The sequence below is a fragment of the Gossypium arboreum genome, chromosome 12, assembly GCF_025698485.1.
Source record: "Gossypium arboreum isolate Shixiya-1 chromosome 12, ASM2569848v2, whole genome shotgun sequence".
Lineage (NCBI taxonomy): Eukaryota > Viridiplantae > Streptophyta > Magnoliopsida > Malvales > Malvaceae > Gossypium > Gossypium arboreum.
The window spans coordinates 114,922,688-114,994,776 of record NC_069081.1 but is presented as its reverse complement, the minus strand read 5'-3'; the positions used below and the strand labels follow the sequence as shown (position 1 = coordinate 114,994,776).

At 32.5% G+C, this 72,089-nt stretch overlaps 6 protein-coding genes and 1 pseudogene across 6 annotated transcripts; 2 read left to right on the top strand and 5 right to left on the bottom strand.

Annotated features, from left to right (window-relative positions):
* Window positions 1-11,796: 11,796 nt before the first annotated feature.
* Window positions 11,797-13,010, bottom strand: LOC108479059 (uncharacterized). Its single transcript, XM_017781485.2, has 2 exons — window positions 12,701-13,010; window positions 11,797-12,604 (listed from the first exon to the last, which is right to left on the bottom strand). The coding sequence occupies exons 1-2, from the start codon at window positions 12,758-12,760 to the stop codon at window positions 12,041-12,043; spliced, it is 624 nt and encodes a 207-aa protein (XP_017636974.2). The 5' UTR covers window positions 12,761-13,010; the 3' UTR covers window positions 11,797-12,040.
* Window positions 13,011-17,913: 4,903 nt separating this feature from the next.
* On the top strand, window positions 17,914-20,401 carry LOC108479619 (putative transferase At4g12130, mitochondrial). Its single transcript, XM_017782331.2, has 5 exons — window positions 17,914-18,690; window positions 19,096-19,349; window positions 19,522-19,620; window positions 19,729-19,887; window positions 19,963-20,401. The coding sequence occupies exons 1-5, from the start codon at window positions 18,266-18,268 to the stop codon at window positions 20,196-20,198; spliced, it is 1,173 nt and encodes a 390-aa protein (XP_017637820.1). The 5' UTR covers window positions 17,914-18,265; the 3' UTR covers window positions 20,199-20,401.
* Window position 20,402: 1 nt separating this feature from the next.
* LOC108479618 (LRR receptor-like serine/threonine-protein kinase GSO2) lies at window positions 20,403-23,691 on the bottom strand. The gene is made up of 5 exons (XM_053023022.1): window positions 23,394-23,691; window positions 22,786-23,243; window positions 22,175-22,435; window positions 21,210-22,091; window positions 20,403-21,115 (listed from the first exon to the last, which is right to left on the bottom strand). The coding sequence occupies exons 2-5, from the start codon at window positions 23,213-23,215 to the stop codon at window positions 20,634-20,636; spliced, it is 2,055 nt and encodes a 684-aa protein (XP_052878982.1). The 5' UTR covers window positions 23,216-23,243; window positions 23,394-23,691; the 3' UTR covers window positions 20,403-20,633.
* Window positions 23,692-32,353: 8,662 nt separating this feature from the next.
* LOC108476963 (probable calcium-binding protein CML13) lies at window positions 32,354-33,169 on the top strand. Its single transcript, XM_017779350.2, has one exon. It carries the CDS (start codon window positions 32,507-32,509, stop codon window positions 32,948-32,950), a length of 444 nt encoding a protein of 147 aa, XP_017634839.1. The 5' UTR covers window positions 32,354-32,506; the 3' UTR covers window positions 32,951-33,169.
* A 1,430-nt stretch (window positions 33,170-34,599) lies between these two features.
* Window positions 34,600-43,628, bottom strand: LOC108479025 (uncharacterized; annotated as a pseudogene).
* Window positions 43,629-48,753: 5,125 nt separating this feature from the next.
* On the bottom strand, window positions 48,754-51,072 carry LOC108477237 (flavonoid 3'-monooxygenase CYP75B137-like). Its single transcript, XM_017779728.2, has 2 exons — window positions 50,021-51,072; window positions 48,754-49,541 (listed from the first exon to the last, which is right to left on the bottom strand). The coding sequence occupies exons 1-2, from the start codon at window positions 50,903-50,905 to the stop codon at window positions 48,918-48,920; spliced, it is 1,509 nt and encodes a 502-aa protein (XP_017635217.1). The 5' UTR covers window positions 50,906-51,072; the 3' UTR covers window positions 48,754-48,917.
* Window positions 51,073-54,135: 3,063 nt separating this feature from the next.
* LOC108477223 (uncharacterized) lies at window positions 54,136-55,850 on the bottom strand. Its single transcript, XM_017779706.2, has 2 exons — window positions 55,646-55,850; window positions 54,136-54,907 (listed from the first exon to the last, which is right to left on the bottom strand). Exon 2 carries the CDS (start codon window positions 54,879-54,881, stop codon window positions 54,336-54,338), a length of 546 nt encoding a protein of 181 aa, XP_017635195.1. The 5' UTR covers window positions 54,882-54,907; window positions 55,646-55,850; the 3' UTR covers window positions 54,136-54,335.
* Between the last annotated feature and the right edge of the window lie 16,239 nt (window positions 55,851-72,089).

Below are 72,089 nucleotides of genomic sequence, written 5' to 3'. Positions count from 1 at the left end.
GAAAACTTTCCTTATTCTTTTCTTCCTCACGTGAAAGCTAGGAGCAGGAAGAAAGAAATTTTGTTTAGTTTCTTCCCCATTGCCGAACCAAAAATCTAGAGGGAAGAAAATTTTCTCTTTTAAATTCTTGATGGACTCTTAATTTCCATTGTTGGATGTTTTAGGAACTTGGATGTTAAGAGATTAGATTTATGCATGTTAAAGGTTAGTTAGTTTATGGTAAGAATGAGGTACGAAAGTATAGAATCGAGCTTGAATCAAATCTGAATTACTTGTTATTAGGGATCAATTTGTAAAGGATAAAACTTTAAAGTTTAGTAATTAAAAATGATAAAACGAGGTCTTTGTATTATATTTATAAAGTTAAATTTAAATTTGATTAGGTAAATTATGAGATGAGAGCATCACAGATATTAGTGATTTGAGGGATCAAGTTAAAATAAATGCTTTCGTGTTTAAATTGTTGTAACTTATATTCGAAATGTTTAATTATCGTAACTGAATTTATCGGACATAGTTAATGACATAAAGGGAGAAAAGCGAATCTAGAGATGGACAACGATTTTAGTTTGTGCTAGCACACTTGGTTTTCTTTAACCTAATTATTAAGTAGTTAATAAAAGGGGGTAGTTATACTTTGATGGATTTGAATGTGAAAAGTTAAATATTAATAGTTAAATGGTAATAGATTAATAGAAAATATAATTGCTAGGTGAATGTGATGATTTTAGATGAATGTGATGGAAAGGTAAATATGCTTTGCTTTAAGTAGAATATAAAGTGCCATGACGAATTTAATTAGATTGATATTATTATTTAAATGAATTGTATCATATTGAGTTTAAATGAATATATTAGTTTTGTTTAAATAAAGTGTTTATATAATTAATTATATAAGTTGATTTGATTTGAATATTAAAAAAATTATTTTTAATTGGTAATTGGAAGATTAAGCTGCGCACTTATAATTTGACCTCAATTTATACTTTGGTTCAAGGTAATATAATCGAATAATATTTCTGTCAAACACGATTCAAGGTACGTATGTACTTGACTATTGATACGATCAAGAAATGCTTGAAATATGTATATAAGAGATTGCATTGTGATGCTTTGTATACAGTGAAAATGATTTGGTATATGTTCAATTGTGTATTTTTAGTAATAATGATATCAAAAGGTTATCTATGTTATATGGTTGAATGTGAATATGACTTTATTATATATGGTGAAGGAAAATGTCCTATCAACAATATCGGATAGAGTTACGAATACAGTTTGTAACAGCCTAATTTTCAGTGGTATCGGGAATAGAGATTTGAGATCACTAAATCCGACGGGTGAGTTGAAAATTTAATAAATTAATACCTATGAGTCAAATGTGAATATAAAAGCATTTTTGAATTAGTGAATTTGGTGATTTAAAAGAATTAATTAGGTAAATTGGGTCGAGAATGAGGTATCGAGACCTCGACTTCATAAATCGAGCCATAAATATTTTTAGAAATATTTATGGAGTGTTGGTGAGGTAGTAATAAAATTTAGTCAGAAAATTTTGACGTTTGGGTGATTAATTAAATAAAAAGGACTAAATTGAAATGGGTGTAAAAGTTGCTAAAAGGATTAAATAGCTCAATTTTCAAATGAGGAAGGACCTAAAGTGAAAATAAGCCTAAAGGAGATATTTTGGGCGGCAATAGCTCAGAAAAATCATTTGTGAAATAAGGGAAAAATTGGAAAATTGCCAAAATTGGCTAAATAAAAATGGGATTAAATTGGAATATCTAGAATTCTATTCATTTCTCTTCATATTCATCAGCTGAAAAACATCCATGGAGGAGGGTTCAAGCTGGTTTTCATACTCTAGCTTCATGTAAGTTTAATTCTTGCTTTCTCCTTGAAATTTTTATGTTTTTGGACTTTTACAATTAGGTCCAACTTACTATTTCATTAGTTTTTGATTCCATGTCTAATTTTTGAAGTTGTTATGGATGAGTGCTGGAAGTATATGATGATTTGGCATGGAATTAGAGCTTTAAATTGTTTATATTCTGATTTTATTGAAAGAATTGAATAGAAAGTGAATGTTTGGGACCTAATTGTAAAAGAGTTTGAAGTTAGAGTTTTATGTGGAAATTTTGAATTTCAATAGTTATGAAATAACTTATAATGTCTAGAAAAAGTATTAATTGAGAAAATTATCTTAATTGAGGGGTTAATTGAGCAAGGACTGAATTGTATAAATTGTGAAATTTGGGGTAAAATGGAAATCAATATTTTGCACTAAAACTGTTTTGGGCAGCAGCAGTAGTTTAAATTTGAAAATTCACCAAAAATTGTAGAAATCAAATTAGAGGATGAATAAAATATGAAATTAAAGCTTATTGAGTCTAGTTTCTTATAAAAGAAATTATGTAAGCAATGGATGGTAAATCATGAGATACAATAACTTTTGTGAGACAAGGTCAGAATGATTTCGGGTTCCCCTGTTTTGAATTTTGAAAATCATAAAAAATTGAATAAAAATAATTAGAGGCTTAAATTTATATGTTTAGAATCTTGAATGAGTCTATTTTCAAGAGAAACAAACGAGGACATCATTCGAATCTTGTACTAGAAGATAATTAATTTTTAGTGAAGAAGGGTCGGAACTGTCAGACAGCAGAACATGGGAGACTTCAATGAATAAACTGTATTAATTGGCCCAACCAAAAATTATGAAATTTTTATGGTAAGAAGAAATATGAGTCTAGTTTTTGGGAAAATTTATGGACCTTAATTTGGAGTTTTGTAGCTCAAGATAAAAATAATTCAGTGACTATGACACAGATGAACAGCTTGAATGTTCACATAAGTAGATAGTGAAAATTATGGATAATGTTACCTACAAGTGTGTTGTTTATACTAAGGATGTGGATGGAGAGGAGGAGGAGGAAAATATACAAAAATATATGAATGACATGTGTATAAATTGATCACATGCCCGATTATAATCAATAAGTGTTGGATTAGAAATGATATAATGTTTTATTTGGAATATTTATTATGAAATTATGATTATCGTTATAATACAAAAATTGAATTTGTGAGTTTATATGGCTAAATTTTAGTGATTATTTGTTAATTTTATGAATTTCATGATGTGTTATTTCATATGTATTGATGATAAAATCATGAATAATGTAAAAGCACGAAAATTGAATAAATGATCAAATTGAGCATTTCAGTTCAGTGACAAGATGAATTGAAGGAAAAGACCATGGTTGGACCATGGCAACAAGTGATAAGTGATAGCTTCGGCTACACTTATCTGATCAAGGACAAATGAAAGTGATAAGTAATAGCTTCGGCGATCAAGGACAAATGAAAGTGATAAGTAATAGCTTCAGCTACACTTATCTGATCAAGGAAAAGTGAAAGTGAAAAGTGATAGCTTCGGCTACACTTATCTGATCAATGACAAATGACAAGTGAAAAGTGGTAGCTCCGGCTACCTGATCAGTGAAAAGTAGTAGCTCCGGCTACCTGATCAGTGAAAAATGGTAGCTCCGGCTACCTGATCAGTGAATAGTGGTAGCTTCGGCTACAAGTGACAAGTGACAAGTGATTTCCGTATAAGACCATATCTGGGATATGGCATCGGTGTGATATATGCTACTGTATAAGACCATATCTGGGATATGGCATCAGTGAGATATGTGATTCATGTAAGACCATAGCTAGGCTCTGGCATCGATATATGAATATGTGTAAGACCATAGCTGGGCTATGGCATCATTATGTGAAGATGTGTAAGACCATAGTTGAACTATGGCATCGAGAAAACGAAGTACTCAATTCCGTAAGACGTTCACTAATTTGACAAAGTTTGGTAAGTGTTACATGGAATTATGTGATACAAGGAAGTACGAGTTGATAAGATACAAGTATAGAACTTGGTTGATAAATGAATTCATTTGTGATTATAAAAATGTTCATCTTGAATGTACTATCCATATATATTGATAATTCAAATGTTTTAATGAATAAAATTCCGATATGGAATAAATTGAACACGAGACAAATAATTATGAAATTAAACTCGGAATTCATGAAAATGACGGTTATTGATATATGGAGACATGAGACATTGATATATGAATATGGAAAATGTTTGATAAATGTGTTTATTCATAATTATAGAATTATATACCTCATGTGTACTATTTGCATAAAGATGATATTTCAAATACTTTGGTTATTTAAGCTTAAATATGAAATAGTATGAAATCAAGATAAGAAAATATATTTAGATTACAGAGATATGGCTGATATATGTTGTATGATTACATAACGTGAAATTGTGTATATATATGAGAAATTTAATGAGAATTAAGCCCATACACGTTTCTTGTTATTTATATGAAGTGTACGACTGACAAGGGTGATGAAGTTATAAACAGAGAGTTACACGGGTTGAAAACATGAGCGTGTGACTCTCCAAAGTGTGAAAATTTTCTAAGTGTTGCAAAAGTTTCATATGTTTACGGTTTGGTCCCGAACCACCATGAATGTATGTTTTGGGCCCCGTAGACCTATATAAGGGACGTTAAACATATGTATGAAATTTTTAATTTAGAAGAAATTTTATGGCTGATGTTTTTACATGATTGATCATATTAAGTTCGGTAATACCTCGTACCCTATTCTAGGCTCGGAATACAGGTAGAGGGTGTTACACAGTTGGCATACCATAGGGTCTGTTTTAATAGGCGAGATATCTAACGTTGGTGCATATTATATTGTGATGGATATCTTGAGAGTTGAAAATGTATCACTACCTCATGGTGTGGTTGGTGAGATTTGTGCATTTATTGTAATGAACCGAAAGTTACGGTATCAGAAATTGAGTCTTGAGTACTGTTTCCGTGAAATTTATTCATGAATATTTATTAGAAATATTTATGAATTATAGTTGAATGGTTATTTAGTGTTTAATTAAGTGAAGTAGCTTGAATTTAGTTTAAAGGGCTAAATTGCATAAGCAATAAAAGTTTAATTATAGATTAAAGAAGTAAAAGGGACTAATCTAGTAATTAGACCCTAAGTGCCATGTGTGTGTTAATATTGAATAACGTGTGTAATAGTTGGTATATATGTGTAATAGCTATAAGATATTTTATGTTATAGCTATTACACATGTTAGTTTTATATTTATTGTAGGTTAATAATAGTATAATAAGTAAAATTGATAAAATAGAAAAAGAAGATAGAAAGACTAACAGAGAGCAAACGTGAAAGAAAGAAGAAAGAAATAAAGAAATAAAAAAGGGAAATTTGAGGATTAAGGCCCTAAAGTTTGATTAGTAAGTTGTTTTAGCTCATTTTCTTATGATTTTTATGTTTATGGATGCCTAATTCAAAGTTCTACATGTATGAGGTTAAAAGGAAGAAAAATAGAGAATTTTTAGATATTGATTTAGTTGAATAAATTGAGGTTTTATGGGTTAAATTGATAGAAATTGAAGTTAGAAGTGATTAGTTAAAGGAATTTCTAAGTTAGGTTTAAATAGGGACTAAGTTGAATAGAGCTCAAAATTTATGTTTTATAATGAATTTTATGAGTTAGAAATTGTTAATGAGTTGATTAAAAGAGAATATGAAGCTTAAGTTAAAGAAAAAAAGATTAGTAATGGAAAAAGGACGAAATTGGAATTTTTGTAAAAGTTTGGTAGAAAGTGAAAATGTGTTTTATGAATTAATATATTGATGATTTTTAATTGTATGATTGTTAGTAGCAAACGTAGCACCGGATACGTCATCAAAGAATGGAAAAGAGAAAGTGAACGAAAATATCGATTAAATTCGATAAATAGTGGTTTGTATTTCTATAAACCGAGCTTAATCGTTATTGCTATATTTGATATTTATATTGTATGAAAATGTGAATGAGGTAAGTATTTTTACCATATTGAAATGAATGTGATTTTGAATACCCTATTAACAGTGTCGGGCTAGTCGGATATAGTTGACATGTCATAGGAATTGGAAGTATTAGGATATTCCGACATTGAGTCGATGAGACACTATGTGTCGACTACTGTTAAAGTTTCGAATTTGTTCCAATGAAGTACTTTGTGTACTATAATGTTAAAGTTCCGGATTTATTCCGATGAAGCACTATGTGCTTATCCCGGAGTGTGGGTTGGATCTGTAACGCCCCCACGCCCGAAACCATCACCGGAGTCAAGCTTGAGGTGTTACTAAACTTATCTTACCTTTTAAACAACTCTAAATCACTTATTTTAATTTTCGGAATAAACTGTTTTTCTGCGTCATGGTTACTTAAAAATTCATTTCTCGAGTTTCAAAACTCAAAATTAAGATCTGTAAATTTTTCATGAAACTAGACTCATATATATATCTACTAATTTTTTTCTAGAATTTTTGACTTAGCCAATTAGTACAGTTTATTAGTTAAAGTTTCCCCTGTTTCAAAACTCGACTGCACTGACCTCTTCTTACTACGAACCATTTTTATTCCTGTAAAAAATTCATATGACTAAGTCGTTTGTTTCTATCAAAACTAGATTCAACAAGAATTCTAACCATATAAATTATACCTTCTAATTACTTTTGTACAATTTATGGTGAATTTCCAAAGTTGAAACAGGGGATCCAGAAATCGCTCTGACCCTGTTTCACTAAAACTCAGATATATCATAAAATATAATACTTTTACCTGTTTTGCTTATTCCATAAGAAAATATACATAATAAGCTTTAATTTCATATATTATTCATCTTCAAACTATGTTTCTACAATTTTAGTGATTTTTCAAAGTTACATCATTTCATTACTTGAATCTGTTTTTAGGTTACTTTCACATTTTCATAATTTTCATGTGATAATCATCATTCAATCATACATATTAATAAACATGTATATCATCAGCTATTTTCTTAGCTAATCACTAGCAAGTATTTACACATCATTCATTATTCATATTATACCAAAAGTAGCTAAGTTTCTATACATGCCATACCCAAAACAAAACGTCTAGTTATACCGAAGTTATTTCTTTGATAGTGTGATCGGCCTCCGACATTTCCTTCGATCCCGAGTGACTAGATAAGTACTATAAGAAGAAGAAAATAAAGAGATTAGGCACTAGGCTTAGTAAGCTTACAAGCAAATAAATCACAACATTCAACATAATGGATAATTATGCATAATATCATCTAACATCATAAATTTCTTTACTTCTCAATTTCTATCTTCTTCTTTATTCCCTTACCTTCTTTCTTACCTAACCTTTCCTTTTCATAAGTATAATCTACTTTTCCTTTGCTGTTAATTCACTGTAATTTAACTCGTATCCTGACCCGTTGAACCACTCGGAATACTAAGGATACTAGGGTCGCTCTCTGCTCATCAATATCTCGCCAATGCCATGTCTTTGACATGGACTTACATGAATTATTCCTGTCTCCAATGCCATATATAATATGGACTTACATGGCTCAATCCTGTCTCCAAAGCCATATTTCTAATATGGACTTACATGGCTCATTTCATTACATCTGTCAACCCTAATATCCTAACATTCCTAGGGTTCAACCGGCTTTCTAACACTTTTCCTCTGTCACTTCACCTTAAATTCGACTTTAAATATTTTCATAACATAATATATAAATGCTGAAATTGACAATAATAATGTAAAATAAAAGAATATTACATTTATTTACTGTAAACTTACCTTGATACAAAATGTGACTAAACCTTACAACTTAGTCCTTTACTTTTTCTTTTCCTCGTTCTTCTTTGGATTCTTGATCTATAATATAAAATATTTCTACTCATTAGCATTTATTTGATTTCTATTTCACTTCACAATTTATGCTGTTCAAAATTCGAAATTGCACTTTTACCCCAAAATTTACAATTTTTACAATTTAGTCCCCTCTCAATTCACCCATCAATTGAACTAATTTTTCTAAATTAACACTTTTATTTTATCATTATAAACTTTTTCACAGCCTTTGATATTCTGAATTTCAACACCAACATCTAATTCACAATTTTGCTCACAATTAGGTCTTAAATACCATTTTCTATCAAAATGACTTAATAAAACAACCTTAATATGAAATTAGAACTTCAATTTCATAATAATTCATCATAAACTACCCTTACTCAGCCAGGGTAACTTCCAATTTCACCCACCAAATCAAAAACTAATGAATTAGATGATTGGACCTAATTGTAAAAGTCACAAAACATAAAAATTACTAAGAAATAGTAAAATTGAACTTACATGGTGCAAAAATATGAAAAACCAGCATAGGAGACCTACTACGGCGTTTCGGCTGAGAAAGATGAAGAAATGTCTAGATTTTCAATTACATCATTTTTTAACTATTAACTTTTATGCTAATTCCAATTTTGTCCCTTGTTCACATTGTTTTCTTGCTTATTTCATACCCAAACCGTCCAGCCATTAACCTTTGGGTCTAATTGCTCTTTAAATCCATCTTTTAAATACTTAAGCTATTTACTCACAATTTAACAAATTTTGAGCTATTTTCGCTTTAGTCCTTTTAATTAATTAGCTATCCAAACATCAAAATTTTCTAACTAAACTTTAATACTAACTCAATTACACTTCATAAATATTTATAAAAATATTTATAGCTCGATTTTCAAATTCGAGGTCTCGATACCTCGCTTTTGACCCGTCGACCTAATAAATTATTTTAATTCACTAATTTCACCATTTCACAAATTCTTCTAAATTCTTACTTGACTCATAAGTATTAAGTTACTATCTTGTTCAATCTTATTTGTCCGATTTAGTGATCTCAAATCACCATTTTTGACACCACTGAAAATTAGGCCGTTACATCCTACCTCGGATTTGTGGTTTCGCAACCACTGTTCCGTTTAGGCCCTATTTCGGGATGTTACAGGATCCGTGTATCCGTCAGTGTCCGAGTTATGTTAATAAGGGTAAATAAAGTAAAGGTTATTAAAGTACATACTGATTGATATTGAATAATAGCAATAATGTGTTTGAATTACCATGTTTTAACGTTGATTAAGCTATTGTTTATAAAAATACCACTGAGAGTATTCTCAGCGTACGGTTTGTTTCCGTGCGCAAGCTAGGTACGAAAGTATAAGGATTCAGCATATAAGCCGATCCCCAAACTCAAATTGGTGAAGTTTCTATCTTTTTGGAAAATGGCATTGTACCTAGGATGTCTTTTGGTCATTTTAAAAGTATCTAAGTTGTTAAGTGATATTTTGGTATGTTTTGTAAATGTTACCAAAACCTTAAGTATGGTATGTTTTGATATGTTAGTGAAGAGTAATAAGAGGAAGTGTTGGTAAATATTGTAGAGAGAAGAAATGAAGATGTTATAAACTTAGTTATCAACATTTTATACTAAAACAGATTTGGACAGTAGTGGTAGTCCAACTTCGAAAATATACCAAAAATAGTATAAAGTGAATTAGATAATGAATAAAATTTTTAATTGAAGCTTAATGAATCTATTTTTATATGGAAGAAATAAAATAGGTAAAAGATTTGTATTTTATGAGATATTTACGTTTTGGTGAAACAGGGTTAGAACAATTTCTGGATTCCCTGTTCTGACTTTAGAAATTCACCATAAATTGTGTATTAAGAATTAGGACTCAAACTTTATTTGTATGGATTCCTTATTGAGTCTATTTTTTAATTGAAATGAATGGCATAGTCATTGGATTTCTGTATAGGAAGAAATTTGATTCGTAGTGCACAAGGGTCAAAGTAGCCGAACCCTGAAATAGGGGAGACTTTTTCTAATAAACTGTACTAATTGGCCTGACCAAAAATTCTAGAAAAAAATTAGTAAGTAGATATATGAGTCTAGTTTCAGGGAAAATTTACGGAATTAGATTTCAAGTTTTGTAACTCGAGATATGATTTTTTTAGCGACCGTGACGCAGATGGATAGTTTACTACGAAAACTGTTTAAGTGCTAAGATAAGTTTTGTAATGTCTCCTACTCGACTCCGGCGACGGTCTCGAGTAGGGGGATGTTACATTTATACTTGACTAGCACTCTGGTACGTATAATGGTGTGTTGGTGGATTGATTTGCATATCCGTCCTCAAATCCGAATCAATTAATAAGGGTTGTGCTGATAATTAAATATACGTGTAATGTAATGGTTAATAGTTAAGGAGTAAACATGAATATTAAGGTTGAATTATGCAAAATGATGTGCTAATACTTTGAGGTTGCATTGATATACTGGACAATCAAATGTAATAAATGAATGCCCCAAGGGTGATTTACAAGTCAGGTGACATGAAAACTTATGTGATTTATAGCTTTGATAGTTTACTCATTATTATGTAATAAGAAGATTTCTAAACATGTTACTAAACTTTATTTCATAGTTTTATTATTTTTCAAATTATGTTATTATTACTGAGTATACATTACTTAGCGTACAATTTGTTTATTTATATGTACAGGATGCGTACAAGTTTAGTAGATTAAAGTCGAAAGCATTCGAGACTCAATGACTCAGCTCAGACTAAGTTTGTGGTCGTTTTATATGTAAATAGTTTATAGTATGCTCCTAGGTTTGTCTTATAACTTATGTCCTAATTTGATGGTTTAGATATATTTTGGTAATTTGACTCACAATGCTTTCAATGCTTAAATTAGTAAGTTGATGTAAGCAACCGTGGTTGGAGATATGAGCGGCGGCTTGACAGCTGAGCCCCCGCTCATAGAGAGGCCAAGACAGCAAAGAGAGGCAAGAGAAAAGAGGATTCAGGAGTTTCGAAGGCTAAAGTTATATAGAAAAACGCACTTGCTTCAATTTATCGATAAGGTGATGATTGTTTTCCTATTATAAAATACACTTACTTTTATAGTTTAAGAATATTTTTTTTTAAAAAAATATCAAAGTGAAAATTTGTGTATAGTACAAGAGAATAACAAATAGATATTAAGCAATAAAAATAATTACAAGGCAAAATTATCAGGTTGTCCTAACATTATTCAAAGCGTTGCTATTAAATGTTGCAACATACTGTGTAATGTTCAGTGTCTCGACAGTTTGCAATAAAGATGCAATTCAACATATCTTATTTACTACGGCATGATCTTTTGTTTGCGATTGTATGATATGCTGCTGATCTTTTAATTTTTGGCGACATAACCATATTAATCATTGTCCTCTTTTCTTGAACCAAACATGAAATCTTTGATGCTGCCGCAATAAACAAAAGATAAGAAAAAAGAAGAAAATTGCAAAGATATAGGAGTTGTTCACATTTACAAGCGGACACTGCCACCTGCTTTTGCTGCTTTGTGATTCCGTGTTGTTTTGGAGACAACAATATGTGGGTGGTTTTTCCTCTCTTTTTTTCAATGATATTTGTGATTGGGTTTAGATTACTGTTTATTTGTGCTTCCATTCTTTTTCATGGGCTGCAGTAGGAAGGAGAAGTAAAATTACCTTGAAAATAAACAAGGCCCTTTCAGACAAGAAATCCTTCGTTAAAGGTGTCTGAACATCAAATCAGTCATGAAGTAGACAGTTAAGGGAGCTTAAAGGAGTGTTTTGTCCTTATTTCTTGTTAAAACTTGTTTGCGGTTATATTCCCTTGTTGTAATTATAACCAACATACGCTACCGTGGTACATCAAATCAGTCATGGATAATATGTATAGATTCAAATGGTTCTTACACGAAACAAGGTTTTGATTCTTCAATTCTCACAAAATCATATTGTCAAAAAGAAAAGGAAATTGGTAAAGAGATTGTTTAAAATAGAAAATATGCTACAAAATCTCCATTAAAACAGGTGATTGTATTTGGAAACTTGTTCCAAACAATTTTCAGGTTCAAATTCCTATAAAAGTCAATAGTCAAGATCAAGAAAGTTGAAACAGATATAACAAATTATGCTTTTCTTTTTCTTCTTCTTATTCTTCTTTTTTCTTCTAGAAATACAAGATTGTTCTATTTTCGTATGACATGTTCTTCCCCAGATTAACGATCAACATGTTTGATCCACCGCCTTTGGACTTTGCCTGAACCTGAATTTCCCCCACTGGTGGCTATATGTGCAATGTCCAAGCCTTTCCCTACCGGAAGAAACACAGAACGGACAAGCCGTCGTGAACCATCATCGATCATGCTTCTCCATTTGAAACTGGAACCATTTTTGGAACTAGCGTTCTTGCATATAAGAACTGCCCCTCGGTTACTCAGTTTCGCTAGCCTTAATACCCTGGAAATGTCCCTTCGCTGACTATCCACCACCATGAAATCTATGCCGTTTAACTGATTCATTGCTTCCTCAGGTTCCCCGACGATGACTTCGGGCGGTGACATACCGGCTTCTTCTAAGGCCTCGACGTATTCTAATCTTGATCTTTCGTCGGGGACTATAGAAACATGTCTTCCATTTGTATGGCCGCTAGCAACAGCCAGGCCAACGCTTGTGGCGGTAGCGCCACCCTGTGACCATGTCTCCACAATGAATCTCGCGTTCCAGCCGGCTGCCATGGCTGAAACAAGCTCTGCTACACCAGATTCATGATGAAGTTCACACTACAAACCAAATAACCAAAAACAAAAAAAACCCAACATCAATCAAATGAATTTTAAAAAACCCCCCAAAAAAAAAACAATTTGATTAGTGCTTACAGATTTAACAGTATCGATATAAGCCTTGGATGCTGTCTCCGGAGACCAAACTAGCTTCATTTTTTTTCTGTTTGTATTTCGTTTTCTCTCCTGTTAGCGTTTTAAAGTTGTGCTTTTCTTGTTTGACAAGCTGAAATGAAAAGTTTGGTGGTGTGGGTTGCCTTATATTGCAGACAAGAATAAAAAAAATAAAAGTAATGGCAAACTGATTGGATTTTGTTGTGTTGGGAGGGGCGTTGACAATGTGGCCCTGACGAATCCAACGTGTGGCGGATTAGGATTTCTGTGGATTAGTATTGATGTGTTTTTTTTCCCCAGTGACTGATATGGAAAAACCTGGTTTTTAATAGGATATTTCAAATGTCAAGTTCGTTAAATAATTTCTTAAAATACCCATGATGTTCCACCCTAATTACAACGAAAAGATAAGGGTTTACTTGTGCTCTCTAACTTGCTAATTAAGATATAATTACACATCTAATTAAGTTGGGGGAATTTATCCTAAACTTTTAAGCTAATGCTAGCCTGTTTGGCTTTAATCAACTTGCCCAACTCCCTCTTCTCAATATTTGCTATAATTAAACTTTGATGCCATTATTTATGCTTCTAGCAATCAACCCACTTTTATATTTTATATGCAATTTTGACATTCATGCTAATGCTTTTCTAAGAAATGTTAATTAAAGTGTATATCTAATAAATTATTTTTAAGAAAATTACATGTTTATTGAGTCACGACTGTAATTTTACATATTTTTTACTTGATTTAAGATTGTAAAAAAGATAACATATATTTTTAAAAATATATAATTAATAAAGTATATTTTAATTTAATAAAAAAGAATGATTGCATAATCGTCGGATCCAATAAAATATATTAAAAATTTCTTCAAGTGGGTTTAATTTTAAAAGGTGAAAAGGAATGGCTGGGGTTAATGTCAAACTGAAAATGGGTTTCCGTATAACGTTATTTCTGTCCGTCCATATGAGCCAAAGACTGCCGTATCGTATTAATCCCCTGTGGCTAAATGGCTAGCTGGGCTCGGTTCCGGCGCCTCTTAAAATTGACTCAGTGACTCCAATCCATGCGCGTTTTGACTTTTTCGGCCGGTTTGTTTGCCACCACCCACCCAAAAAAAAAAAAAAAATTGCAACTCAGCGCTGATGTGGAAATAATGATGGGTTAGGGTACGGAGTTGGGTTCCATTAAAAAGAAAAGAAAGAAATTCAACCATCATTGGTGATTAGCTTGAGTTTCACTCATTATTTTAAGCCATTAAACTACGTTTAGAATAAGCATTTCCCAAGTCAATAACGATAATGCCTGCTGGTAATGAATATTGTTTTCTTCTCTTTGAAGGCAGTCTTTCATGAAATCAAGAATATCGAATTAATCAAATATTATTCGTCTTGAAATCGAAACAGTGTTCAACGTATGGCATATTATTTCGTATCAATACTATGGACCAATTCACACCCTATGTCTATATATATATAAATCATTCATGTTATCTCACTAATTATCTAAAATCTTTTTTCATGGCTTCTACTAATTTATTTTTTTTATTTGTTGATTTCGGATAACAACGGATTTATTTAATCACTTTACGGATGATTTAACTCTTCAATTTTTTTATACTTCTTATTATTTTTAAAAGAAAAATATACATAAATTTTGATTTGCAATGTTAAACTTCATTTCTATATAGTTTTACAAAAAAAATTTCATTCAATCTTCATAAATTCCTAATGATATTATCTAATATTCAACATATACAAATGAGATTACATTTCGTGAAATAAATACTTTTAAGATGTTTTGCAGTATTAACGTTTTACAATTAGTATTTAGTATATTGAAAACAAATGATTTAATTTTTAAATGATGACCTGACATAATTTCACAATACTACGTTATCAAATTTTACCTAAACCCAAATTTAGCAAAGAAACATTAACCAATGCTATAAAAGAATATTTACTATTTTGGTTTCAAAGATAAATATATTATTTATCTTTTATTTCCTCACATGGTGGCTTCACGTAAACTACACATTTGAAGACACAAAAATATTTTTCAACTAGATAAATATATAAACCTTTTGGGTTAAAATATATTTAGACACTTGAAATTTTTAATCTGGTATTTAAACTTAACAACTGTAAATTAATTTGTTACTTTTTTTAGGTAGTTGACTAACACTATTAAAATAAAATAATATTATATTGACGACCAATGACATGATGACATGTATTAAAATATGATATTGTCATGCGTCATTGTACTATTAATCGTCGGTACTACATCAACATGTTATCACATTTTAATAGTATTAGTTATATACTTAAAAGAACATCAAATTAACTTACGGTTGTCGAGTTTAAATACCAATTAAGTTAAGAAAATAAGATTTTAAATAAATATAATACATTTGTATATTAACCCAAATATTTTAGTTAACGTATATTTAGGAAAAAATCAAATTTGTATGTGAACTGGACATTTAAAGTTATAAAAGAATCAGCCATGTTTCAATAATTATTATTTATTGTCTCGTCCAATTGTTCATGTTTATCTTGTTTTAATTTTTTGGTTTGAAAATTTGTTCTCTTTCAATTCCTCATCAATGTTAAAATTTGAAAACATATAAACCAAAGTCAAAACACAAGCAGCAAACATATTTTATTTCTTCATCCGTATGATAGGGACGCTACGGCCACGACAGATAGGTTCAGTCGACGCCACCCCACATTAAAAAGCTGCGGCCTCTGTCTTGACGCCAACCATTACGCATTCCCACACTATTTCTGGCTTAAGCTACTTATTTTTTAACACAAAACATAAAATGAAAACCATATGGTATAATGAATTAAATAAACATAAATATTATCGCATTTATTTCTTACATTAAAAATGATTAATTTAAAATGTTTTTTAATTAATTGTTATATTTTAAAATACAGAGACTTGAGTTTGCTTTTCCTGCTATAACATGATTAACCTATAAAATGAGGTTGAAGTGCAATTTTTTGGGGACAAAACAAGTGGGTTGAAGTTTGATTATTATTATTTATTATTATTAATTTCTTATTAAGTAGAAGCAATAAATTAGATAGAGATAGTGCGGGTGATAATTACATGGTCGTTTTTCCTGCATTTGGTCAACCCATATTTAGTAACTTTTAGTCAAATTTCTTTTTCTCACACCAATTAATTGTTCTTACAAACATTGTTAATTGTACGGACTTGGATTCAAGTCCTAAAAGATGAGGACAACCAAATATCTTAAATTAGGTAAAGGGATGATCCAAATTCTAATGTCTCTCCAACACCTTGATTACATATTTAGGTAAAGATTTTAAGTATATCAATTAAAAATTCATTACAAAATGAAACAAAACTCTAGTTATATCTTTTTACTTGGTATAATGTCAATTCACATATTATGATTTTATGTAGGTTTCATGGTTTTACCTAAACTGATTATAGGATTTAAAATATATTTCTACTTGTGATATTAGAATTTTAAGTTAATCTAATATTTAAGTATTAAAGTTTAAATTAAATAAAGCATAATAACTTATTTAGTCCTTTGATATTATAAAAAAAAGTTATCTTTTTTTTTAAAACCTTTAAATTTGTGTTGTGTAACACCCTATACTCAACACAATCGTCGAGCCTGAGTTACAATATGTCATGTTCATTGTTGGAGCAACTACGATCAATTTAAATATTATTTTATATCATTAGACGTGCAAAAACATGTAGTATAAGCAAATAATACAATAATTAATCATTCTCGAGTCTTATACAAACTTACAAAAACTCTAAAATTTACCCAATATTGAATTAAGACTGAATTGCAAAGTATTAAAATTATAAGGTAGACATCGCGACATGGTTGCGACATGAGAGAATTCCTTGTCTTGCTGTGACATTATAAATCATTTTTCGTCACGACATGATAGGATTAATATCGTGACATCATATAATAATTCCGTAATTTTTAAACAAAAAATCAACTTCTAACTTTTTAATTCAATTCTAAACGCACTCAAATCAATCTCCGCTGACATATAAATAAAACATTAATAAGTAAAAATACAAATATTTAAAATTAAATTCTACACGTGGACACATAACAAGAGAAGAGGACAAGTTGCAAAAACCTGAGAAAAAGTTTATAACCAACATGATTGAATTTATGACTAGGACCATTTAAGAATTAGGCTAATCCTTTTTGGCGGCCGAGCCTAATTAGTTTTTGCAAATCTACTTTTCCTCATTCATCAAACACTAATTGAACCCTATTAAATATTAAAGAATGATCAAATGTCAATTTTACATATCTCAAAACTGTGGATTTCATATAAACAACACATCCCCAACATCCAAACAACTTGTTGTATCTAATCCATTTTAATAAATTATGGTCCACTGAATATTAGTTTAATTAACATTCTTATCATTCCAGCAATTTGGAGGCTGTGATTAGAATATGTTTAAACACTTATTATTTTCTAATTAAGGGGTTTAGACTGTTTTATGATTTGTTTAGAAATTATATAAATTTTGATAAATTTCCATTGTTTTTAAAAACAATATTTTATAATAATGATTCTTTTTTCTCATTTACTTAAATCTATACTATTAATAAAAATTTAATTGAGTTGGTGTCAAAAGTCAATCGGCACCAACTCGGTTAGAAAAATTATAAAATAACTTTATGTATTTAAAATAAATTATATTATTCAAAAATATTTTAGTCTTTTACATTAAAAGCAAAAACAATAAAATATACATATGATGAGATTTGAACCCATGATAATTACGTTGGTGGCAGCAACATGGTGGGATTTGAACTTAAAATTGATGATAACACCATAGTAAACAATTCTACTTATTTAGTATTCTTGATGTATTTATAAGTTTAAATTTTATTTAATCACAATTTAATCTATTTTTTCATTTTAATACCGTATATATTTTATGTGTTATTATTAATTAATTTAAAATCATATATTTTATTATTTATTTTATATTATTTTCAAATACACATTTATATTCTAAATACATATTTTATATCCAATTAAACTAAAAGTAAGAAATGAACATAGGCTGAGAATTAAAGGCCCAACATCTTTTTTTAATTAAAAAAAATGCTATCCAACAAAAATAGATTTGGCAGGAAGCCGCATTGCTCAAAAAGAAAAGATTAGGCAGGAAGCCTAAGCCCCAGGGACTGGAGTGGTAAATGGTACAAAGACCCGACGCATTGCCATGTCAACTGCTCAAGATATGCAAATATAAACCCAAAGCCCATGTTCCTCTTCAGAATTCTAACAAATCCAATCTCATTCAAGAATTTCATCGAACATCTGGTGTCTTGTCTTCGTACGAACAAACAACGTTAACGTGTCAGTGTGCCACGTATCAAAAACTCGATCGACTGCCCACGTGTCCACCATCCAAGTTGCCCACGACGAACACTTCTAAACCCCTGCATTTCTTCCTTTAAACCCTCACAGAAAAAATTCAAAACTCCAGTCCGAAACAACTCCGAAATGCACCGTTTCAGGTCCTCTCTTCTCTCCCACCATCGTTGCCTTCACAGCCTCCAAAACGCTGGTCCACTATGCTCTCACTTAAAATCCCGCTCTGTAATCCGGTTTTCAGGACCCGACACCATCAAATTCCTTCAGGGTCTTTTATCAAACGATGTACGGAGGTTCGGTGAACCCCCACGTGAAGAGAACTCCCCCATTCCTACGCCGAACGTGGCGTCTGTTGTAGTTCCTCCTATGTATGCAGCTCTTTTGACACCTCAAGGAAGGTTTTTGTATGACTTGTTCTTATATAGGCCGCCACGGCCGGAGGAGAAGCTGGACAGGACTGGGTCGGGTCCCGATAATGGGTCTGGTGGGTCGGTGGAGATTTTGGCTGATGTTGATAACTCGATCTCGGATGAGTTGTTGGCGACTCTTAAGAAGTGGGTATTTTTAGTTTTTATTTTCCTGAATTTTTTAAATATTGATTTTTCAAAAGGATAAATTTCTGTTGTCTATCTTCTGCATTTGAATTTCATAGGATCTCTCGGTTACGTTTCATGGTCAATTTTTCTGTGTTTTTAGCTTTATCAGATAACTTATTATTCTGCATGTCTTAGCGATTCCTCAAAGTATTATTATTTGTTAAATTCATAATCAGTATGGAATTCTTACGGCGCTGTTGTTTCTTTCAAAAATGATTTGTTAAAGAGACATATCTGAAAATGTTGTTGTATCTTCATGGCATATGACTATAGTACTACCAGCTAGAGAAACGTGCTTGTCTTTTATAGTAATGCTAACATTATAACTTCAATTAATGACTGTTCCTGTTTTTGCTGTTGCAGATACCGGTTAAGGTCTAAAGTAGATATTGATAATGTGGCAGAAGACTTCAGTTGCTGGCAGAGGTACGGGCGTGACCTTTCTGGAAAAACCCCTACTGTCGAAGAACCAGAGGCGGATTCCGTTGGTTGGGGTGGTGGTGTTGATAGTGCTGGCAAGTCAGCTTCACATAGCAGTGATGTTGGATGGCAATGGTTTAAGGATCCCAGATTAGATTGTCTAGGTTTTAGGGGGATTTTTCCGTCTGGTACAATGCGTGAGTTCATCGATCTTTTGTTGCGGCTGAAATTCATTCTTAATTTACGTTTTAAATACAAGTCATGGCTTCGAGATAATAATCGATTTAGGATGGCATTGTTTCTTAATAATCATGCAACTCACCTATTGCTTAAAGCCTTAAAATAATTTCCTATTTTTTTCTGTTGCAGCACCATTAGTTGAGTCGGATAAAGAAACAGATGAGGAGAATTACCTTATGTGGAGATTAGAGAAGGGAATTGCTGAGGGCTCAACTGAAATTCCCAAAGGTGCTGTTTTTGCTTTATGGCTATTCATCTTATTTTTGTATCTTCAATTTATTATAAGATGTTTCATCTATCTGGTCTCAGTTTTGACATCGTTTTTATGTTGTTTAGGGGAAGCGATTCCACTCGAATACAATTTCGCAGGTCTAAACGCAATCAGTTTCGATAAAGGGTGCTATGTGGGGCAAGAACTTATAGCTCGTACACACCATAGGGGGGTTATTCGCAAGCGTTTGCTTCCTTTAAAATTTCTCGATAATAACGGAAAAGGTAGTCTCCCACCGTTGGGCTTCATTGAAGTTAATTATCTTACAACAACACAACTGATACATTTTGTTATTTCAGAGGTGGAGGAGAAAGTTACCCCTGGTTCAGAGGTGATCAACACTGCCTCTGGTAAGAAGCTAGGGAGTGTAACCACTGCACTTGGCTTTCGTGGAATGGGTGTCTTGCGGCTCGACAATGCATTCAAAGACACATTGACGATACAGGGGCAAGAAGATATAAAGGTTATGGCAATTAGACCAGATTGGTGGCCTGCAGAATGGTTTCAAGATCAACAACATACTGCTGTTGCATAGATCGATTGTAAAACTTGTTGAAACTTATTTTACAACCGCTAACTTGTTTTCTCCTCACTAAAGAAAATAAAAGCAATAAGGGGATGATGTTCTCCAAGAGACATGCTATTAACCTTAATGTCAACTAGCTTGGCTCGTTTTGCTGGCTCAATGCATGTGGAGGTACGAATTAAAATCTATGTATCAAATTGTATGATTAGAAAGTTATTTCTCCCAATATTTCTCCGTACTTCTTTTGTTTGCTAGTCATCAGTGAGGAAACTCCTATCTGCAACTCCACTTTACACGATATTGTCATCTTTTCATACTTCAAATCATCATAGTACTCGACAAAAAGATCTACAACCACCAACAAAAATCAAGTTTCAGCAATCTCTTTGATCCCATCATCATCATCGTCAGTTTCTCAAGTTGGGGTAAAAGATAATGCCCCCATCAAGAACTGACACTGTAATCATTTAGCTCTTTAATAATTGTTTCCATGCTTGGTCTGTCATTAGGTTCTTCATTGGTGCAATTAAGTGCAATTTTCCCCAGCTTAGATGCCATGGATTCAGAAAACTCTCCCCTGAGATTTTTATCGACAAAATCTTCAAACTTGCTAGTTTCCGCCCCCGACCGCATTGAGCTTGTGAGTAGAAGTTTACCAGACAGGATTTGGAGAATGATCACCCCAAATGCAAACACGTCGGTCTTCTCCGTAAAACGTCCTGTCATAATGTACTCTGGTGCTAGATAACCCATGGCTGCACTCACTTTCAGAGTTGAATAGACAATGTCATCGGCAAAAATCTTATGGAGACCAGAGTCAGCAATCAATGGGTTGAATTGTTGGTCGATGAGAACTTTCTCCACAGATATGTTGCGGTGGACTATGGGTGGTTTGTTTGCTTCACTTTTGTGCAAATATTCCAGACCTATTCGAGCAATATAAGAGAAATCATTCAAAAGAGAAACATATGGTGGTTTATTGATATTTTATGCTCAGCATAAACCTGATATGAAACTGACCTTTTGCAGTGCCATTTATGATGGAAATCCTTGTCGACCAGTCAAGAACAGGTTCACTTCCATCTTCTAGATCGAGGTATTTGGATAGGTTTCCCTTGGAAGCAAAGTCATAAATGAGAAAGCATTCGCCTCTGCCCCTTGAGAAACAAAAACCTCGTAGCCTGACAAGGTTTTCGTGTCTCAAGGAGGTTAACAAGTACAATCCCTTAACAAACTCTGCTTCCTCGGACTTGCAGCTGGTTACGTTTATGCTTCTAATGGCTACAATAGAACGGTCTTTTAGAACCCCTTTGTAGACAGCCGAAAAGTTTGTCTTGCCCAGTAAATTCAACTCGGAAAAGCATCGAGTTGCGGACTCAACTTCTTCTAAGTTGAACCTAAACTTATTCAAATGCTCCTGGGAAAATCCAATGCCACTCCAGCCATCACCTAATGGATCCCATCCATATGAATATTCAAGTGTTATAAGTGGTGAAACACTTCCATTCCTTAGAATTTCCTTCTTCTGATCAATGCTAAAGCTCTCGTCGGAAGAACCAGATGTATTTCCAATCTTCTGTTTCTGCCTACGGTAGTGAATAACTGCAAAAAGTCCAGCAACCGTAAAAATGAAAACCACCGTAGTAACCCCTGAAATAACAGGCATTTCGGGGAATCTCGATGGGCGTGAGCAATGAGTGTGGTTGCAATGTCTCTGGACATTTGATGGGTGGGAGTTAACCCCTGGTTCTGGAGCAGTGTTATTTAAATGTGGCCGGAATGGTTCAACCTGGTTAATGTTCACACCATCAAAAGGACCGCAACGTCTCAACAATGGAAAACCGGCTCCACATAGACCCGGGTTGTTGTCACCTTGGAACCCTTCATTTAATCTCTTCAAACCTTGGTTATCATCCATTGCAGATTACAAATCAGTCTCGAGTCCACACAAAAAACAGTACTTAATCCAAGAGAAAAATCGTTACCTGAAGGAACAAGTCCGGATAGAGTATTGTTTCGGACATCTAGAATTTCCAGTTCTGGGATATCAGCTAACGTTGGAGGGATTGCATCAAAGAGGCTATTGAAGCTCAAATCAAGTCTTTTTAACATTCTCAAGTTCCCTAAGCTGGGTGGAATTTTACCATCTAGTCTATTATATTGCAAAGCAACAACATTTAGTTGCTTCAAAGACCCAATCTGTGTAGGTATATTCCCTGTCAGCTGGTTGCAACACAACTGCAGAACTACAAAGGCAAACAAATTTCCTGTTTGAATGTCTCAACTTGGATGATAATTGATATCAAGCAAAGAGTAAAGATTAAAAATTTCTTAACAACTCAGTAAAAAACTACAAAAGGAAAGCAAACAAATTGGTAGCATAAGAATTCAACCTTTCTGATATTGTCGAGGTAGCTAATATCAAATAGGGCAAACAACAGAAAATATCGTAAACCATGTGATTTGTTTGGCGGAATGTCTAGGGTCCTGGAAAAGGAAAGATATCTCCTACACCTTAAACTAGGTTGGTTCTTGAATAGGAACTTGAAGTGCAGTTGAAAGGTAAATGGAATCTTAAAGCAGATGATGAACTAACCTTGTAAACCAGCCATGTTTCCAATCTGTGGAGGGATACTACCAGACAGATTGTTAACATTAAGATAAAGATCAGTTAATTCCTGAAGTTGTGAAAGTTCTTGTGGTATCTTCCCAGATAATGAATTGTAATGCAAGTACAAACCAGAAAGACACTTGAATCCCGCAATAGCAGGCGAGAGTTTACCAGAAAGACCCTTTCCCTGCAACGAGATGTTGGCCACCTTACGGTGCTCATTACAAGCCACGCCCATAAAAGAACCACTGCAAGGGTCACCGTCACTCCTCCATGATTCCAGCACCTTGTTTGTTGGGTCTAAAGAAGCCTTCAGCTCCATTAAAGCTCTAAGCTCCGTGTTCCCATGAACCCACTTTGGAACGTAGAATACGAAGAAAAGAACAAGAAAGAACCGAAACTGAGAGACACCCATCTTTTCCCTCAGCTTAAATCTTCCAGGGCTGAAAAATAAGATCAAAGAAAAGAAGCCATGTTCGTAGTAAGTCCAGTAGTTAATGAAAGTCAAGAAGAAGAATGTGAGAAGAGAGGGGGTAATTAAGAAAAGACACAAAGGCAAGAAAAGCGGAGTAAGTGTAGAGATGAGTGCATGCCAAAGTTGAAACAGAAAATGCACAATTAATAGCGACTTTTGGAGCAACTCAACATGTTCCCATTCCAAATTTAATAAGGGAGTTGAATAGTTGATAAAGAAATATGGGCGATGATGAAAGATGCCAGCTAGCTATCATGACTGTGGCCATCGGAAACAATTTTCCATCGCTAGATCCTTTTTTTTTTTTTTCTTTGTTTAGTAGTTTAGTTTTGATTTAAGGTCTGATTATCAAGAAATTGCGCTGTGAATTGTGATGATGGTGAAGTTCCTTGGCTGTGAAAACAGTTTGGTGGTAGATTTGTTTGTGACTTTGGGGTTCAGAAAAGTTTTAAGCCAAGCAAGTGGAGATGTAATTGTTTAATTCTGGTATTAATCCTTGTACTTTGTGAAAGTTGTGAATTAGTCCCTATATTCTAATTTGATCAATTTTAGTCCCTATATTTTTTGAATTGCTCCATTTTAGTCACTTTACGTTTCGGATTTGAAAATTTGAAAATTCAGTCCTAACCAAAACAATAATAGTTAAATTCATTTAGTTAAATTCATTTACTAGTCATATACTAAGCCTACAGTTATAAATTTAGTCCATTTTTTCAATTGGATCATTCTAAGTCCCTATACTTTTTAAATTTTTAAATTTCAATATTAACGCAAATGACAATCGTTAATTCATTAACTAAATTTTTAGTGAGTAATATGTGGAAATAATAAGCTAACATGATATTACACATATGATAATATGTTTGATACATTAAATTTTGGAAATAGTAAAACTTAACTAAATTAATTTAACAATTATTGTTTGTTGAGGACTAAAATTTTAAAACTTAAAAGCGCATGAATTAAAGATGAGTAAATTAAAGTATAAAGACAAAATCCACAACTTTCATAAAGTACAAGGACTAATAACAGAATTTAACTAAAATGTAAATGGATGAATTGACCGTACATTGACTTATTTTCATATGGGTTTGGACTTTATATGAATGGAGAAATTAGTGTTTTCCAATATGGATAAAATTTTATTTGAGTTAGTGAAAGAAAGAGGAGAGGACGACAATCTAGACCAACAAATTTGAATTTCAAACACATCGGAAAATATATTATATTTTTAAATTGAATTTCTTTGTATAAAAAATAATTGAAAATTACGGCTGCATTTTATTTCAACCCTAATATTTCTCCTCACTAATCAGAGTAACCCACTCCAAAATTTTGATTTTTCTTTTTAATTTTTTTAAACATTTTCATTATACTTTTTAATTAATTAAATTCTCTTAATTTTTTTAAAAATTTGTTAATCTCACAAAATTGCAATTAACCCCTCAATCTTTAAAAAATGAATAAACTACAAAAATAGTCACTTTTATTTGCCTTAGATTATATTTTAGTCACTTATGTTTGAAATATTACATTTTTGTCACTTAAATTATCATTTTGTTACAAAGTGGTCACTCAATCATTACCTCATTAACAACATTCCTACATGGCAGTCCAAATGGGTTTTAAATAAAATTTACTAAATAAATTTAATTTGGACTGGCATAGGACCATCGTTAGGGAGGTAATAGAGCTTAACGGTAAAGTGACCATTTCGTACCAAAATGATAATATAAGTGACTAAAACATAATATTTTAAACATAAGTAAGTGACTATTTTTATAGTTTACTATAAAAAAATTCACTAAACTCTTAAATCTTTTGAAAAATTTACTAAATTCTACCAGACCTTAATCCTAAGATCTGTGGTTCAGAATGATAATATTTATTTGTCAATAAAATTAAAGCTATATGTTGAAATCTCAAAAGTTTTAGGTTTAAATTTTGATATTAGATAAAGTTAGAATGGCAAAAATATATACATTAAATTTTATAACGTGAAAACTGTCAATAACATTGTTATAGATATATGGTTTAGGTTGAATTTTGCAAGTAATTTACAATGAATCCAAAGAATATATTAATTAGAGATCTGTTTTGGGAACAGATATTCCTTTAGATGGCTAAAATTTCAAACTGTGTGGGATACTTTATATTATTATATTGAAATTTAAAAGAAGTAGTGTGGGATGTTAATTTGAAAACCGTTGTGGAGGTCAATGGGAATTGGGGTAGGGAGCCTAACAAAAACAAGCCATCCCTCACATGGGCCTTTGAGTATTTATAGAAATCAGAGCCTACAAGGAATACCAAACTACCCCCCACCCAATTTGTACACTGACACTACCGACTTTAATTTTTTTTTTTAAAGGGATTAATTTCACTAAAATTCCTTAATTTTTCATTTACATTCAAAAATGGTCTCTAAACTTTAAATCATTTTAATTGAGTCTTTAAAGTATTGTTTTTATATCAATCAAGTCTTTTCGTTGGTCCAACAGTCAATTTAAGTGCTTAATTACTGGTTAGAATTTGATTTAGAGTATATTTAAAATATATTGATTAAATTATAAATATATGTGCCTTTATTGCAAGGACAATTTGTATCTGTTGTGTTAAATATAAAAAATATATCAATAGCATTTAGAAGGGCTATTTATTTATTAAACACGTCATATCTAAATTGTTCATGTAATAGGTACATATGTGTTTACTATTTGATCTATATGATTTAGATAGACTATCCAAACTAATGGCTAAACTGTCAGAATAACTTGATTGATATAATATTAATGTTTTAAAACACAATTAAAGGAAAATTTGAATTTTATATCATAATTATCTCCCTACTTGTTTCAATAAAGCAACAAGTCGAAATGACCCAACGTCATTTTATTTATAGTAATTTTATAAGGAGGACGAACGTGTAGGATTATTATTCCTTAATCTTTGGATTCTCGTAAATTATAATTAATTACCCTCTCAAAGCTAATCATGTCAACAGTTGAATACGTGCTTCTCTTTTTTATCACTAATTACTTACTGCTGCTAATGTTTTCCTTTGTAAGAGGGGAAAAGAAAAGGGTCCATATCATGGGGATTCTTTTGTCGGAATTGCAGATCTCTGATTACAACTTTGTTTAAATGTTGTGTTGCAATGCCGACATCTGGCTGTCTGCATCATCATAACTTCATAGTTCAATAGTTTCCTCCAAAAATAAATTTAATATCAATTACATTTTGTTGATGCATAAATGGAGGATGGAAGAGATGATCGGTTCACTTTATTTAAGACAATACGAATAAAAATTATTGATAGAGTGATTAGAGTATTAAAATGAGTTTTCTTTTGAAGGAGGAGATGAAAAAAAGATGGAAAGAGCCGCTTTTCTTAATCTTTTTAGGGTACGTATATAGGGTTTTAGTGGGGTTCATGTATTAGGAGTATGATGGTTGTAGGGTATAAAATATATATTTTTAATATTATAATAATGTTTAAGGTATAATACATTAATTTTTCATCTATTCCATGCAAGAGTTTGTTTTAATATGCATATAATGAATTACCACGTCTTTATTTGATAATTAAGTGTTTGTTTTTTTTTTTAAATATGCATATAAGTTGAAGCTGTCGAAATGAAATAGAGTCACGGGCCTTCATTATTGTTTTGGACTTTAACTTTAGTTGAAATGAGAAGGATGCATGAAATATGTAATAATTAAAATTGATAATATCGGTTTCACCTCTTAATTTTGTCCTATCTATTATTCGAACCTTTTTCTTTTTTTTTTAAAGAGTATAATATACTTTGTTATTATACTTAATATATATTGGTAAAATAATGAACCTCGTTAACTTAATTTTATATTAAACCAAATAATTTTATTTGTATATACAAGAGGAAACAAGAAAAAAATTTAATTATACCGGACTTTTAAAACTAATTAATGTTTTTTTAAAAATTTTCAAGTATTATTATATCAATCTCTTTAAAAAAAGTAATGTTTTTAAAAAAGGTAATGTAACAAAATTTATTTTTTGTTTGTTTAGTGGTTAGCTTAAATGTTAAATGTATAAATTCAAATATAATGTAGAACATGTAGTAAATATATATGTATTTGGAATTTGGCTTATCTGTTTTAAATATGCTTAATGTTAGATTTAAAACAATGTTTAACACTTAAGTTAATAGTTAGACTAATTATAGGACTTAATTAATATGATATTAATATTTTGAAGATTCAATTAAATTATTTTGAAGCTCTAAACCAATTTAAAATTTGAATCATAATTTAGGAATTGCAAAAAAATAAAATTGGTTAAAATATGTCATAGGTCCTTATACTTTTTACAAATTTAAAATTTAGTCCTTATACTTTTATTTCTAGAAATTTAATATTTCTACTTTCTAGATTTCAAGATTCAAGTGCCATTGTTAGCACTATTTTTTTTTTGTTAAATTTATTGGTGTAATGTTTTGATATTGAAAATAAAAACTCACTTGGTAGCAATGTAACTAAAGAAATGACATTGTAATAAATATGAATTTAACAAAATAATATTAACAATGTTAACAATTAGACTTTAATTTTGAAATCTAAAAGTTGAGGAACTAAAATCTAAAAAATAAAAGCACATGGACTAAATTTTAAATTTACAAAGACTATAGAGACTTATGGCATATTTTAAATAATTAGGCCTTGTTTTGAACTTAAAAAAGGGTTAAGATGTAGTTTGCCTCTAAACTTGTCTAAAAGTACTTAGTTGGTATATGAACTTTTTTTTTACTTAGTTGGTACCTAAACTTTTTTTTGTACCTAGTTGGTACTTGACTTGTATTCTGTCATCCAAGTTGATACCTTCACACTAACATCGTTAATTTATGTTGACATGGCATTGATAGTCAATCTAATGGTAACACGTGGTAATTTCTTAGTATACCATGTGATGAGCATAAATTAAAAAAATTAATGAAATAAATTAATAAAAAAGTATAATTTTTTGTCCAATTCATTGAAAAAGAATATATATATTTTATTTTTAAAATTCTTAAAATTTATATCTATTACGTGGCATATTAAAAGACTATCATGTGTCATCAATGAATTAGTTATTAATGTCATGTCAATATATACTATTAAAGTTAGTGAAATGGTATACATCTAGATGACAAAATACAAATTCAAATCCTAAGTCGAAGTAAAGTGGAGATACAACCCAAATAAAAGCCATTTGGCCATGATGACGTATGACAAAGAAAACCGCGCCATTCCATTAAGTGGTGGTGGAGTTTTCAAATATCTCCGCACCATTGTCGTTTCCATTGATTAGGAAAAAGAAAAGTGCTCAAAATACGTGGAAAATGAGTTGGCATTGGAGTTGTACCTAAATTTAATGGCAAATAAATACGCTTTAAAGGGCTTGTTCGCAATTTTCCAATAAACATAAGAAAACAACTATACGCGTATTTGGAGCAAAACTTTCTCTAGGCTGATACTGGATTCTAAATATATTATCTAACAATATTTTTATAGTTGGATGGATTAAATTATTAATTTTAAATTGATTGATTGATCCTATTTAATTAAATAAATTATTAAAATTTTATTAATAATAAAAAATATTTTAATTAAATTTTTAATCAAATTCAATGGACTTGTATTAATTTATAAATTAATCAATTTAATCTCTTTCCAACTATAATTGTTGAACCCATCAAATTCCAACGACGTTAAGACAAATAATTAAATGTGTACAGTAGTACACAATATAAAAACAAGACTGAAATATGCTAATATTGATTTAATGTCTTCCTTTTCATCATTGGTCGCAGACATGTTCATGTGTTTGAGATTGATGGGTATCTAATAACTACCGCTACTAATTTAGTCAAATGTCGTGGAGACCAAAGACTTGTTTTTTCTACGGGAAAGAAAATTTTGGATGAATTTGGATTTAATTTAAACTTATTTTTTGAAAAAAAATTTGATGAATCTGATTGAATTACTGCACTTTGTAATTTATTCATAAATGCCTGTATATTTTTATGTTTCAGTTGGCCATTGGTAAAACATCCCACATATTTGTTTAAAAAAAATAAATTAGAAAAAGTATGAAGGCATTATTTGTGTAATAATATCCATAAACATGGCCCGTAATGACGGGCAAGTAAATGGAAGAGTTGAGAGTTAGAGATATTATCTCTTGGAAAATATAAAGAAAGATGTGACTTTCCTTAATCGCACCTTGAAACGACGTGGAAAAAATGGCACCGGAAAATCCAAAACACTCTTTAAAAAGTAGGGTTGATAGGAAAATCGAAAACCAATATGAGGTATTTGAAAATTTTATGAATATAATATACAATTTAATTTTAACTTTTATTTTGTAAAATAAATATTTAATCTTTACTAAAATGAAAATAATTCAGAAGTTTTATAAAAATATATTTTAAAGGTTTTTATATAAATATTATATTTACAAATTAATTAATTAAAAAATAAAGTGAGGAATAAATTAATTATAAAATGAATTATTTGTTACATTAAATTTAGGTGCCGCTTGATATATTTGGGACATTGATGAATTTTTTTAAAAAAATTGACAAAAAATAGAAAAAGTAAAAAAAATAATTTTTTATAAATTTTAAAATTTATAATTAAACCACTAATAATTTTTATTTTCACCCTTCAAGTGTTTTCTTTAATATTTTCACATTAATGTTATTTATAATTTTTAAATTTTATAATTAAATCGTTAAGGTTATTTACAATTTTAATATTTTCAAACTCTCAATGCTTTACACACTTTTATTTTTTAAAATTAGGTAGTATCCACCATTAATTATTTTACAAAGTCAAACTAAAAAATGCTTTCATTGTTTTTTCATTTTATGTTTTTAATGAACATTTTAATTATTTTTCTATAAACACTTTTTTTATAAAATCAAATTTAAAACATATTTTAATGAACATCATAACTTTTAATAGTAAATATTTTAATCTTTTCAATATCAAATTTAAGGAAAATGTTTTCTATAATTTTCTTGACAAAAACATAATTCTAAAACAGCGTTTAAATTAATAATTCATTGTATATTGTTTTAATAATTAAAAAACTTTTAAAATATTTTTAAAATTAAAATAAAAATTAAGTCATTTTCTAAAATTAATATGGTCAATTAATATTTTTAAATTAGAATAATTAATTAAAAATATATTTGATATTAAATACAATCAATACATGCAATTTTGTGCAATAAGAAAGTAATAATACTCTAAAATCAAAAGCAACGAAATAATAACCAAAATAAGTTAAAAATATAAACGGTCTATTTTAAATAAGTTAGATGATAAAAGTAATTCAAATATTACAATGAAGTGTAGATTTTACAAAGATTCTGATGTTGATAGAAAATTTATTCAAGTCAGATATTAACTTAAAAAATTATGTATTTATGGCTTGGCAAACCCTTAAAATTGCCATGGCCATTGATAGTGAGCAAGAATAAGTTGGAATTAAGTTAAAAAGCTTTGGGCCGATAATGTTGGTAATTATTTAGTAGAAGGAAACCCAAAACAAAGGGGTGGTTCCTTGGGCCACCCTCAACTTCTCTATCCTTTGGGCCTTAACATCCACCGACCCCCCCCCCAAAAAAATTTTCTTCTACATATATTTAATATATTTAGAATTTATAAAATTAAGTCTATATTTATTATTTAATATGAAAAAAAATAAGATTTTATTTAAAGTGTTACAAGTACCATATAAATACAAATATATATTCGAGTGACCACAAGTATTAAATTATTACAACATGGACTGTTCTAGTAATCACAAAGTAGAATCGAATAATTACAAGCAAAAATAAACTATAAACTAGTACAATCTAGACTAAAACTAACAAACTGGACTAATACCCACATATGAAAATCGCATATGGTAAGACTTTGAAAATTCACATATATAACTGTGCATTTTGAGTCTCAAAGCCTAAAGTCTTTGTATTTGACAACTAATAATGGTCAATGAAAGTTTTTGCTCAAGTAAAAACGTTGATATATCTAATATATCAAGTTAGACAAATAACTAAATTTTGAAAAGAATTTATACTAATAAAATAAATTACAATTATTTTTCTAAAATTAATTAAAATTTTAATGAAATAATATTTTATTAATACTTATAGATATAAATGATTTTTTTTGGGAAGTTAAATTTTTATTTAGAGACTATAGGATAGATTAGTCAAACGTAACATGCGGACATAAAAAGAAAACATAAACCTTAAATACAACAACAACAAAAAAAAGCTTGATGAATAGTCGCATTCAAAAAGATCTGTCACCACGTCTAAGAGCCTAATCACTAACAACATACCAGTGCATTAACGATGCTAAAATATAAGGGTTGAAGTTTACGAGGACGACCAATGGTGAATTGAACCCTTCCAATAATTTAAAGGATGTATTCAATTAAGTACAGTAGATACAATGCGCTACTCAAAGAAGGAGGCACGATCCTCAATCCTTTGAAATCAAGGTAGCCAAATGGATACCAAAGGAATTTAGGTTTTAGTTGGTGGTTCCAACTTCAAGTATAATATGTATAATTAATATTTTGTACGACATTAATATTTTTTTCGTAAATTTATAAAGAATATCTTCACTAAATAAGGCGCTTTCTAAATTTTGTACGCCTTTTTAGACAATTTGCTAATTAATTGAGACATTCTCTAAAATTTGTAAATTTTTACTAATTCTCTTTAAAATATAAATGATAAAACCGAGAGGAATAAGAAACTTTAAAACAAGCTGTTAATGAAAGATGGAATGTGTAGGTTTTAAATATAAGGAATAAGGAAGTGAATTTTGATAAACAGATGTATGAAAAAAGATTGGATTAAAAGTATAGATTGAAATTGATTCCATGTTTCATCATTTAGAATTTGATAGCCTTGATGTTATTTGATTATTATTAAGCAGTGATTAAAATGAAATGGTGTGGATCCATTTTCAATTCCCAATGGATCTCCACTAATAAATGGGACAAGAGAAATGACACCTTCCCCCCTCCCTCATAACTCACGAAACGACATCGCTTTTCTTACAAGACACACCATTTAACCGTCCGATCTTCAGTCTCTCATTTCAAATCTACTTCAACTTATTATTTCCTTTCTTCGACTTTTCTCTGTTTGCTTCCGTCACAACTCAAAAACCGTACACAAAATGGGCAAGGATCTGAGCGACGAGCAAGTCTCATCAATGAAGGAGGCTTTCACTCTCTTCGACACCGACGGTGACGGCAAGATCGCTCCATCGGAGCTAGGGATCCTAATGAGGTCTCTCGGCGGTAACCCCACCCAAGCTCAACTCAAAGCTATTATCGCTGAAGAGAAGCTCACGGCGCCCTTTGACTTCCCTCGCTTTTTAGATCTCATGTCCAAGCATATGAAACCTGAGCCCTTCGATAGGCAGCTACGCGATGCTTTCAAGGTTCTGGATAAGGACAATACTGGCTTTGTCTCCGTTGCAGATCTGAGACATATACTGACTAGCATCGGAGAGAAGCTGGAGCCCTCCGAGTTCGATGAGTGGATCAGGGAAGTGGATGTCGGGCCAGATGGGAAGATCCGTTACGAGGAATTCATTGCCAGGATGGTTGCTAAGTGAGAAAGCTTATTAACGTTTATTTTGCTTGCTTGTTTTTTTTTTCTTTTTGGGGGGAAACTAGGCTTTGATCCGGCGGAGGATATTGTGTTTTCAATTTTTTGTTTTTTTGGTTTGTTTCTATGGAACCTTTGGAACTAATGGTAACACTCTTTCTTAGAGAATTTGATTGGTGTGTAGTACTTATGTATTCTCATATTAATATTCTTGTGTTTGGTTTAATTTTGTATTATAAATTTCTATATTTTCCTCCATGTTTTTGAGCTAGTTGTTCCAACAAATTTTTCATTGGTCCTTTCAGTTCTTTATGCCAAAGTTATGTATTTTAAACGTCTCTAAATTTTTAAGATTAATTTCTGTAATATAATATTTATTGCTTTCTTATTGCCAATTTTGTGTTTGTATAGTTTTCTATCTATTAATCTTATAGAGTTGGTGAAATGAGAGGAGAGGAGAGGAGAGAAGAGGTGTTTATGTTAATTGTTATTAGGATAGCATGCAAAATGCCTTCTGAGAGACCAAATTACCCAATGACTGAAGATGCCAAGAACAGGTTGTGGATGAGGGAATTTCTGATTCTATTAAGGACAGTATCATTGATAGCGAAAGATGAAATCAAAATGAAACTAGGGTATCGTTTTGTGGCAGCAGCCAATGGTTGTAAGCTGGCATTAATTATAGTTGAATACTATCTTGAGTTGTCTCTTATTAGGGAAAGGGGGGTTGGTGTTTGCACGTAATCCTTGAATTCTATGAGAGCACATAGTTCTTGATATGTCTATGAAAGTCCCTCTTCCCAACCCATCTTTATAATTTTATGGCATTGAGTTCCAAAGAACCTTAAAAGTGATCTGTAGGATCACTGTTATCAACCATCTTGGCAATGACTTATGGGCTCAAAGCTAACTGATCATTGATTTCCATCAATTTCCGGTGTTGTATCTTATTCATCTTACATCAATCTGAATTCAACTGATACCAATGGCAATAAAGTTTGCAGAATTAGGATTTATGTAGGAAATAGTATGCTTTGTGATAAACTGATGGTACATTAGTTTGCATCAGCTGTAGTCTAAGGTGGGTTTGCTATGAGGGTTTCTTTATTTAAGTATGGGGTCCAACTATAACTTGTGATGGTTGCAGAAAGGTTTGGTTGAGTGGAGGAGCAAGGACCACTATCCTCATCTACAAATTGTTGAGAATAGGTTAGATGGCGAGATTTCATAAGCAATCATGTTGTCAGGTGATTCTATTTCCTTAGGGGTCACATGCTTGAAAAGATGCGTTGCCAGCTTAGATTGGTCCTTTAATTGATAGCTTTAATAAAGCTGTGGGGCTGTGATGCATGATCCATTATTTTAATGGAGTGTCTTAGGTTGCCTTTTATGTGCAAAAGTAGACGAAGGGCATTTTGCTTTCTAGTCGCACCTTCACTGGTTCACCATTAGATTTTATGTTCTGGTTCCTTCTATGCTGTTAGCAATCAGCAGCAGCAATTTAACCTTGTGTACCTGCTGGCACTAACAGCAAACACTATATAGCACCCTTTATTTTTTCTAGAAAGGATGCTTGAACATTGTAATTTGCATATATGCTTAGGCGTTGAAGAATGTATAAGCGTTATAGATAACAGTGATTTATGAAAAAAAATATCTGAATTAAATAACAATAACTTTAATAACAGAACAGGTACAACACTGTCAATGGAAAACTCGAGCGGCTCTGCAACAGTTTGCTTGTATGAACAACAATGGAGAAGAAAGTGCTACTATGTTCTATGCTACTTACATCAGTTGTCTGAATTTCCAAACATTATTTGAAGTAACGTACGATGACCCAACATAAATGGGAAGCAAAGAGAAATAAATAACTCACAAGCTGATTGAAGGATACTATTGACTACAGTGTATTGAGACTGCATCAAAATAATTGCATCTTCATGACCCATGGAACATATTTTTGCATTGCTAAGGATCTGATCATCAAGGCTAATGAACTTAGAGGTAACTGGCTTTCTTCAGATGTACTTTCAGGGTTGCCTCCTGAAGGAATGCTTGGGAAATATTGAAATAGAAACAGTATAGAGTTATAAACTGAAATTATTATTGCTTGACTTGAATGAATATCAAGGTGGTGTATTTATACACAAATAGATCAGCTAGATATGCAAACTGTTTAACTGAAATAGTTGTAACAAACTAACAATTTTACAACCTCTAATATTCACCAAACTATCCAAATTCTGAAACTCGAAGAAGGTTTCGAAGGCGACAAAATTTAGAAGCAGACAATGGCTTAGTAAGAACATCAGCGACTTGATCGCATGTAGGAACCTCGCCAACTATAAGGGAACCATGTGCGACCTTCTCCCGAATAAAGAATAAGTCAAGCTCAACATGTTTGAATTTGGAATGTAGAACAAGATTTGCTGCAATTGCAACTGCACTAGGGTTATTACACCAAATGGTTGGTGTATCAACAGATTCACACCGAAGTTCTTTCAACAAAGATTCTAACCATATAACATCAGCAGCTGTAGTAGCTAACCTACGATATTCAGCTTTAGCTGTGGATCAAGACACGACGTGCTGCTTCTTAGAACACCACGAGACAGGATTGCTACCAAAAGACACATAGTACCTGGTAGTGGAACGACGATCATCAAAATTGAGCCCCAATTTGCATTGGCATAGCCAACTAGAGACAACCTAGTAGACGGTCGTATATGTAGTCCATAGTCAACAGTGGCATGGAGATAGCGTAAGATGAGTTTTAGAGCAACCAAGTGAACATTGGTTGGAGCATGCATAAACTGACATATGCGGTTAACGACATAAGCTATGTTAGGACGAGTTAGAACAACATACTATAATGTACCCGCAAGACTACTATACTCTCAAGGATCATTAAGCGGAGTACCCTCAATCTTAGACGGAGAAGAGGAACTAACCACGGGCATTGTAACACCTTTAGCTTGAATCATACGACACCGATCAAGGTTGAGAATGTATTTCTTTTGGCACAAGTGGAGCTCCCCAGCAGAAGACCGATGCACTTCAGTACCAAAAAAATAATGAAGTGGCCCCAAATCTTTGAGAGAAAATTCAGAGTGAAGACGATGAGCAAACGTGTCAATCTCTGAAGAAGAATCTCCTGTAATTATTATATCATCAACATATACCAGAACATACATGCACAAATCGTCAGTAATTTGAATGAATAAGGAGGCATCGGATTTCGAGAGAACAACACCACTAGAAAGAAGGAATCCTTTTAATTTATCAAGCCACGCTCGCGGGGCTTGTCAAAGAACCATACAAAGCCTTGTGTAAGCGACAGACAAGTGTTTGACCAGTGGAATCGGTTTGAACATACTCGGGAGGCTGCTACATATAGACCTCCTCAGTGAGATCCCCATTTAGAAAGGCGTTGTTCACATTGATTTGGCGTAATGACCAACCTGGGGTGACAGCAATGGAGAGGATGGTGCGTATAGTGGCAGGTTTAACAACAAGACTGAATGTCTCACGAAAATCACACCCATGCATTTGGGAACATCCTTTTGCAACCAATCGACCCTTTCGGCGAGCCACAGTACCATCAGGATTTCGTTTGACTTTAAATAATCATTTGCAACCAACCGCTTTCTGACCTGGTGGTAGAGGAACCAAGCTCAAAGTGCGATTCTGAATAATAGTATCATACTCATCTTGAGCGGCCTTTTTCCATTCTGGAGAAGCAAAAGCATCATCTATAGTACGCGGTTCTTGTTTACACAACTCAACCACGAGCACTTTTGGCTTAAAAATACCAGCCTTCGATCTAGTAACCATAAGGTACGTATTCTCTAATGGGGGTGGAGGATCAACAATCGTAGTAGGGAATATTGGCGTGGGAGAGGAGGTGACATTATCTGAACTCTGATGTTCATCGGCATGATTTGTAAGAGGAGATTCAAGAGCACGGGCTGACAGAGAAAGAGATGAAGGTCGTGGACGGCGGAAAGGAGTAGCATTGGATGACTTGGAGCATCGTGGTTGAACAAGAGGAAAACAAGTAGTGATATGGCTTGTTGTTGAAGGAACATGTAGGTTCTTTTCGGGAAAAAGAAACCTACTCTCATCAAACACCACATGTCGGGACACAAATATTCGGCTATTAGAGGCAAGACATTGGTAGCCTTTGTGCTGTGAACTGTCGCCTAAGAACATACAAGGTTCAGAATAAAATTCAAGTTTGTGATGATTGTATGGCTGGAGATATGGGTAGCAACAACATCCGAATACCCGAAGATGATCGTAGGTCAGGAAAGTGCCATATAGAATCGAGTATGGAGACTGATGGTGCAAAACAGGGGTGGGTAATCTATTGATTAAGTGAACCGCACACGTAAAGTCAAGACCCCAAAATTTCAATAGTAGATGCGCTTGTGCAAGCGATGTGAGGCCAACTTCAACAATGTGGCGATGTTTCCTTTCGACAACTCCATTCTGTTCAGATGTATGAGGACAAGTGACACAGTGTATGATTCCATGTTGAGATAGAAAGGATGTGAATGAACGGAACTCCCCTCCCCAATCGCTTTGAAACTGTTTGATGTCTCGGCCAAATTGTGTCTTAACCATCGACCTAAACTGAATGAAATAATCAAGAGCTTGTGATTTGTTTTGAATAAGAAATATCCAAGTGAACCGGCTAAAAACATCGATAAAAGCAATGTAGTACCAACTATTTCCACAATTGATAGCAGCTGGACCCCACAAGTCCGAAACAAGAAGTTCAAATGGACAAGTATAAACAGTAGTAGATGGTGAAAAAGGCAATTTGTGAGATTTTCCCTGTTGACAAGCTGTACATATGCGAGAAATTTTATTACTAGGAACAGAAATATTACAAGCCTTCAAAACAGAGTTAACAACCGTGGATGGAGGATGTCCAAGTCTTCTATGCCATAGCTCAAATAACTCGGTTGCGGGAATCATGAAACTGGTGGAGTCAAGTTCAGCGGTGAGAACATTTGATTTGCCATTCGGAACAGACTGTTTTTGATCCGGAGAGAATCGATATAGCCCTTCATGCATGTGCCCCCGTAATAATGTTTCCTTGGTCTTTAAATCCTTAACGAGGCAGTGAAATGGATGAAATTCAAAATAAACATTATTTTCCTGGGCAAATTGCCAGACAGATAAAAAGTTTTTCCAAATTTTAGGCACATGTAAAACATTATTTAAATGTAGCATTTTACGAGTAGTGGCAATTTGACAATGACCCACACTTTCAATTTCAGTACTTGTACCATCACCCATACGGAGAGAAATACTACCTGAATAATCGGTGGAGTTATGTAACGAGGCCGCTTTTTGACAGACGTAGTTAGTGGCGCCTGAACCAGGATACCACATGGTGGGTGCAACGAAATTAACCGGGACAGGAATATATGGCTCATCATAGTTTCTGGCTATAAGTCTGAACCAGATGCACCTTGGTCTTCTAATCCAGCAGCAGGCCCAATTAATGAAGCCTTGGAGGACCAAGACGCAGGCCCTACAACATGGTGAGTGGCTGGAATATTGGAGCCCATATGGACAGGCCTAGTGTGTCCAGGAGTAAATAGCCCACAACTACGCCGCCCACTTGATGACCCAGGAGGAACATTCGGGTTAGTGGAATATGGCCTAAAATTAGACGGAAATTCAGATGGAGAGGAAGGATTAGAGACAGCCACAAAATGCCAAGGCTGAGAAGCAATCGTCGGCGATGCAGGGTAGAATGTCGACGGAGAACTGAAACTCAACGATGAAGGACCAATCGTAGAAACAGGAGGGCCATCAACAGATCGATCAAAGCGATAGCAGCATCGCTGAGCCAGGTGCCCGATCCGTCCGCAAATCTGACACTGAGGGCGTCCACGATTGCCACGGCCACGACCGCGAAACGACCCCCTTTTTCCAGGAGAGAACGAACTGGCGACACTCGAGCCAGTCGGTGTACTGACAGAATGTCCTAACGTCGAACCAGACTGGGAAGACTGTTGGACCAGATTTGCTTGGGGAAGAACCTCCGTCACGAATCGTTGCTACCGCCTTTCACATTCGAGCAAAATTTCCATAAGCCGATCTAATGCCAGGGGTTCCGGTGAAAAAGATGCCACAGAGACGACTGAGTCAAAATCTTGTGAAAGACCCACAGGAACGATGTCTGTGTTCTTCAGTCAAAACAGGATGGCCAGACGCAGCAAGTAAGTCACAAATTTTCTTGATTTGGCCCAGGTATTCTTTGACAGACTGATGACCCTTCTTGACCGAATGAAGCTCGTGTTTAAGACGAGAAATCTTGGCACCGGATGCTGCGCCGAAAAGACTGCAGGCTTTGCTCCAGACATCGTGAGCCGCAGAAGTCCCTGTAAAAGAGGACAAAAACTTTCCACTGATCGTGGATAAGATCCAAGAAGCAAGCAATTTGTCTTGCCGTTGAAATAAAAGAAAAGCAGAATTAGGAACCAACTTCCCTTCAGCATCGTGAACAAACTTGGATGGGGCAGAGATCATCTCATGTATATAATCGGTAAGCCCATAAGCTTCGATAATAAGCGTTAGCTGGTGTTTCCACTGAACGAACGTTTTGTGGTAAGTTTAACAGTTTCATGTTTGGGAAATGACTGAACCACGCGACAGAACTGGCTTTCATCAAGGGCAGGGGAAGAGGAGGACTGAGGAGCAGAGGTGGGCTAAGTGGCCTGATTGGCAGACACAGCTGGAGAAACAGGATTCATCGAACACAACAAAGGTAGCCCAGGTAACTAACTAGCGACTGATACCATGAAAGAATGCTTGTGAAATATTGAAATAGAAACAGTATAGAGTTATAAACTGAAATTATTATTGCTTGACTTGAATGAATACCAAGGTGGTGTACTTATACACAAATAGATCAGCTAGATATGCAAACTATTTAACTGAAATAGTTGTAACAAACTAACAGTTTTACAACCTCTAATACCTCCATTATCTTTTGGTTGGTCATCTGGATCCTTCTTTTTGTCATTTTCTTTGCCAGGGCTCCCACTGGTGCCACCTCTTGGGATGCTCTGAACCAAATCTGGCTGAGCTTCAACTTCAACTTGTCTCAGGTGTAGCTGCGATGTTCGATAAACTAGTTGAAAAAAACAGTTGCTCGATGCATTAACGATACTATATATGTGAGATATACCTGAAGATGTAGGTTGACTTCATCTGGACGGGAAAGAAATGGGAAATCACCTCCTGTTTTCAGATAAGCTCGCCTTGCACCTGGATACCTCTCACTCAGCTGATCTTCGAGTTGTTGAGGAATTGCAGAGTAGTCGTTTGTCTTCAAGCCCATATACAAAACCATGTCAACAATAGAGCTATCAGATAAAGCTTTACCTTTAGTTTTTTCAACTTCCTAATATGAATATGTATATGGAATGCAAATGCTGCTATAAGGAAATCATGTTGTGCTTATAAGAAAAAAAAATGTTATAAAATCACAATAAATACAAGTACAATATCTATTCCATTCACTTCTAAAGGAAAGGATTAATTGAGAGACCATCATTTGTCCAGCTTAGCAAAGAAACATTATTTTCCTTAAAAAGCATGAAAAATAGAAACATGTTAGTGAGCGCGCACCCATGAAAAGCAAGTTTCAGATAACTTACATCCATTATAGTAATAAATGAATCCGAAAGTAGAGGAGGTTCAACTGTTGCAGTATCAACTGTCAAAGTTAATCTGGATGCCAAGTCATCTCTTGACAGCGTTTCAACCTGAAATGATAGTCACAAATGGCCTCAAATAAAGAAAACAATTTTTTTCAATGGCATCAAATAAAGAAAACAATTTTTTTCTTACTACAAATAAACAAAGGGAAAAAGAGCCAGAGGAAATGGCAGAGAGAAAGAGACAGAGAGAGAGAGAGCAACTTTAGGAAAAATAAATAGTTTCTTGACATATAGATGATAAACAGAATAATATCCACCTTGACTGGTTTTACATTTCTAAACTCATAGAACCAAGTTAAAAGCCCAACAAAACTACATTTGTACTAACATGCAGCATGTAGAAATACAGAGACCATTTATAGATAGGATGACCAATTCAAACAAAGGAAGAGGATGCAAATTCACTGATTAGTGTTTGCAAGGCTAGAAACCTACCTGAGAAACAACAAAGTCCACAGAATCAGCAATAAAAGGTTGTTGAGGACCATCGCGAATTCCTGTTAAGACATACCGTTTCAACAAAAAAGATGGGCTCCAACCAACACTGCATGTGGCAAGTTAATATCTTGAGAACATTTTCACGTTTATATGCAAGAGGTAATAAAGATCAGTTAAGGAGAAACACCTAGAAATAACAACTGGATCTAAAAAAAAAAAGAATATTGATTGAACTCAATACCCAAGAAACTATGTATAGCAATAAGTAAATTTATACCATGGAAAAGACTAGCTTATATAGGAAAAATAAGAAAAGACTAATCAAGAAATGCATGTGCAAAGTAAAGAGTCAATTTTACAGGGAACTTAATAATTTCCAGGAAACTTGTTCTAACTTGATGTGGCACTAAACTGCACACATGCAGTTATTTGATTTCAAAATGCTGACGAATTTACAGCCCAGTAGTAATGCAAATCTTATGCAGATGAATTACTGATATGCACAATCCAACAAAAACAAATGAAGCAATTTTAATTATACCAAGACTAGAGTTAATTAAAAGAAATGTAAAGACATACATAGGTGCCCAAGGCATTGCTGCCGCAAAACTGCATGTCTCCAAAAATGCATTTGATAGAATTAAGGATTTAACCCGTCTTGGACGATGTTGAGCAAAAAGTTGAGCTAGGAATCCTCCTAGAGATGTACCATATAAATGTATCTGTATGAAACAGGTTACTCAGTCTACTAAACAAATGTTATAATTCAACATAAATTACTGTTAGGACTTACTATGAAACTAATAAAGCAGAAGCAATATATTTCCAATTTACATAGACAGCCTACTCTTTATTTCAGAAAAATATAATAGGAATAGTAAATAAGAAATATGCACTGAAAAGGGCATAGGCCACAGATATATTAAGCTCTCACATGATGAACATTGATGACATCCAAGAACTTCTCAAAACTTTGAATCCACTCTTGATGATTCCAAACCTGGGGAATATCAACAGAAATCACCCGGTAGCCCTGAATAAAAAACTCTTCACTTGTCTAAATAATGTTGATAATAAACAATATAATATTTTAAGTAAATCATTACTCGGAAATGAGTTTATGTTTCCACCAATCAGTGAAAAGAAAATCAGAGAAACTTCATGCTGGCAATGGTTATTTTCTCTTTTTCAGAAACTCTAGTTATAAGAAAAAAAAAAAAGATACGATCATAAATTGCCAAGAACTAACTCTCTAACAACAAAAAGGATACGTCCAATTTTTTTCCAAGTACTTGTATTTGGGGAGTTCTTGGAGGATCATATCCCCACACTCATGTATGGATATGGATCAGAAACTAGTTGTTGGACATGGGTACTTGGAAAAAGTAAGAGTAAAAGCAATAACCATGAAGTATCTAATAGATTATAATATTAAAAGCAATAAGGGGACAAGAATATGGACATACACAGCAACTGATAGCCTATGGAGGTTTCATTCTATTCTTTTTTGGATATAACATCCTATATCAGCTCCCAAAGGACTTCTCCAACAACTAAAAGAAGCAAAAAGAATAAATAAAAAGGAAAAACTATCCAGAATTTGTCAAATGTAATAAAATAAAAGCTAACAACCTTCATGGACAAGGACATGATCTGTTTATAGTAGATATCTGCTGTCCCTGCAATTCCAGGAAGACATATGAGAGGAGAAACTACTTTGGGACCAAAATCATAATATCGCCATTGCTTTGTGCCAATCTGTGAGAGAAATAAGAAACTCCAAAAATGAGATTCACCCACAATTGGTGAAAAAGAAATGCAATAGCCGAGAACAAGGTTTGCTCAACCATCCTAGTCCTGAAGCGATAATAATAATGAATTGAAAAAGGCATAAACAAAGAATGTACCTTAATGAACAAAAAACTAAATAGCATAAGCATCGGGTGAGATAACAAATTCATCATTTAGCATAAGCCAAAAAGCAATCCTTGTGATTTCAAATTGAAATCGAACACAAAATCCACCCAAATGAGTAAAAATCTAAGCTCACATAAATCAAGACATTCACAGTTGAAAGAAATTCACACCCAGAATATACAAAGCACAGAATTAGGCAAATTCCAGGCACACCAGAACAACATTCTGCAATTCCGTGATCAGAATTCTCATAAAACCCCACATAATAATTAGACCATAATAGCTAAAACCACAAAACCCATAAACAAAATAGTAGAAAATTCATGAAGAAGAATTGAAATTCAAGGGAAAAGAAAAGAAAGAACCTTACAGGTATCTTGTGAAGAGGGACTTGGGACTTGAAGTGGATGTAATCTCCCGGCGCCAAGGAGACGCCTTTCATTGCTGAATCTACTCTCTCTACATTAATTCTATTCGGTTTTATTGTTTTGATTCAATCAATTAACTCGATCAACGATCTCTCACTCTCTCCTTTTTTTTTTTCTTTTATATATATATATATATTCTAATTTATCTCTATTTTATTATAGGCTAAACTATATTATTAATCATCCATATATTAACCTGTTTTATTTTTATTATTAAATTATAAAAAATTTAATTTCATCACTAATTTTTTAATTACTCACTACTAGATGATGACATGAATTTTTCTAATTGTTATAGTAACGTATTTAATTCTTAATATTTATACATTTTATTAATTTAATTTTAAGACTAAATAGTTTAATAAATTTAAATTTATATTTATAAATTTTATCAATTTAATCCTCAAACACATGCGATTAAATATAAATATAATAAAAATATTTAGTATCTGCTAGTAGAGTTTTTAGACTCACAAATAAAATCAAAAGGTTTTGAAAGTTGCTTATGAAATAAAAAATAATTATTAGTAGAGTGTCCACAGGCTGGGTTGGGCGAGTAGAAAAATTCAGGCATGTTTTTAGGCTTGGGTCAACCAAAAAATTAGCTTAAAATTTTGCCTAAGCTTGGCCTGTTAGTATTAAATTTTTATATTATTATTTTTATATAAAATAAATTTACAAAAATATAATACATCAAATACACTAAAAAATTAAAATAAATGTTTCCCAACAAATAATTTTTTAAAAAAACTAAATAAAATTAATATAAGTGCAACTTAACAAGTAAATACTAGTAAAATTAATAATAAAATAAGAGTTATACAATATCCAAATAATAATAACAAAATAGTAGTAATATAATAGTCAAATAATAGCAAAATAATCAAAAACAGTAAAAAATAGTAATATTTCTTTTTGAAAAATTAGGTAGGGTTCAAGCCAAAAAAGTTTACTTGAGGTTTAACTTGTTTAGAAAATAAATTTTATTTTTATCAAAACTCATTTTCAAGACTTATATTTTCCTAAACCTTCCTATTTTTCATGTGAATCTTTAGGCTAGGCCGGATGATCCGATTATGAACAAATTTAATTATTGTATCAAACACCATCGTAAATATAATTAAATTATCATTATATATTATGAAAAATAAAAAATAAGAAGTGGGTAAGGGAGTCCTGGAATTTATGTATTATATTTGGGCTTTAATTTACATTGTAAACCATATCTCGTTTGTTTTTTTTATTATTAAGGCCTAGACCGGAAAGCCCTCTCCTTCGAACCCGCTTTACGATTTCCTCTTCACCACGCTTCTTCTCCTTTATGAAGTCAATAATCTCCCATTACTATCAAAAATAAAAACAAAAACAAATCTCCCATGACTCTCCCCGTTCGTTGTGGTGTCACTACTGTACTCCAAAAGACTGATCTACTCCTTATATTATTTCACTCTAAAACATCTCTTTTTATATTAAAAAATAATACCTACATAATGATAATTTAGAAGAAATGACTTAACGATAAGAATATTATATTGTAAACTTAAAATTTAAGTTCAATATCATATAATTTTATTTACTTTCTTTAATTTTAACTAGTGTTATTAGAATTGGATCGAATCGATAAATCCAATTGAGAATTGACGAGTGTTTCAAATAGAATAAATAGATTTAACCAAAATTGGATGGAATTACTTGAAACAACCATTAAAAGAATTTAATTGAATTAATTAAAAAATTGATTGAACGGATTTTATTGGATTTTGTTTAGTAATTGAAATAATTTTTGGCTAATAAACAATTACAAATTGAAATAATTGTCCACTACTTCCATGTTCATTTTCAAAAATAGTGACAGGCGAAAAAATCCAAAGCAACTTACTACTGTAGGAATGAAAGGAAGCCACGAAAACAATATTTTTAAAACATATCAATCTCAACAATGGCCGACCATATATGGTGGCTAAGGGCCTTCACCTCTTAATATTTTCTCAATATATATTTATATCTTAGATAAAATTAAATTAAAATTTGTAAATTAGATTTTATATATTTGGCATAACTTAAATTTATGCATTATAATAAAAAATAAAAATATATATATTATTTATCTTTTAATTTATTTCTCACACATTTTAATATCTATATTCTAAAACCGTTAAAATGTAATGATGTGAAATTTGTAATTAATAATATAACAATACATTATAGTTTCATATTATTATATTTAATAAATATTAATAAAAATAAAAATAAATCTTTAAAAACATGTCTATTTATAAAAAATTATTTTATGCCCAAAATAAATATGGACAATCCAACGTATAGATTTAGAGCATATATTTATCTCATGAAAAAATATTTATAAAATATGTTTTTTTTTCATTTTATATATTTATTTTATCGAAAATAGTTTGATATTGATAAACAAAAAGTAAGCCATTTTTGGAAAATAATTCCCTCTTTTAAAAAACGTATATTAGTTTTTAGATAACAATTATTTTAAATCATTTAAATTTTATATAAAAAGATAAATATTATTATATTAATAATATTTTTAAGTTTTAATTTTAAAATATAAATAACAAATATCATAATTTTAATTTTAATAACTTGATTTTCTTACCATTAATTTTTAATAAAATTTGAATTTTTTTTGAAATGGAAATTTTATAAAATTTAAGATTTTCAAACTTTTCATTTCATAACATGGAGATATTTCTATTCCACATAAATTCAACCTCTAATATCCAATTGGAAAACTCCAAGTTGATAAAGTCTGAAAAAACAATAAACACATAATAAAAATTAAGAAAAAAACAAGTGATTATTTATTAGTTAAAAAAATTCAAACTCGTGAAGTACAAACCTATAATTACTCAAATTAAAATATGCAATCTAATTTTGCAGCCTAACTAATATACCTAGACTATTCATAGAATAATCTTTCCATTCCAATAAATCTTTTTAATACAATATTAGAGTGGGATTGGAGTTATATAATTTGAATTTGTGTTAAAAGATCAAATGAATCATTTTTAAATGGAAAATAAACTATCTAATGTTAAACGGATAAATTTAAAAAATAGTCACTTCTGTTTGCTTTATCTTACATTCTAATCATTTATGTTTTAAATGTTAAGTTTTACTCACTAATATTATCATTTTGTTACGAAATGATCACTCTACTGTTAAATTTCGTAACCTCCCTAATGATAGTCCAAATGAGTTTTAAATGCCAACTTGGATGTCCAGTTGCTGGGATGAAAATAGGTTTTTAATTAAATAACTTTAATTTGGACTGCCACATAGGACATCCAAGTTGGCATTTAAAACTTATTTGGATTTCTACGTAGGACTGTCGTTAGGAAGGTATCTTAACAATAGAGTGACCACTTCATAACAAAACAATAAAGTAAGTGATTAAAATATAATATTTTAAATATAAATGATTAAAATGTAATTTGAAACAAACAAAAGTAACTATTTTTATAATTATTAAACATGTAATCAATAACTGAGATGAAAGAAAACCTCTTAAAAAAAAAAAAAAAAACCTTGAAAAAAGAGACGAAAAGTTTGCTGTTGATCCAAGGCAACTAGAAAGATAACAATGAGAAAACCTCTAAAAAACTTGAAAAAAAAAGACGAAAAGTTCGCCGTTGGTCCGAGGCAACTACAAAGATAACAATGAAAATAAGTCATATGGTGGATGAGGTTAGCCACATATAGTGATTACAACATCCCCAATTACAATACAAAACAACCCATTCAACTTTGTTTGCATTCCGCATTCAACTATATAAGAAAAATTGGGCCCTTATTTAAAAAAAAAAAAAAAATCTCCCATAACTTCCAAAAAAGAAAAAAAAAATCTCCATTAACTATCACTCCTCAATTTCTGGTTGTGATCACTATGAAAAAAATACCAGCATGATGATGAATTAGAAGCGGTATTAATTAAGAGAAAGATATTGAAGTGACATTTGAAAAAATTAAAAGATATAGATACAAGTATTGTTTGAGCGAGGAGTTATGGTAATTCAAACTTAAGCTGGCTTTAACTAAATCTTATGGTGTCCGCTATGCATTGGTCACCATCGAAGCAAGGGTAGATTAAACTTAACAAGGATGAAGCAGAGTCGTCCACTAGTTATAACCTTTGTTTGGAGGGGTATTTAGAGATGTTGATGCGAGATAATTGTGTGGTTTCTCAACGATGGTTGGTAGGGAAACAATCTTTCTAATTGAAGCACAAGTCATGCTTGAAAGTTTGCACATAGCTTGAGCAAAGGGTTACAGACAGTTAGAGTTTGAATGTGATAATGAGCTTCTTGTGGAGTCTCTACTAGCGGGTGGTGTTGCCAATAGTAGTCTGGTTGAGTTTCGATTAATCAATAGTTTGTTTAAATAAGATTAGAAGATAAGAATTCGTCATATACCGAGAGTCCAAATTGCGGTTGTTAATTGAATGGCCAAGTATGTGAATAATAGTCCCTCGAATTTGATGTTGTGTGAGGATCCCCCGACTTTAGTACAAGGGGTTTTGTTGTCTAATAGCGAAGCCTTTATATGGTTTTAATTCGTTTTGATGTACTCGTCCAATGCTATTTGTTTTCTAAAAAAAATAGGTGTATTAATTAAGACAAATATATTGAACTTAAATTTGAACAAATTGCTTGGAATAGACCAATTGAATTAATTAAAAAATTGGTTAAACTAAATTTATTGGATTTTTTTTTGGTAATTGATAAAATTCCAACCTATAAACCTTTTAATTGTACAATTTAGAAATATATATAAATTCTAAATCCATAGTATAAATATTTTTTTATCCAAAAGAGGACTTTTAAATTAAAATTAAGGCATAGTATAAGTACCAAAACCAGAATTGGACAAACTTCTTCTCTTGCTAAGAGATTTTCAATTTAGGACAAAAACGTGTTTTGATTCCCTAAAGCCCATTCGGCATCAATAATCACAAGAGAGAATGTCATTTTGCGTCGACACGGTGTCAACGAGCAACATGAGTAGTACAGAAAATACTTTTTGAAAAATGAAGGCTACTGTGGCTGATCAAATATCTCACGAAAGTCAATCTATTAGGATGATCAAAAGAATGATAAAATATTCGTAATTTACAGAAAATTTTATCATTTTGAAAGTGTCTTGTAGTATAGACTAAGGATTCTCTAACCCATTTTTGGTCTCTATTTATGACTCGAGTCGTATGGCATCACAACAGCATCCCTGGGAAAGTACGATTACATTTTACAACGATATTATAATTAACAATAAATAAGGTTTATGATTTATTAAACAAACATAAACAAATGAACATGCCTTGTATGTTTTCGGTTTGTTTAATAAGTTGATGGTTGATGGAGGCTTATGTTGTATTAATACAAATGAGCGGGAATAGAAGGGATGTAAATAAATCTAAAAACTATTGCTGGTAAAGAGCTGGATCTGATAACCTTGGTGTCGGAATTGCGACAAGTGGATTCTGTAACTTCAACACAATCCCAAACTTTTCAGAAAGATCTAACTTCTTACCCTCCGGCACTTGCCAATCAAAAGAATGCAACAGTGAGGCAACCGAATATAACACCATCCTCTCAGCCATAGCTATTCCAGCACAGATTCTTCGGCCAGACCCGAATGGAAAATATCTGAAATCACTCCCACTGAAATCCCATTGGCTGTTCAAAAACCTGTCAGGGTTGAACTCCAATGGGTTTTCCCAGATAGAAGGGTCTCTGTGAATTGCCCAAGCATTGACGAACACCCTTGAACCCTTAGGGACGGCGTAGCCACCTACGGTGCTGGGTTCACTAGGACAATGGGGGACTAGGAGTGGTAAAACCGGGTGCAGACGCAATGACTCTTTCATAACTGCAAGGAGATATGGGAATCTGTGAATGTGGGATTCTTCCACGAAGCTATCTTTGCCCACTACTTCATCAAGTTCTTGCTGTGCTTTTCTCATTACTTCTGGTTTGTTGATGATTTCAGCCATTGTAAACTCAATTGAGTTGGATGATGTGTCTGATCCTCCCACCACCATATCCTGTTTCAATATAAATATAATATAATCAATGTTACCAAGGCAAATTTGGAATGCAATTTCATCATTGTTTTTATAATACAATGAGGCCATGATGGAACACAAGACAAGGATAATAATTACCGATCCCTGGACCACGGGGAATCCATTTGAGAACCAATAATAATGCCAAAGAGATTTTTCTAGTTTTTTGGTTTTTTGGCAAAGAGACCACGATGAATAGTCCGGTGGATCAGTCATGTAGGCCTACCTATTAAATACTTTTTCATCTAAATAAAACGTTTCTTTCTATGAACTGTTTTAAGAAGTCACTTTGTAACTGTCTGTGGGCTCAATACCAAAAGTGGTTTCCTAATTTATCCTTTTGTTGGATAAGGGCACCCAAAGGAGCTTTGCTCATAGTGGTACCAAAATCAATTCTGTAAAATATTAATAATAATATCATTGCAAATAATAATTAAAAAGAATCAAAGAAGACTCACCAGGAGCAAGGCTTTGATATGAATCATGGTCATTGGGGTCTTGGAATCATCCTCATCTTTCAACTTTAATAGGAATTGTAGAAAGTCCTTGAATTCCTCTACTGTGTGCCCACTTTGCTTCTCCTCCAACCTTTGATTGATTATCTTATCAATAATTGCGTCCAACTTCTCCGTTGATTTTCGGACACGTTTCACTGCACCTTGCAAATCAAGCGGGGCCAACGCCGGGAAGAAATCCGAAACATTAGGTAGACCCAAAAGTTCTGTTACTTCTGAGATGACTTGCCTGAACTCTGCACCAAGGCTCGCCCTGGCCTCCCCTTCCATGGACCCGCCCCATATCATATTGGTCACCACATTCAAGATAGTTAAAAACATCTGCTCTCCCACGTTTACAGGCGAACCGGCCTTACTATATAAATAACCTATGGTTTCTCGTACTTCTTGACGGCGAAGACTATATACTTTATCCAAAGTAGCATTGCTAAGCATCTTGATAACGCATACTTTCCTTAACATCCTCCATTCCGGGCCATAGGGGTTCCAAACTATATCACGGCCGCCGGTTACAACCTTGGCAACCACAGGCACATCACGGTTAGCAAACGCGATGTCTTGGTCTTTAAGAACTTCTCGAGCCGTGGATGGGGAGGTTATCAGGATCGCAAGCTTGCCTCCAAGCTGGAGTTTCACAACTGGACCGTAGATGTGAGCTAGTTCAGAGAAGTAGGAGTGAAGGTCAGTACGAAGGAAGGGAAGGTTTCCCACTAAGGGGAGGCCTAGAGGGCCTGGTGGGGGTGGCGGCTTCCCCTTCTTGGATTTAAGGTACATCCATGTTAACCAGAAAATTGAAGTGGCAAAAACAAAGGTGAAAAGGAGAGACATGAAATGAAAAGGGAACTAACTAGTTAACGAATGACGATCTGGGTGGGCAGATTGAGGCATATATCAAGGAGGAATTCACAAAAGACAAAGAATGAGCTGTTCGTGATTTGTGGAATATGGCAACAAGGATCTTTTGCTTTCATCCTTACTAACTAATAAAATAATATCACACTATTTAATTTAAATTTAATTAAAATAATTAAAAGTTTGGGGAAAGAAATGTTCAAACTATGTGAGAAAAAAACCCCAACAAAATAAATTTTAAAAATACTTAAATCTAGGGGAAGTTAGAAATTGTTTTTGGGTGGAATTAAATTGCATAATTTTATAATAATAAAAATATAATTTTATTATTTATTATTTTAAAATTAATTTTATTATTTTTAAAAGGCCAAAATATAATTTTATCATTACTAATTTAAAATTTTATAAATCATAAGAAAACTTAAATAGAAAATAGAAAAACTGAAACAAACCACTAAAAATCTAGAAAAATTAAAAAGCTGAAAAAAATCATAAGCAAAAAATGAAAATAGAAAAACTGAAACCAACCATTAAAAATCTAGAAAAATATTAGGAAAAAATTGAAATTTGAAAATTATAACCACCACTGGAGGTGTCATCAAATTTTGAAATTTGATTAAAATTAAAAGAAAATGAGAAATGAGAAATAATTACCTGCCTAGAAACTAAAAGAATTAAAAAAATTGACAGCATAAAACTAAAAAGACTAAAAGACGATTTAGAAGCAAAGAAATAAAAGATGATTAAATTAAAAATAAAATTATCTAAAATAATTTATTCTCTTATATTATCACTATTTATCTCTATTTTATTATATACCTTTCTTTTCTTTTTCTTTTTTAACTTCGTCTACCAGTAATAGTATTAGCATTTATCTCAAACTTGGGCCTGCAACACACCGGGAAATTGACAATGTCTGAAAAAACAATAGATACATAATAAAAATTAACAGGCAAACGATTATTTATGATTAAAAAAACCTTCGCAACCTAAGTAATGTCCAGACACTATTCATACAATAATCTTTCCATTCCAATAAATTCTTTTAAATGGAAAACAAACCATCTAACAATAAATAAGACGAGGGAAAACCTCTAAAAACTTGAAAATTTTGGCATTACTACATCTCAACCTTCGTTTCCAAGAAATCCATTCAACCACTTTGTTTGCATTCTGCATTCAGCTATATAAAAAACATTGGGGTAAAAACATTAAATATTTTTATATTATATATATATATTTTTTTTAATTTTGAGATTTTTAAATATTTTTAAAATATTGACAAGTAGGATTAAAATGATATTTTATAAATATTGTAAGCTAAATTTGTTAAATTTTTAAATTTAGTATCAAATTGATAAAATATGAAAACATTGAAAGGTTAAATTTATTATTAAGCAAATAAAATAAAGCATATATTACCTGTTAGTCAACTAACGAATAATAATTAGGTGATGAAAATAGAATGAATTGAATAAGTGAATAACTAATATTGTATTTTATTTTTATTTAATTATGATTGGAAAAAAAAATCCAATAGTATGAAAGACTCAAAATAGCCACTAATATTATCCCACCATGATTTAACACTCGAGAACTCCTCTTGTAGAGGTTTGTAGCTAAACCTCGAAGCATCCCATACGACCTTTGAAAACAGACAGAAAAGAGGATGTGCTTAATCAAATTCACTTCCACTCCGTAATCTCAGGCTGCAGGGATCTACTCCACTGATCCATTTAGCAATATTTTAGTTTGTTGTCATTGCATTGTGTCATGCCCTCCATAGCAGGTTCTTAAATCTTTGGGACCCCGTAAATGTTTTCAGCCTGCACTAGGTAGCCCATGGCAGCAACTAGAACAACCTGCGGTCGTAGCACGAAGGGAGTGAGACGAGAGTGATCTACACCTAGAGCAATTATTAAAGGAACCATCATTCTTTTGAAATTCCATCCAAGTTGATCATGAAGTAGGTGTTTAATCAAGATTTTCACAATAGCTTTATGCTTTTCATGGTTAATATACGAGCATAAAAATGCATCATTCCAAGACCTTGATAGAAGGGAGGAGACGCGCAAAACAAAAGCAAACAACTAGGAATCCATTGGTCATGCAAAATCATAATATCATGCATGTTCCCGCGCTCCAATGAAGACCCTATTTAAGCAAATCAATACTTTCATGGATAATTCTCCAAGCCTAGGAAGAGAATTGCTCCGATTGGGTATCTAATCAAGGAAGGTTAAAATATAAATGTGCTTTGGAAGGTTAGCCCATAAAAAGCATTCAAATTTTTATCATTGTCCATGCTTGTCTAGCGGGGAAGGCAATCTTAAAAGGATTATTATTAAAAACAACAAATAAATCTAAGATAATATCATATATTTAAAATGTAATAATATAATAATATAATCAAAAGGACACTTAGCATCACCTTGTGGAATTTTCACTCCATTAATGATAGGCTAAATAATTATCCATATTAAAATGGTCAAAATCCCGAAACCTCATCCCCTCAAGGCATCAACATTCTTTGGGCAAGTAAGTTAGAAGGCAATTCATCAAATGGATGCCATTATCTTTTGAATTAGCGGGTTGTCCTTCACCAAAATTTGCTCAACGTCAACATAAGAAACACGAAAATTGCTACAGCAAGTACTTTAGGAATCACTTCTCTTCTGGCTTGTCAGAGCAATTTACCTTTTCAAGCCTTGGGTTCTGTTAAACCTTGTCACACACAAAACCAAGGGCAGCCCCAAGTGAGTAAACCTCTTACAGCACTTATGATCCGATGGAGAGTATTTTATGGGAAAAGGAAAAATGACTGTTGAAATTGTGCATTTTTAACATCCGTTGTAACCTTTAAACCGTGTCATAATTTTTTTATTTAAATTTTTTTAACAATGTAAAATTAATAATTTTTGAGTTATTTATATATGTTTAAAATTTAAAAATTTTGAATCACCCTCAAAATTCCAAAAAGAGATGTCAACATCATTGAGGAAACCTCAAAATTAAGGATTAATCTTTAGAAATTATAGCACAAACACAAAACATATTTTAATTATACAAAAATAAAAAATTACCAAATTTAGAGTCTTGCTGTATCTCAATAAATAGTGACATTAATGAAAACAATATTTGGTGTTAAAGCACCAAAATTAAAATGGTGAAAATCATGTCAATCATTTCAAGTCGCTTTCAACATATTAAGTAACAAAACAAAGCCTTTAGGGAGAAGTAGAAGATGTTAACAAAAAGTATGAGACGAAAGATGCCAAAATGGCACAAACTGTAACCCTACAAGGGTGTTAAAACAAATTGGTAGATTTTTTCGTCTGCTGTTTTATTTGCAATGGCAAGTGGCTTGCACTCCTTCTATGACTTGAAAATTTGCCCCTATCAAAGACTACTTATCAGCTGGTTTTGCAAGCTGCCTGACTCGGCGAGCACATTCTGCAAAATTTTGCGCCAGAGGAGCGCATTTAGTAAGGTCATTAGTATTCTCCTTGTAGCATGTCATCCAAGCATTACTCTCAACCGAACAAGGCATAGGCTTTGGTTCTGGTATCTTGAACTCCTTATCATGAAGATCCTTGGCTTTTTGTGTTGCTTCCTGCACCATGTTCTTTTCCTGCTTCCGCAGCTTTTCTACTACGTTCTCGCTCTCTTTAACGACAGATCGAATTGCATCCAATTCTGCACTGACAGAGTAAGGAAGTTGGTTTACGGGCATAAACAAGGGAGGCGGAACAGCCCATCCAGTGCCTGTACTAGTCCCTTTCTGTTGTTCAGAATCATCAGATATTTGCGGCTGATCTACCTTAGTTTCTGGCAGTCGAGGCTCTCGTGGCACCCTGGTTTTAGTTTTCTTTGTTCTTTTCTTCACCTTCTCATCATCTTCAGTTAGTCGGTCGATAAGCCTGGTGCTAATTTGGATTGGAAAATCACCCATGTCACCACCAACCCAAGATGAGATACCTAAAAACATCAACAAAGAAACATACCATGGATTAAAAACATAGCACACCTATTCTCACTAAGCAAGCTCTTTCACCAGGAATCTAGCTCAAGACCTTAGGCAAAACAAATAACTAATGAGTGCCTAACATAGCACAAAAAACACACGTATAACTCAAGCTAGAGACCAGAGGATTTACAAAGGACAACATGAAAACTCAAACATCTGTCCTGGATGATTGACTGAAAATAGATCATCCATACTATAATAAAATTAAAATTAGTATATGAAATATATGAGCGCTTCAGTCACTATAATACCGATACAAAACATGGGTTATTATGAAAAATTTTAAGTCACAACTTAGATACTAATGAAGAGTTCTCACTCGAAACCTGTGACAAGCACATTGTACAATTTGATACCTGGCAATGCAGTATCCCTATGCTACTCCAAAATAATTAACTATTTTAAACCAACGAAAAGCATAAATGACAAACAGATCACTTTCTGAAACAACGAAGACAAAGAAATCCAAAACCCATTTATGGATTTATAATTCCAATTCCTTCAATTGCTTACAAAAAAAAAAAAAAAACCGAATACGGAAACCGATTCAGTCAACCAGCCTATGGTCGGCTCCTAATTCCAAACGAAAAGCTGTGTAAAAACGATAATGGCAAAGATTCAAATGAGAAGAATCTTCAGGAGAAGAGAAATAAGGAGTCGAACTGTGAAACAAAGGCACGAATTCTTACCCGGTAGTCGATCTGAGCCAAAACCAGACAAATGAAGGGAGCTCCGCTCTCTAGGATGGAATGAAACGGTGAAGCTTATTGCCGGAGATATATCAAAAGAAGACAATTGAAATCGAGGTTATTCGTAAACCCTATAACGAAGGAGAGAGAAGCTTCGTTTCTTAGTGGCTGGCTGTCTTATTTTCTTTCCCTCTTTAAGACAGTCCATTTGGTTAGAATGAGTCATCATGGGCCTGGAGTTAACTTGTTGGGTTTATTATAAAAAAGCCCAAATCAATTTAAAAAAAAAACCCTTCTTAATTCTTTTTTAATAATTCATAGGGTTAATGAAATTTTTAGTTGTTCACAATTAGATCCGTTTTGGTACCTATACTTTTTTCGCTTAGATACCCGAACTAGGTAACTAAGTTCATTTTAATTATTGAACTTGGATAATATAAAAGTTTGATAATGTGACACTCTAGGATTGTGCTATATCATCACCTAAAAATATTTATTTTTTTTTAATTTTCAAGTGAGAATGTGGCACATAATCAAATATTGACGGAATTTAAGTTCAAATACTAAAATGAACTTAGTTGTTGAGTTCAAGTATTAATTAGTACACTTAATTCTTGCAATTTCACAAAATATTATACAATTAAATAAATATAGCATAATAATTTAAACAATTTACCCATGTTTTCTCCCACTTCCATCTTTATCTTCAAGTCTCCATGGTTGGTTACAAAACACTCTTAAATTTTACATTGATGTGAAATCTCACTTTAATTTCATGAAAATTTCAAAGATTTTCGGTTAAAATTGAGAAAAAGAACAAATTGAATAAAATAGAAAAAAAAATATTTTGTTTTCTAAAAATAATTTTGAAGATAACCTTCCCCAAAGACCTATTTACAATGATGGAGAATTGTCTGCTTTTTTTCCCATATTTTCCTTTCCTTTTTTCATTCTTTTATTATTTATTTATATATTTTTACTGTTGTTGTCATTTGCCACTTGTATATATGTAGAAAATCTAAATATTTCCATTTTTACTTTCAATTTAATTCTTTAGTTATCAACCAATCCAAATTCAACATATTTCTTCTTTAATCTACACAAATTTTCTCTTTCTTTTATACCTCAACACTTGGATATTCCAATATATTATGATTATGCCTCCAAAAATCTACTAAAAGTTGAGAAAATTACATTTAGATCCGTTCTCTATAAAATGAAAAGATTACACTTTAATTCCTATACTTGTCATCACTTTTCAATCTAGTCCATATCTAAAGTTTCGAACTCTACCAATCAATTCATATCCATATCACGTTCATAAAAAAACATTTTTGAAAAATTTACCCATTTCTCATAAATTTGCAGTTTATTATAACCCTTCACTATTCATACTTTCTTTCTCAATGTTAAATTTTGACTTTACTTCAATGGATAACTCTTACTTTTTGGGAAATTTTGCTATTTATCTTTTGAAATACTATTATTAATGACATTGAGATTTTTGGGGTGTTATACTACTATTATCAATTTTGATGATCTTTTGTTTTTCATACTTTGAACTTGTATTTAATGGATCCATAAATAAATTTTTACCACTACACTAATAATAATTCTTGAGTAGACTTAAAAAAAACTCTTAATATAAAATGTTTTCTTTCACCAAATTTGTGTATATGGATAATGTCATTGCTTCATTAGTGTCACAAATCAACTTGATATTAACTTCAAATTTTATACTTCATTATTTATTATATGTTATTTTTAATACACACCTATATTCTAAATACATGATTTGTGATAAAATTTAAAATACATATAAACTTCCTTTTAAATGTTTGCTTGAGATACATCAAATATAGTGGATCAACTTCAACTTTTTCTCAATTTGTTTAAATATACCTTCAAAGTTTGAGGGGTTTAGAGAAATAATTGCCTCCTAATGTGATTCTCTTGGTTAAAGATTACATGAAACTTAAGTTTATTTGATAAATTACATTTTTTAGATAAATTTACAAATTTAGGTTATAATATTTGTATCTTTTATCAATTTGGTTCTTATTATTTTTTAAGTTAAATTTGACTCTCAATATTTTGAAAAAGTTGAATTTGACCATCAATCTTTCAAAAGAGTTGAATTTTTTAAAACAACAATATTGACTAAAAACGTAAAATTTTAAACATAGTAGCTCACATTACAATCCACATGCACTTTATGCCATTTTTCTTTATAATTTATATATTTTTGAATTTTTTCTTATTTTTGAATAATTTTATCATTTTTAAATTATTTGTTGATATGCCATATAAGACAAATAATTTCATGTCAATATGAAGTAGATGTGGACAGACTACAATGCATATTGCCACGCCAATGTCGTTAAAAAGTTAATATTTTTATTAGCATTTCTGTTAAAAAAAGCAATTTAACTTTTTTTTAAAGGTTAATGACCAATTTAGCTCATAAAAAGAATAATGATCAAATTGACAACATGTAAATATTGAAGGTTAAATTTGTCATTATGCTTATTTTTAATAAGTAAGAAATGTTAATAATTAAAATTTATTGTTTAAGTTTTTTTTTTTTTTGGAGATCAAGTTTAGAGGGGATGTAATCTGATAAAAGTATCATAGAGGTCTCTATATTAAGAGTCAGATTGCATTTTTTCCTCTCTACTAGAAAATTGGACAAATGAGTCCATGTATGTTAAATCAAAAAGCAAACTAGTCATTTTGTTAAAAATTACATTTATTTCTACTGTTAAAAATTGGCCCTTATAATCTGACTCCTAATATAATAGCCTTCATAATATTTTATTGATGTAATCCCTTAAGGTTTTTATTTTATTTAATGTGAGGATGGTTTGTAGCTATATTACGCAAAAGTCACGCGTTGTTGTAAGGATGGTTTGTAGCTTTATCTTTGCAAAAGTTATGAGTTAAATGATATGATATTTTATTCTTTTGGGATGGGGATGTGAGCTTAAAGACTATAATCACATTAAATATTATTTCCTATGAAAACTCTTAATTTTTCTTATATCTCGTTAATTATATTTTTGCTCCCAAATTTTTAATAAATAGTGTAGAGGCCCAAATTTGCTCAGGCCCAATAAAACAAAACCAAACCAATAATATTTAAACAACCCAATACCTAAGCCCAAAATTAAACCCTAAGCCAAAAAAATAACAAAACCCAGATGGCCCAAAACTTTAAACATTTTCAGAAAATCAAACCCTAGCCCCTAACCCTTGCGCCACACCTCCCATATGCCTCCCATGTCAGCCTCGTGCGCCCTCAGCGTGCACTCCGCTCAGAGGTCAACTCCCTTGGCACGCTAGCATCGAAACGGAAAAACCCCGCCCCGTTGACTTTCAAAACCTACAAAAGAAGGCACAAAAAAGGAACAAATGCAGAAATAGCAGCAGACGACACAGAGCAGTAGGAAGAAACTTAAAAATATTGTATTGAAATGGCTATAAGAGCCAGATCCGAATGTAATATTGAAGGAGGGGGATTTTTAACGATTCAAAAAAAATTAATCAATGAAAGATCGAGAGTTTCAAAAGGTGTTGTTTTTATCCTTTTTATTTTTATTTTCAATAAAAGAAAAATAAATAAATAAATATACCTGTCGTTTTGTTTTCTCGCCACCTTCGGCGTTTAAACACATCAAACCCGTTGGGTTTCCAACGAGGGTCTAAAAGAGGGAAAATAGAATCTAAAATAACCCTTTTTTCTTCCCTTTTTATTCTGATTTTTGGTTTTTAAAAAAATCAAATCTTTTTTTTTTAAAAAAAAAGAAAACCTTTTCCTTTGAAAGAAAAAGAGAGATTCAAGAAAAAAAAACTTTTATCTTCGGCGCGGTGGAGCTACGGCGGAGAAGAAAAGAAGCAGAGGATGGAAAGGGGGTTTTGAAATTTATTTTAAAAAATGGTGAAGAGTGATGATTTAAAAAAAAATTTAAGCTTTTATACACAGTCAAAACGGTGTCGTTTTGCACCCAACATCACAGCGCCAAAACGGCGTCATATAGGCCATACCCACGCGCGACCCGACCCGCTCCAGGGGGGATTCGCGCGTTTTGCCTTTTGGGGATATTTGTCCCTTTGGTCCCTCTAGTTTCTAGTATGCTTCAATTTAGTCCTTTAGTTACCTTCTGTTATTTTTTAATTTTGGCCACTTATTTCTCATGCGATTCAATTTAATCTCGAGCATGCTGAGCTCTTGGAAACAGGACACGTGTCTGAAAATGGGACTATTTTCCCATTTCGTCCTTGTTTGTTTCAACACGTCTCATTTCGATCTTCATTATTTTTTTATTTTTTATAATTTGTACCCTAAATTTTGAATTTGATTCCAGTCTAGTCCTAGATAGAGCTGATCATGGGCTGGGCGGCTCGGCCTACCAAGGCCCGCTCAAAAATGGGAGGTTTGGGTAAAAATATAGGCCGAAAAATGGGCTTGGTAAAAAACGAGGCCGTTTAGAAAACGGGCAGCCTCGTAAGAGTTTTTTGGCCGGGCCCGCCTTCGGCTAATTATATATTAATATATATATATATTTATTTTATTTTTAATTATTTTAAATTTTAATATAACCATTTTTATTATATTATTAATTTGTGTATTGTTTTAAGAATTGTTTTAGTATTATTTTTATTTGTTTTAATATTTATTTTTATGTTTTTAAATATATTTGATTTATTATATTTTTAAATTTTTTTATTTAATGAAATAAAAAAATTTAATATGGGCCAGGCCGGGCTTAGTAATTTTATTTCGGGCTGGACTTGGGCAAAATTTTAGGCTCATATTTCGGACCGGGCCGGGCCCGGGCCTAGTAGACGGGCCTAAAAAATTGTATGGGCCCGGCCCGAACCCGGCCCGGCCCGGCCCATGATCACCTCTAGTCCTAGACTGTTTAATTTATTTATTTGTTCAGTTTTTTTAAAAATTGTTTTATTTATTTTAAGTTTGTTCTCATATATATTTTTGTAAAACATCTTATTATTATGCATTTTAAGTTTATTGTACGCATTTTAAACTATTATTCTTTTTATATGTATTATTTATTTTAGACTATCATACATATTATTATTTTGGAATCTTTATATACACCTTTTATTTTACACCATTTTTTATATACTATTTATTTTGAATTTCTTTTTACGCATTATTTATTTTAAGCTTATTATATATTATCTTAAGTTATTTTATATATTATCTATTTTAAATTATATATATATATTATTTAGTCTAAACTGTTTTATCTGCTATTTTAAAGTTTGTTAAACTATTTTCTTTTTTAAAAAAAAACCTTTTTCACATATTATTTATTAATTTTTTATATATATTATTTATTGTAAACTTTTGTACATATATTATCTATTTTAAATCTATATATGTTACTTAGTAAACTGCTTTATATGTTATTTATTTTAAAATTTTCATGTGGTTCATTTTAAACTGTTTTTTACTATTTTATTTTTGAATTGTTTTTTTGTATATATTACTTATTTTAAATTATATTATTTATTTTAAATTGTTTTATATGACTTCTTTCTTTTTTTTATTAATGCGAATATTGAAATGGTATATATATCACATGATTATTGCCACTACGTGTACCATAATTCGTTTATTTGCATTGTCATACTATTGTCATTCATTTGTATAACATTTTATTTGTAAATTATTCTGCCATGTTCGATGCTATCACTCCATTTCGTTTCATTAAAATCACTTCAAAGTCATGTTTAAGTTTCTCATATCCAACATAGATTGTTTCATTTTATTCCAAACAAAATAAACTCACATTGTGAAGTGTCACACTCGTTATTATTCAAAAAGAAAACCTTAAAAATAAGACAATATTTTGCGTTTCGGGAATTCAAGAAATAGTACCCTAACTTACGGGGTTTCGATTTTCTTGTTAAACCTAAATAGCTAAATATCCACTTAGATTTTAAAATATACAATGTTGCAATAAAGATTAAAGGCAAACTTATTCTCGAGGGTGCAAAGTGTCGTGTCCTAACTCACGGGATATGACGTTTTATTACTTCGAAATGAGAAAGTCTTCAATATTCTTTTCAGTCTAACTCAAGCGTTTTTAAAATCGACGTTAATAAAGAGGGATCGTGTTTTAAAATTTATTTTAAAATCTTTTCAACGTTCGACATTAAGACGTTAATTAATCAATTTAGTACTAACTTTGGGCGTTACAAGGGTGCTAATCCTTCCTCGTACATAACCGACTCCCGAACTCGTTTTCTAAATTTCGTAGACCAAACATTATCGTTTTAGTAAAACTAAAATTTTATTAAAATGATTAATTTGAGGTTGTAATACCCCTACCCGTATTCATTGCCGGAATAGGGTACGAAGTATTACCGGAGTTTACGAATTAAAATTTTTTTAACTCAATATAACCCCTTTATAGATATCTAACCTTCCCTAAAATTTTAAACCAAAAACAATCCATATCATGTGACAGCCCAAAATTGACCCTAGTCGGAATGTGGTTTCGGGACCACAAAACCGAGGCATAAAAATAATTTAAAATTTATTTTGATGCCTATAATATGTGTGTGCTCATGTGTGACATTTTTTTGATGATTGATTTAGTGTTATAAAGGTGAATTCCACTAGAAAGGACTTAGTAGTGAACTTTGAAAGTACGATAGGGAAATGTGTGATGACTAATTAAAGCATGCATGTAAAACAATGGACTTGCATGTCAAATTCCCCCTTTTATAGGTGGTGGCCGGCCATGACATGGGTTATGGGCAAAGAAAACATGTTGAAACATGTTTTGTTAATGGAGCATGAAAGAAATGATTAATAATTAGATGTGGGAAGAGAAACAAAAAAAAAAAAATGTGTGTGAGAGTGTAGCATTCCCCCCCCCATTGCCGTGCAACTAAGAAGGAAAACAAAAAATTTTGTTCATCCTTGTTCTCTCCTTTTTGGCCGAAAATACTAAGGGGAAGAAGAGATTTTGCTTCATTTTCTTTGTTTAGAAGAGATCTAGAAGGAGATTTGGCTAAACTTGCATCAAGATTAAGATATGTATGAGGTTGTGTCATGAGATTCATGCATGTTTTAGTTGCCAACTTGATGTTCATGTTAGCCATGGTTCAAATCCTTGTTATGCCATGGAAGTGGTATTTGGTCAAAGTTGATATTGTGATAAAGCCATTGCATGCTAAGTGTGAAGCTTGATGATGATGCATGCAATGATGGATTGTCTACTCTTGAAATTTCTTTGTAGCCATCTTGAGTAAGACATTGAGTTTTCTTTTGTTTAACCATGATTGAAGTTGAAAGGGCATGATTGTGATGTATTCGCCATGATGCATTCATGAGCATGGTTCATGCTTATTGCATGTTAGTTAAAATTTGTGTTTTGGATGGCTATGGACACCTTGAAATTGACCATGCACATATATGTATATATATGTTTGCACATGATGTTTTGGTTATGAAGTAAGTGATGAATATGTTTGTTTAAAGAAGAAAATGTTGAAGAATGTTTGTGAAATTGCAAGTACATTCGGCCTAGTACACATATGATGTGAAAATCTTGGAATTTATTGTTGATTTGGTGCAAGTATGACTAAGTATAATCGGCCATATGAGTGCTTGATGCTATATTATAAGTATTGAGCTACAATATGTAAATCATTAACTAGTAAAATGCATGCTGTTTTTGTGTGGTATTAAGTGCATAATTGGCCTCAACATGGACATGCATATTCGGCCACAAGAGGGGAAATTGGTGTGCATGCATTCGGTTAGATGCAAGCATATTGATGCCTATTCTTGGCTTAGAAAATTCGGCTAAGAGGAATATTAACTAATGTGTTGAGTTCGATTCATGATTTTGTGCATATGCGACTTTGATGCCTAATGAGTATATATATATATTGGCTAGGCATCTTGAATTCCTCTTTCGATGCTCAAATGATAAAACCAATTTATTTGTTAAATTAAGCTCAAGAGCAAAGGGGAGCTAAATCTGATAAGGGGAAGGAAAAAGTGATCGAATAGCCGTCAAAGCCGTTCGACAACATCCGATGTAAGTCCTCAAGAAATGACCCTACTCGAATTATGTGAAATGAAATAGGGATGTGTAATGATTATTGATTTATGTGTGTATGAGCAATTGAATGATACCCGGGCTAAGTCCCGAAGGCGATTATGCTAGTGATATGTTTGTGTTTGAGCCTTAGTAACGAGAATGAAACATGAATGTGTAATGATTATTGATGTATGTGTGTGCATGAACAATTGAATGATATCCGGGCTAAGTCCCGAGGACATTTATGCTAGTGACTACATCCGGGCTAAAACCCGAAGGCATTTGTGCAAATTGTGATATCCGGGCTAAGCCCGAAGGCAATTGTGCGAGTTGCGATATCCGGGTTAAGTCCCGAAGGCCTTGGTGCGGGTTACCATAACCGGGCTATGTCCCGAAGGCGTTTGAACGAGTAGCTATATCCGGTTAAACTCCGAAGGTATGTGATTTGAAAATTATAAGCTTGCTGGAAAATTTCAGCTAATGCACTTGTGAAATTTCCCAATAACAAGGTAAGTGTGGTGTGTGCTTTGCGCGCTAGGAGTAAGAGCGTATGAATATTCGCTCCTATGATGGAACGAGTTATCGGCCTTAACGAAGCCGTTATTTGTGTATGAACATAAGAGTTGGGATGGTGAAGTAAGTATGATTATGTGAATGTGTATTAATGAAATGATGCATTTGGCTATGTGAATGTATTGCTTTAATTAAAGCTGATTTTATTGCTTGAGACTTACTAAGCATAAATATGCTTACCCCGTTGCTTTGGCTCTCTGTTTTATAGATTTTGCTCGATAGCAATCGGATTCGGGATCATTAAAGTCGACGTCATCTACACTATCAAAGCCTCCATTTTGGTATAAATTTTTGGTTGAACTTTGAAATGGCATGTATAGGACTACCCCTTGTTGGTTCAATTATGTTGTGATGTATATGTGTACGGCCATGCGAAAATGGCTCGTAAAAGTGAAGTACGAACTTAGACCATTTGTGGTTTGTATATATATATATATGGTGTCATGATGTGATTATGGATTGGAAATGGGAGTGTTGGTCACATGATCAGCCATTGGTATGGTTAAAAATGATCATATGTGAACCTATGTATGGCAAGACTAGTTGGTTCATGGAGACTACAAAATAGGTAAGACCTACCTTAAAAACAGATGCTGCCAGCTGCAGTGACGTGAATGTGAAAAATCACCAAAATTTGTAGGAATGGTATTAAATAGTGAATAAGTTATGTAAATGAACCTTGATGAGTCTACTTTCATATGGAATAAACAAAACGGTCATAGGAGTTACATGTTAAGAGATATTAAAGCTATTGTGAGACAGGGCCAGAACGGTTTCTGGGTCCCCTGTCGCAACTTTAAAAATTTACTATAAATTATCCAGAAAGAATTAGGAGTCATGCCTTATATGTACAGATTCCATTTTGAGTCTAGTTTCATTAGAACCAAATGGCACCAGTATTAAAGCCCTGTACAGAGAGATATTCAAGTTGTAACGCGCGAAGGTCAGAGCAGTCAATCCCTGTAACATGGGTGACTTTAACTAATAAACTGTACCAATTGGCCCGACCAAAAATTCTAGAAATAAATCCATGGATGGATATATGAGTCTAAATTCAGGGAAAATTTATGGAACCAGTTTCCGAGTTTTGAAACTCGAGATATGATTTTTAAGGCGACAGTGACGCAGTTTTCCAGCCTGACTGGAAATGTCAAATTGGTGGGCGAAATATGTGCATTTGGCTTGTTAACCCCTCGTGTCCGACACCGGCGGTGGTCTCGGGTTCGGGGTGTTACATATCAACCAATCCAATTCAACATATTTTCAAGATAAATTCATGCATATTTATAAAATAACGTCATCACATACTCAAAACCAGGTTTGTTAACCATACTAATGGCTAACTTTACATTCATTTCACATTAACATTTACTTTATTAGCTTATACATACCATTGATTTCCAAAATAAAATTTCTTTATATACCGAAATCCTGAGGTTGATAGTGTGATATGTCTCCGACCAAATCCGACCTCCGAGCTCTTAACACTACAAAATAGGAGAAAATGAAACAGAGTAAGCACTTTGTGCTTAGTGTCAGAGATGTAAAAAACTTTAGTTTTAGGGTCGCTAATTGTGGCGATAAAAAAAAAATTGGAATTTGAAATTTGATTTTAAAATAAACCGGGAGTCGCCACCGATCTTTTTTCTAGGTGTGATCGGACACCTATTAGATTTCTTTTAAAAACGAGAAAAAGGCTGAGGTTAGGTCCACATTAAAAGCCAGAGAAAAATTAGGGTTCGGGAGTCGGTTACGCGCGAGGAAGGTATTAGCACCCTCGCGACGCCCAAAAATTGGTATCTCATAAACACGTGTTGTCTTGATTTTCAAAAATACAAGTTCAAGGTAATATTCAATCGTGATCCAATTCAAAAGACGAAAACTTTCAATTTTTTTATTTTGAGAAGAATATACCGTCTTAACACGAGCCTAAAAATTCCATCCAACATAGCGATAAAACTTACGGCCTAATGTTACATTGATAAATTGCCTCGCTTATTTAAAAACAAGAATAAGATTTTCGAAATAATGCTAAGCAAATTGATGTGAAATAAAAATAAATAAAGGAACTAGAAATATATTGAAGCGAATAACGAGTATGACAGTAATGTAAGAAAAGCAGAATAATACATGCAAGATTAAATGTAATAATAGTATAAGATACGAGAAAACAATAAATATCGTATATATAAAAATGATATTAAGAGTATGTACGTAACGTCACGTGAGAAATATATATATATACATAATATATTTAATATGAACATATACAATATACATATATAATATTATACATGAAATAGTAAAAAAATACATAACTAATAATATAAAAGATATATACACATACATAAAATGTATGAATAGTAAAGAAGTATACAATAAAGAACATTAAAATATATATGTATAATATATAAATATAGAAATATATACATACATTAGAAATAATAATATGAAAAAGAAAACCATTAGTATATTACACAAATACATACATGCATATATATATAAATAACAATATTAGAAATATATAATATAATATTAGAAGTATACATATAGTAGTATAAAAATATAACTAGTAATATTAAAATATATATATATATATATATATAATATATATTAAAAGACTTATATATAACATATGTGAAAATATATAATATTAAAACATTTACATAAAATACCTATAAAATATTAGCAGCATATATAAATAGTATGTATAAAAAATACGTATATAATATAATATTGAGATATTTACATCATACATACGTAATAAAAATAACTACTAATAATGTTTCACAAGTATATAAATATATACATACACATATATATACTTAATAAAATATACGCTAATACATATAAAATATGGTAGATATAATAAATATGTAAAGATTATAATTAATAATAATAAATAACCGAAAATGAAAACAAATCCAATCGAAAATAGGCAATAGACTAACAAAAGGACTAAATCGAATTAAAAATAAAGTTTTTAGGAGAAATCAAATGACAAATAAAGGAAAATGACCAATTTCAATGCGCATAAATAGTGGGGGGACCAAAAGTGCAAAATTCCAGTCATTAAAACGTGTTGTGCGACTAAGAGGATTCATTTATAAAATGGAAGAAATTTGAGGCCAAATTAAAATAACGAAAAAACTCGATTGTAAATGCCCGAAAGCGGAAGGATCATGCGCATAAATATCCCATTCGAACAAAACACGCGGATCCTCCCGGCGGGTCGGGTCGGATCGGATCGACCCGAGGCAAAACGACGTCGTTTTGTGCCACAGGCCTTTGAGCTAAAACGACACCGTTTTTACTTAGTATAAATACCCTAAAACATTAAAAAATTCATTTGCAACAGATTTTAAAAAAAAGAGAGAGGGAAAGAGAAGAGGAGAGAAGGAGAAAGGGAAATCCGTAGGTGCCGATCATCACCAGGTCAACGGCCCGCCGTCCATGCATGCCGGCGTCGTACCACCATGACGCGTGGCCTAAGTTCAAAAGGTAAATTTTTAGTTTTTTTTAAAATATATATATCTATTTTATGTTTGTATTAACAAAAAAATGAAGAAATATATGTATATATATGAGAAAATCGAAAAAAGAAAAATAAAAAGAGTAACCTTTTCGTTTTCTTTTGTTTTTCCTTCAAATACCCACTATTGCTTCTATATTTTTAGATTGTTTAGGCCCCGATCTATGCTGCTTGTGAATATTGATAGTCACTGTTTTGTTTATTTTTTTTATTTCAGAAAAAAAAGCCCTTTTTACAGTGTCTCATTCGGCTTTTTATAGCCTATTTTGTTACAACATTTTTTAAGCTTCTTTCCATTGCTCCCTGTCGTCTGCTTTGTCTTGGTATTTGTTTTATTTTTCAGGGTATGGAAGACCAGACGCGTGCGTGGAGGCATGTGACGTGCGTGGGGAGTGGTGGTGGTAGTGCGCAAGGTGGCCCATGGTTGGCCACTGGTGAGAAGCGGCGGCAGACAAGATGGGAGCTAGGGTTTACTGCTGAAATCTTTAAAGCAAATGGGCTGTTAGGGTTTGCTAATGGGTTAGGCTTAGTGGGCTTGGCTGTTTAGATTAGTGGGTATGGGTTAGCGGGCTTCTGACTTGGGTTTAAGATTGGGCCTCTGGGTTTTGGGGTTTGGGTCTGGTTGTAAAGGGGTATTGGGTCTAGTTTGTAATGGGTCAGTTTGTTTTAAGTGGGCTCCGGGTTAAGTAATATTGGGCTGGGGTTAAGGGTTTAATATTTGTAATGGGTATTAGATTTTGGGCCTAAAATTGGCCTGTACAGCTGCCCCTCTTTGCTCATTGTCGTGTAACGGGAATAGAGCAAAGACATAAAGAAAGGCCAATTTTGCTCCGTTTTGCAGAGTCTTGACTTCATCGGTGCTCTTCTTGTCCAAATAGTTTCCTTCTAGTCCATCTCATCTTGTAGCTTTGGTTCAATCCACTGCATTTTCTGATATACGTCTTGTAACTTCAATCTTCTCTAATGTAACTTTAAGGATATGAAATTTGCAGCTTCAATCTTTAGTCTTTGCTTGGCGTGTGATCTTGAGTTCAACTCATTTCTCGCAATATGAATTGACTCTTTAAAAACGGACATTGAAAATAACTCAGCATGTGAACTGAGGCTCAACTCATTTCTCGCAATATGGGTTGGTTTTTGAAACATAGAAATTAAAAGCAGAAATTAAAAGGCTCAACTCACCTCTCGCAACATGAGTTAATAATTTGAAAAGTAGATTTCGAAAAACGGAAATTAAAGGCTCAACTCACCTCTCGCAATATGAGTTGATTAAAAACATAAATTGAAAATAGAAATTAAAAAGACTCAACTCACCTCTCGCAATATGAATTGAATTTTGAAAATAGGATTTGAAAATACCTTAGCGTGCCGCAAGACTCAACTCACCTCTCGCAATATGAGTTGATTTTAGATTTAACAGGAATTGAAATTACCCCAGCGTGCCCCGAGGTTCAACTCACTTCTCGCAATATAAGTTGATTTTTGAAACATAAATTGAAATTACCTCAACGTGTCTTGAGGTTCAACTTACTTCTCGCAATATAAGTTGATTTTTGAAACATAAATTGAAATTACCTCAATGTGTCTTGAGGCTCAACTCACCTCTCGCAATATGAGCTGATTTTCTTGGAAAACATGAATTAAAAAGCAGAAATTGAAAATACCTCGGCGTACCCTGAGGTTCAACTCACTTCTCATAATATAAGTTGATTTTGAAACATAAATTGAAATTACCTCAACGTGTCTTGAGGCTCAACTCACCTCTCGCAATATGAGCTGATTTTCTTGGAAAACATGAATTAAAAAGCAGAAATTGAAAATACCTCGGCGTACCCTGAGGTTCAACTCACTTCTCGCAATATAAGTTGATTTTTGAAACATAAATTGAAATTACCTCAACGTGTCTTGAGGCTCAACTCACCTCTCGCAAGATGAGTTGATTTTTGAAACATAAATTCAAATTACCTCAACGTGTCTTGAGGCTCAACTCACCTCTCGCAATATGAGCTGATTTTCTTGGAAAACATGAATTAAAAAGCAGAAATTGAAAATATCTCGGCGTACCCTGAGGTTCAACTCACTTCTCGCAATATAAGTTGATTTTTGAAACATAAATTGAAATTACCTCAACGTGTCTTGAAGCTCAACTCACCTCTCGCAAGATAAGTTGATTTTTGAAACATAAATTCAAATTACCTCAACGTGTCTTGAGGCTCAACTCACCTCTCGTAATATGAGCTGATTTTCTTGGAAAACATGAATTAAAAAGCAGAAATTGAAAATACCTCAGCATGCCCTGAGGCTCAACTCACTTCTCGCAATATAAGTTGATTTTTGAAACATAAATTGAAATTACCTCAACGTGTCTTGAGGCTCAACTCACCTCTCGCAAGATGAGTTGATTTTTGAAACATAAATTCAAATTACCTCAACGTGTCTTGAGGCTCAACTCACCTCTCGCAATATGAGCTAATTTTCTTGGAAAACATGAATTAAAAAGCAGAAATTGAAAATACCTCGATGCCTCGAGGCTCAACTCACTTCTCAAATATGAGTTGATTTTTGAAACATAAATTGAAATTACCTCAACGTGTCTTGAGGCTCGACTCACCTCTCGCAAGATGAGTTGATTTTTGAAAAACAGGAATTAAAAGGTTCAACTCACCTCTCGCAATATGAGTTGATTCTTGACAAACAGAAATTGAAATTACCTCAGCGTGTCCTGAGGCTCAACTCACCTCTCGCAATATGAGTTGATTTTGATAAAGTAGAAATTAAAAGGTTCAACCCACCTCTCATAATATGAGTCGATTCTTGACAAACAGAATTGAAATTACCTCAACGTGTCCTGAGGCTCAACTCACCTCTCGCAATATGAGTTGATTTTGACAAACAGAAGTTGAAATTACCTCAGCGTGTCCTGAGGCTCAACTCACTTCTCGCGATATGAGTTGATTTTTGAAACATAAATTGAAATTACCTCAACGTGTCTTGAGGCTCAACTCACCTCTCGCAATATGAGCTGATTTTCTTGGAAAACATGAATTAAAAAAGTAGAAATTGAAAATACCTCAGCGTGCCCTGAGGCTCAACTCACTTCTCGCGATATGAGTTGATTTTTGGAAAAAACAAAATTGGAGGATAGAAATTGAACATCAAAAATATCAAAACCTGTCATTTGGTAGAATTCAAGTGTCTTTTCATTTGATTCAATGCGACTCTCATTCCAGATTTCTTGCTCTGCTGGAGTACCTGTAAATACCATGCATGATGTTATCATGATATGCACATGTTTGTCTTAAATGCCTTTATGCCTACATAATTATGCAGTGCTCTTTAAGTATTTTCGTCGTATGTCTTTTTTCGTCTCGATTCTTGTGATGGTCCGCATTCGTTACTTCGGCTCTTTACTTTCTCTTTACGCCATGTACATGTCTTCAAGCTTCACGAGTAATCGACGTTCCTCAGATGTCACTCTTTTGTCCCCAATTGAACTTTGTTCCTACTTTGAGACTCTTGCGCTTATTAAATTTTCATCCAGGTAATGCTTAACCTTTCTTTTGTTTAGGGCATGTCATTTCACCATTTATCATGTAAATAAACACATAATGATATGCATGAAAATGGTCAGGTAGGGACAAAAAGGATATCTCATATTCCTTTATTTCAAATGTGGCAAACAAAGAAAGTTAACTAATGATAGTACAAATGTGCAAAGAAGAGATCGTACAAATGCTTTAGATATTTGACACATGAACTCTTCACGTTCCTCAATCAAGAATCTTTTAGAGTCTGGCTCCTTGCGTAGAAGATTTCGAGCCTTCAGATATGCTTCAAATCTCGTAGTCTCACTTTTTCGTCATGATTTAGAACGCATTGCCTTGTAAGCCAAATATTTGTTTCATTAGAACGCCCTCTTGGGTTTTCATCCTAATCTTTTATGCTTAGCCAAAGCGCCCTTTTCGGGTTTTTGCTCTGATCCCTTCCTCTTCTTCCTTTTTGTTCTTTTTTTTTAGATGCCCTTTCGGTTTTCATCTCAAGCATAATATTTCTTCACCGCATCCGAGTTCATTGGATTCGTAGCTCCTTCCATCCATCTCGGTAAGGATCAAAGCTCACTTTGAGAATGCCTTTTTACAACGTATGGTCCTTCCCAATTTGGTGCCCATTTTCCTCGCAGGTCTTTTTGTATTGGGAGAATCTTTCTCAAGACGAGTTCTCCTTCATGGAATTCTCTTGGTCGTACCTTTTGTCA

Coding starts and splice junctions, on each gene's coding strand:
- LOC108477223 (XM_017779706.2), bottom strand. CDS start 54,881: ATGGGTGATTTTCCAATCCAAATTAGCACCAGGCTTATCGACCGACTA.
- LOC108479619 (XM_017782331.2), top strand. CDS start 18,266: ATGCACCGTTTCAGGTCCTCTCTTCTCTCCCACCATCGTTGCCTTCAC. Junction 18,691..19,095: donor TTGTTGGCGACTCTTAAGAA/GTGGGTATTTTT, acceptor TTGCTGTTGCAG/ATACCGGTTAAGGTCTAAAG. Junction 19,888..19,962: donor TCTCGATAATAACGGAAAAG/GTAGTCTCCCAC, acceptor TTGTTATTTCAG/AGGTGGAGGAGAAAGTTACC.
- LOC108477237 (XM_017779728.2), bottom strand. CDS start 50,905: ATGTCTCTCCTTTTCACCTTTGTTTTTGCCACTTCAATTTTCTGGTTA. Junction 49,542..50,020: donor ATATCAAAGCCTTGCTCCTG/GTGAGTCTTCTT, acceptor ATATTGAAACAG/GATATGGTGGTGGGAGGATC.
- LOC108476963 (XM_017779350.2), top strand. CDS start 32,507: ATGGGCAAGGATCTGAGCGACGAGCAAGTCTCATCAATGAAGGAGGCT.
- LOC108479618 (XM_053023022.1), bottom strand. CDS start 23,215: ATGGGTGTCTCTCAGTTTCGGTTCTTTCTTGTTCTTTTCTTCGTATTC. Junction 22,092..22,174: donor ATCCGGACTTGTTCCTTCAG/GTAACGATTTTT, acceptor ATGATAACCAAG/GTTTGAAGAGATTAAATGAA. Junction 21,116..21,209: donor CATAAATGGCACTGCAAAAG/GTCAGTTTCATA, acceptor TTGCTCGAATAG/GTCTGGAATATTTGCACAAA.
- LOC108479059 (XM_017781485.2), bottom strand. CDS start 12,760: ATGAAGCTAGTTTGGTCTCCGGAGACAGCATCCAAGGCTTATATCGAT. Junction 12,605..12,700: donor ATATCGATACTGTTAAATCT/GTAAGCACTAAT, acceptor TTTGGTTTGTAG/TGTGAACTTCATCATGAATC.